General features: G+C 34.3%; 1 protein-coding gene across 1 annotated transcript; it reads right to left on the bottom strand.

Annotated features, from left to right (window-relative positions):
- Window positions 1-8,255: 8,255 nt before the first annotated feature.
- sirt6 (sirtuin 6) lies at window positions 8,256-44,461 on the bottom strand. The gene is made up of 8 exons (XM_073849040.1): window positions 44,302-44,461; window positions 39,527-39,654; window positions 30,765-30,947; window positions 28,852-28,911; window positions 24,969-25,064; window positions 22,388-22,468; window positions 12,966-13,089; window positions 8,256-8,968 (listed from the first exon to the last, which is right to left on the bottom strand). The coding sequence occupies exons 1-8, from the start codon at window positions 44,365-44,367 to the stop codon at window positions 8,546-8,548; spliced, it is 1,161 nt and encodes a 386-aa protein (XP_073705141.1). The 5' UTR covers window positions 44,368-44,461; the 3' UTR covers window positions 8,256-8,545.
- Window positions 44,462-53,642: the final 9,181 nt, after the last annotated feature.

Genomic DNA, 53,642 nt, shown 5'->3' with positions numbered 1-53,642 from the left:
TAAAAGTTTTAATTATTGCCGTTGACGTTTACGTGAAGCAAAATAAAAGTCTGCACGAATAGTAACTAATCCTGTTTACAAATTTCAGCCTGTGAAGCGAAAAAAAGTTTTTGAAGGATTTGTTTAACATTTGAGCAAAATAAAATAAATACATGCAATTTGGTGCCATTACTGTTATTTATATCATGAAAATTAAAGTGAAATTGTGATAGCTTGTGATGTAAATCAATGCGATTGGAAAACACAGACACACACACACACACACACACACACACACACACACACACACACACACACACACACACACACACACACATGTTGGGTTTACATGTTTTATGGGGACATTCCATAGGCTTAATGGTTTTTATACTGTACAAACCGTACTTTCTATCGCCCTACACCTACCCTACACCTAAACCTAGCCCTCACAGGAGATTGTGCACACTTTTACTTCATCAAAAAAAGTCATTGTGCATGATTTATAAGCCTGTTTCCTTATGGGGACCTGAGAAATGTCCCCACAAGATCAAAATCTACTGGTATTCCTATCCTTGTGGGGACATTTGGTCACACAAAAACACACACACACACACACACACACACACACACACACACACACACACACACACACACACACACACACACACGAAGAATCAATAGAAAAAGAACAAAAAGAAATCAAATAAAAATACATTAAAATAATAAATATTTTGAGATAAAGAGGCAAAGAGTTTCAGACTTTCTATTTAGTTTAGTTAATTTAGTTTAGTTTAATTAAGTAATCAAAACTCTGAAACAATTTTACAAGCTTACAAAGAAATGCATTAAAGGAGGGATTACATTTTTTCCTTTTACATGAATATGATATTTACCCAACAATAAAACAAAGTTGACAACATCTGAAAAAAAAATCTATGCATTCTTTATTCCAGTAAAAACAGACATGTTTATTTAGAAGCCTTATGAATTTATTTATCAAATATAATACAGGTAAATATGAGGTTAAAGACTGCTTACTGAATCAGTAAAGCTAAATGTCATATTATGTATGAGATTAAGCATTAATTTACAATATGGAAATTTTAATATTTACATTATTAATGCACTTTGACTGACATTTGTGACCCTGGACCACAAAACCAGTCATAAGGTTAAATTGGACAAAACTGAGATTTTTACATCATATGAAAGCTCAATAAATAAGCTTTCTATTGATGTATGGTTTGTTAGGATAGGACAATATTTGGCCGATAAACATCTATTTGAAATCAGAAATCTAAGGATGCAAAAAAATCAAAAAGACTGAGAAAATCACCTTTAAAGTTGTCCAAATTAGGTTCTTAACAATGCATATTACAAATCAAAAATTACATTTTGATATGTTTACAGTAGGAATTTTACAAAACATCTTCATGGAACATGAACTTTACTTAATTTCTTAATGATTTTTGGCATAAAAGAAAAATCAAAAATTTTGACCCATGCAATGTATTTTTGGCTATTGCTACAAATATACCCCAGCGACTTAAGACTGGTTTTGTGGTCCAGGGTCACATTTGTACTTTCCAAAGTATTTGCATACAAATAAAAATGCAAAACAACAAAACTATCAAAAGCAAGCCAAGTCTTGTGTTAAGAACAAATGGTGATTTGATGGGAGCAGGGTTGTGAAAAGTTTTCTGCTGATCGCCATGAGAGCCTTTGACAAGGTTGTTGGGTAACAAAGCAGGAAGGTGTTAGTATGCTGCGGAAGCTACAGGATGCTTGAACAGCCCGGAGGGGGAGCTGAGATGTCCATACTGAGATGTGCTGGATGTGGGGGGCGGGAATGATTGGAAAATAATCCAAGCTGTCTAACTGTTCAACAGCAGGCGGTCTGAGCAGCAACATGGCAATTCAGGTGTCTGCCAACCGAGAACAGTTGCCTTCCATTAAAGCAATTTCTACAGTGTCATTTTCTGGCACACTGTACGAGAATCTGCAAAAGAGATGTATAAGGTGGTGTTTGTACCCTTACGTAATAAGAATGGATTTTTGTATTAAGTTTGGAGTCTGGTGAAGTGAAAAGCTGAGTGTTCGTAAGACATTTTAACTTATATGTTTGGCCAAAATAAATCCATAATAATGCTTCCTTTAGTGAAAAGTCCACCCACCTATTTGTTTAAAGCTGTTTTGGACTGTTTTAATTGTAAACAGTGCTTGATCTGTGCAAAATTCTCTCCTGACTTTTTCAATGGAGAAAGCAATTAATAAAGGCTGAAATTTTAGCTGGAAGCAACGGTTTTAAGTTAAAAATGTCTTAATGACAGATTTGTTTCTTACAAAGATGCAGCTTTTGGCTTCACAAGACATTAATTGATGGACTGGAGTGGATCTATTGTGGATTATTGTGATGTGTTTATCAGCTGTTTGGACTCTCATTCTGGTGGCACCCATTCACTGAAGAGGATTCATTGGTACTGATAAGTTTCTCCAAATTTCTTCTGATGAAGAAACATCTACAAGTCATCTACATCTTTTATTTGGAATAAATATTGCTTTAATAATGTTTAGCTATTGGAAACCAGCAAAACTAGTGTTTTCAAGACGCAGCCATATTGGTGGCACTGAACCAAACTTGCATATTTTGCTGATTACTTCTGCTGAAAATGATCATTTGTTATCATGTTTTGGGCTGTGCTAATCGGTCAGACCGAGAAAACAGTTGGAGTAGACTACAGTCTGCCAAAAATGATAACAAATCAAGGAGAAGTGTGCAAAAACTGTCTGAGAAACAAAAGCCATTTGTGGTGGGCCAAACTGAAACAGGATTTTCAGAGCAAGAATCTTGACAAACATTCATCTTTGATCTTATCTTTTACGGTCAAGTAGGTGAAATATTGGGCTTATATCTTAATTAATACCGATCATAAGTGCCTTTACCACCTATTAACTTTAGTTTGTCAAAATATTGTGCCCTTTCCTGTTTACTAAGTCCTTCTCTGTTTGAAGTGGCAGCTTCCATGTGTTTTTTTTCCATGGTTTTTTGCAGCATAAATTAGCAGAACAACATATTCAGTAGTACATTAACTGTGCAATCCATGCTGTTGTTTACATCCGAGTGTCACCAATCTGGCGAAGTGAAAAGCTGCGTGTTTATAAGAAACAAATCCATCAAGATGTTTTAACTGATGTTTTTGACCAAACCAATGCAATAATAATGCTTCATTTAGTGAATAAGTCCACCCACCTATTTGTTTGAAACTGTTTTGGACTGTTTTAATTGTAAACGGTGCTTGATCTGTGCAAAATTCTCTCCTGATTTAGACAAGATGACTTTTTCAATGGAGAAAGCAATTAATAAGGACTCAAATTTTAGCTGGAAGCAACGATTTTAAATTAAGAACGTCTTAATGATGGATATGTTTCTTACAAAGAAGCAGCTTTTGGTTTCACAAGACGTTAATCGATGGACTGGAGTGGTGTGGATTACTTGTGGATTGCTGTGATGTTTATCAGCTGTTTGGACTCCCATTCACTGCAGGGATCCATTGCAGGTAAATTTCTCCAAATCTGTTCTGAAGAAGAAAAAACTCATCTACATCTTTCATTTGGTTGAACTATTCCTTTAAGAATGTTAAGCTTGAAAACTGACAAAAAAAAATATGGTGATCATTTGGCCATATTGGCGGAACTGAAGGTAAACAATACCAGTGAACTGAACCAAACTTGCATATTTTGCTGAAAATGATCATTTGTTATCATGTTTTGGGCTGTGCTAATCGATCAGACCGAGAAAACAGTTGGAGTAGGCTACAGACTGCCAAAAACAAATCAAGGAGAAGAGTGCAAAAACTGTCTGAGGAACAAAAGCCGTTTGTGGTTGGCCAAACCGAGCCAGGATTTCCAGAGCAGGAATCTTGACAACATCCATGTTTGTTCTTATCTTTTGCAGTCAGGCAGGTGAAATATTAGGCTAATATCTTAATTAATACAGCTTGTATGTATCTTTACCACCTATAAACTTTAGTTTGTTAAAATATTGCACCCTTTCCCGCATAAACAGCATAAATGAGCAGAACAACATATTCAGTAACTGTACAATCAGTGCTGTTGTTTACATCCAAGTATCGCCAGTATCAAATCTCGACTTGCAGTGCATTTCATATCAGCTAGATCAAACCAGCAGCCCTCTGACCAGCTCCGAGAGCCTTTTAAGCACTAAACCACTTCACCACCCCTCCAAAACAAATTTGTGCTTCAGTATGAAACACAATAACTCACATAATAATCAGCTTCCTGCAGCACAGCAGAAACCAGCCTCTTATATTCGCAAATATCGATCTGTTGACAATCACTTAGTCGATTTTGATGACGCAGCTGTTGCGACGTCTGCTCGTTTAGACAATCTGTAGTGGATAAACTAGACGAGGCATCTTTTATGACAGCATATGCCCTCTTTCAAGGTCTCTGTGGGGATTTTGTCAGAGCCCTTGTTGACTAAAGGCTTTGTACTGTCGAAAGAATCTCTGCAGACTTTCAAGGGTTCATGCGGAGAGCGTGCAACAGGGGCTCTGGAAGCAATCCAGGCCAGCGCAGGCTGTACCAGGACTTTGTTCTAGGAGTTCTCAGTCCGACTTTCATTCATCTTTGATCATGAGAGAAGCGTCTGCTGACTTCACCGGAACAGCTCTAGTCCCCGGAGCGATCAGAACTCGAGCTCCGTGTTTATCCAGCCCTTTCCCCATGCCACTGTTGTTATATTGTGTGTCTCTGCATGAGTGGGTTTTGAACGGCTAAAGACACAAGAGGGTTAGAGGGAGCTTTTCATTTTTCTCTCAGAAGTGGCTGGATGACTAGAGGCCTGTCAAAACACTGTTGATGGCACCTCAGGGACATGTTAATAGTCTCTGCGGCAGCTGACGTATGTTGGACTTGCACTGTCCCCTCATCAGCTTCGATGGCTGAGCGGTCACCGTCCGTCTCAAAGAACACCCTCCTCGGCGGTTTAATGCAGCACTTTAGGAGGATCGTCTGGAGAATTCATTGCTCTGCTGTGGTGATATTTTCTGCTTTGTTACTTTCAGTGACATGATAGAGGAGGCGGTATGCAAATGGTTGCCTTCTGAGGGAGCAAAAATGAAACCACTTTAGTGACTTATTTGTGCATAAAAGCATCTACCCAATGCATATGTATTTGGAATGCTCTTAATAAATTACTTTCAGTTGATTCCAATGGAGTTTGATGTCGATAAAGCCTATGCACACGATTACTTAGCTACAGTTGAGGTCAAAAGTTTACATCCACCTTGCAGAATCTGCAAAATGTTAATTATTTGACCAAAATAAGAGGGATCATACAGAACGCATGTTATTTTTTATTTAGTACTAACCTGAATAAGATATTTCACATAAAAGACGTTTACATATAAAAATTACCCTGTTCAAAAAATTACATACACTTCAGTTTTAATACGGTTGTTACCTGAATGATCCACAGCTTTTTTTTTTTTTTTGTTTAGTGATAGTTTGTCACTTTTCTTCAGAAAAATCCTTCAGGTGCCACAAATTCTTTGGTTTTCCAGCATTTTTGAGTATTTAAACCCTTTCCAACAATGACTGTATGATTTTGAGATCCATCTTTTCACACTGAACACAACTGAGGGACTCATATGCAACTACTACAGAAGGTTCAAACACTCACCAGAAGGAAACAGGATGCATTTTGATCAGAATGAAGATGTGTACATTTTTCTTATTTTGCCTAAATATCATATTTTTTCATTTAGTACTGCTCTTCAGAAGCTACAGAATATAACTTTTTACAGATCCCAGCAGACAAAATACATTAAATTTACCCTGATCTTCACTTTCAAAGTTCAAAAGTTTTCTGGAACATCAGTGAGCGTTTGTACCTTATGCAACTATTGCAGATGAGTCCCTCAGATGTCCTCAGTGTTGGAAAGGGTCCAAATACACAGACATGCTGAAAAACCAAAGAATTTGTGGGTTCCAGAAGGATTTTTTTTCTGAAGAACAGCGGGCAGTTGAACTGTTCAGGACAAACAATGGATTCATGAACAACTATCACTAAACAAAACAAACAAAAAACAAAAAACAAACAAACATCTTGTTTGTAAACATGTAAACTTTTGAACAAGGTCATTTTTATAAATTCAACTATTATTCTTCTCTTGTGGACTATATGTAAATGCCTTTTATGCGAAATATCTCATTCAGGTCAGTACTAAACAAAAAAAATAACATGCATTTTGTATGATTATCTTATTTTGGTAAAGAAATTAACATTTTGCAAGGTGTATGTAATCTTATTATATACAGATTAGATATTCAAAGTTATACATTTTCTAATCTAAACCTAACAAAACTTACTGCATTTTTACAGCTTAAAAAAACTTTGTTCAATGTATTTTTATACCAGTTTTACAAACAAGGACATCGCCCAAAGAGAGGCTTTTTTTTGGCAATTTTGCTCAAAGAAATTTTTCCCCAAAGATATGTTTAAAAGAGAACTCCGGTGTGATTTTGACCTGAAGTGTATTGAATCATGATACCGAGTGTAAACGTACCTTGCATATCTCATCTCGGTTTGTGTCCAGCTGTCCGAAATCTGGGTCAGTTAGCCGATGCTCACAACAGGTTGTCAGTGAGAGTCAACAGGGCATCGGAATAGCCATGTAAATAAATCACTGTTTTACGCCATTTACGAGGCACAAAGTAGCTCCACACTTCATTGGTAGACTTCCAAGGGCCCTGACATTTAAAACGAGACATTGAGAACTCAGAAAAAGCACCGGTAATTTATTTACAAGTAGATTTATACAGACATTTTCCACCAGGAACAGACCGGTCGCCGCCATCTTAAATGTAGTCACGATAAGTCGAGTGTCGAGCACGAAGGAAACTACAACCTGATACGTTGATAACCTGATAAATTCCTTGGTGCTCGACACTCGACTTATCGTGACTAAGTTCAGGATGGCGGCGACCGGATTTTCTTTCCCAGATAGTGTCTGTATAAATCTTCTTGTAAATAAATTACCGGTGCTTTTTCTGAGTTCTCAATGTCTCGTTTTAAATGTCAGGGCCCTTGGAAGTCTACCAATGAAGTGTGGAGCTACTTTGTGCCTCGTAAATGGCATAAAACAGTGATTTATTTACATGGATATTCCGATGCCCTGTAGACTCTCACTGACAACCTGTTGTGAGCATCGGCTAACTAACCCCAGATTTCGGACAGCTGGACACAAACCGAGATGAGATATGCAAGGTACGTTCACACTCGGTATCATGATTCAATACACATCAGGTCAAAATCACACCGGAGTTCTCCTTTAAGTAGGTACACACACACACATATATATATATATATATATATATACACACATATATATATACACACATATATATATATACATATATATATATATATATATGGAGAGAGAGAGAGAGAGAGAGAGAGAGAGAGAGAGAGAGAGAGAGAGAGAGAGAGAGAGAGAGAGAGAAAATATGAAATTATGTTCATATTTGGCTAAAGAGGTTCTTGGAAAAGGCATAAACTTTGATAGTTTATGTTGATAGTTTGATAGTTTAAGTTTATGTTGACAAAACATACATCCTAAAAAAATAGTCATGTCACAGTTTCAGCATCTTGTTTATACACAATGTTTGTTTTTTATGAAACAGTAGAAAAAAAGTCACAATGTCTGAAGACATATATATATAGTCAAATATTAATAAAAAACAATAGAATATATTTTATATTTTAATTTAATATAATTTAATTGTATTTTGTTATTTGATTTTTAAATACAAATTGTGGCAAGGAATGATTCTCAGTTTGTTTTTTAGAAATACATTTGTTTTGTTTTTTTAAATGGGAAAAAATTCTTAACTTCAGTTTTTCTTAAAAGCAAACTGAGAATCATTCCTTGCCACATATTGTATTTGAACTAAAATAAAATAAAATGTATTGTTTTTTTAAATAATTAATATTTGACTAAAAAAACATTAAGTCAAGTGTGTCCAAACTTTTGACTGGTAGTATACACACACACACACACACACACACACACACACACACACACACACACACACACACACACACACACACACACACACACACACACACACACACACACACACACACACACACACACACACACACACACACACACACACACACACACACACACACACACACACACTCTTTTGATTTTGGGGTGAAATATGACATATGTTTTGTACAGTGAACCTTGTTTCTACAAACCTGATTTATTTGAGGTTAGAAAAGACCACATTATGTTTATTTTACAGTACTAAACCGTGATTCACCAAAACCTCCATCCAGAATAACTGCACAGATCAGCCAGCAAATAAAAGCCACTAACTAGCTATAATAGTACACACTTGATATCGCTTCATCACCTCACTTCATCTAACAGACCTGAGTCCAGGTTTTCCTTAATGACGATGGAAACACAGAGCATATGGTGACCACGCTTCCTGAGAGAGATTTGGCATTCAGTTTCGGTCAGATAGGGCTCTAGGAAGAGAGCTGTTCAGTGTCTGTCTGTGGTTCTACAACCGTTTCATTGACAGCAGAAGAACTTGTAGCATTGTGGGAAGAGCCATTCTGCGTTTTGATTGGTCGAGAGTCACTAAATGCTGCTTCCTTTCTCTCTTCTTTAGCCTCGTCTTCTACTTTAACATCTTTCTTGCAGTTAATCCCACCATCCTGCTCTTTCTTCTTCCGTTTCTTTGGGACAGCGTGTTTATTTTCCTCTATTTTCAGCTCGATCTTCACTTCCTTTTTCCAGGCTCCGAATGGGAGGATGTCCTGATCTCCACCTGAGCTTTCACACAGCGTTGGCCCGGTCCAGTCTGGAACCTCTAATCCCAGGAGCTTCATCAGCTGACCTATGACCTCGTCTACATAGCCGTGGATAAGCAGGTGGGCATGTTTGTCCTACAAAAAACAAGTAGACTGTTTAAAGTCAGCAAAAAATAACATTTTTTCAATTTCTTTTTTCATACAATGATTCTTTGAGATCAACAGGAGGGAAAATAATATGGGTTGCGTAAATTAGGCATTAAATTGATTAAAAGTGACTGTAAAAGACATTTATAATGATACAAAAGATTTCTATTTCAAGCAAACACTGTTGTTATTTGATTTTATTCATCAAATAATCCTGGAAAAAGATGGTTTACACAAAAATATGAAGCAGCACAACTGTTTTCAACATTGATAATGATCAGAAATGTATTTGAGCAGCAAATCTGCACATCAGAATGACTTCTGAAGCATCATGTGACACTGAAGAAGAGTAATGATGCTGAAAATTCAGCTTTGCATCACAGGAATAAATTACATTTTAGAATATATTCCAATATAAAAAAGTTATTTTAAATTGTAATAATATTTTAGAATATTATTGTTTTTAACATATTTAATTAAATAAATGTAACCTTACTAATCCTAAACTTCTCTATTTTTTTGCATTCTTCAGCCTGTCTGTCTGAAATTAAAGTGACAGTTCATTGAAAAACAACATTCTGTCATTATTTACACAATTTCTCTTCCATACAATGAACATTAATGACAAAAAAAAAAAAAAAAAATCACAGTGAAATAAATTATTCTTTGTGATCATTTGGGTTGCATAAATTAGGCATTAAACTAATCAAAAGTGATATTTATAATGCTACAAATGATTTTTATTTCAAACAAACACTGTTCTTATTTGATTTGTTTCCACAAAAATATGATGAAGCACAACTTTTTTCAACATTGATAATAATCAGAAATGTTTCTTGAGCAAAAGTTTAAGAAAGTTTAAAAACTTTACTAATCTCAAACATTTCTTTAAAAATTACACGCCTACGTTTCTATTTTTTTGTATTCTTCAGCCTGTCTGAAATTAAAGTGACAGTTGGTCAAAAACAACATTCTGTCATCATTTACTCAATTTCTTTTCCATACAATGAACATAATTATTCTTTGTGATCATTTGGGTTGCATAAATTAGGCATTAAACTAATCAAAAGTGATATTTATAATGCTACAAAATATGTCTGTTTCAAACAAACACTGTTCTTATTTGATTTTATTCATCAAATAATCCTGGAAAAGGAAAAAAAACAAGACAGTTTTCACAAAAATATGAAGCAGCACAACTGTTTTAAAAATTGATAATCAGAAATGTTTCTTGAGCAGCAAATCTGCATATCAGAATGATTTCTGAAGGATCATGTGACACGGAAGACTGAAGTACAAATGCTAATAATTGAGCATTGCATCTCAGGAATAAATTATATTTTAGAATATATTCCAATAGAAAACGGTTATTTTAAATTGTAATAATATTTCAGAATATTACTGTTTTTTAACATATATTTAAATAAATAAATGTAGTCTTGGTGAGGTGAAGAGACTTCTAATCTACTACTACTACTCTACTACTCTAAACTACTAATCCCAAACTTTTCTTTGAAAATTACACACCTACGTTTCAATTTTTTTTGCATTCTTCAGCCTGTCTGTGTGAAACAATTTAACTAATTTATTTTGAATAAACGCACACTTTAATCAATCACAGCTGAGCCAGATTACCGACCGACATTACAAACCGCACAAGAAATGTCAAATTCTATTTCTTTACAAGTTAAGCCGCTTTAATACCATAGATTCCCACACCAAAAATCTGACGTGGAATAACTCCTGTTGCATACATGCCAGGCTTTGAATTTGAAATGAGATTTATATAAAAAAAAAAAAAAAAAAAAATCCAATTTGGAAACTGAGATGTTGACAGGAAGTGGAAGCAATGAGGTAAAGCGGCAAACATAACCTTGACTCAAACATGGGCAGATAACAACACGTTGAAAAATTAAGAGGATTATTCCATTAAAAGCATTCTAGCCACATGATGAGATCAGAAAGGAAACGTCAGACTAACGATACAAGCTTAAGAGAAAATCCAGCCCGACTCTTTGATGGAGCTGCAGAGCTTCTTAATCAAAATTGTTTAAATAATGAGCATGAATGGTCAGACTGGGGTTTAGCACAGTGCAGTGCTTTTGAAGGACACTAATCTGAGCGTGCGTTCACAGCCCACGTACTGACAGATTTCAAATGGTTTTTTATGTTTAAGCATGTTTATTTTTGTGTGGGTGAAGAATAAGAATAAGACTCCTTGACTTTCCAAAAGAAAATTGACTTCCATAGTATTTTTTTCATACAATGAAAAATAGGATATATTTCCTATTTGAATATATTTGAAAATGTAATTTATTCCTGTGATCTTTTTTCATGCAATGAAAAATAGGATATATTTCCTATTTGAATATATTTGAAAATGTAATTTATTCCTGTGATCAATGTTGAATTTTTATCATCATTACTCTAGTCTTCAGTGTCACATGATTCTTCAGAAATCATTCTAATATGCTGATTTGTTGCTCAAGAATCTAAAAAAAAAAAAGTATTAGTTTTAATCAGGGTTCCTACCTATTTTCCATTTTAAAATTCCATACTTTTCCAGACTCAAATTTCCAAACCTCTCAGTGGAATTTCAGACCATATTTAACATAAATGGTTCATAGAGCATTATTTTCAGCTTTATATTTGGTATATAGTACAGTCATCTGTAAATATTTTTTCCAGGGTATCTGCAGGATTTTTAAGACCTGCAATGTCTACCATAACATAATAAACATTAAAAATTATTTACAACATGATTTACAAAACAAAAACAATGTTTTATAAAAGTATGTAAAAAGTATTAATTATATTAATAAAAAATCAATTAATTATGAATTAATTAAATAACATAAAAATATATTTTGTTATTTTGTCTTAATTGTTTAGATTTTTATAATGCATTATTTTTTTGTCGATCCACCAGTTCACATTTATAACTCAGCATGTTTGCAATGTAAAATCTTTGGTTGATTTTCACTTTGGTCAGAACAAAAACAGCAGACGGCCTTGTTGGAAATGCAAATTCATTCTCTGCCAGCAGGTGGCGCTTTCGGAACAGCAGAAATACTGCAGTTTTCCCAGTAACTGCAAATTTAAGACCTCTTGAAATCATAATTAAGACTTTCTTGTACCATTTAAGACTTTTATGGCCTTAAATTTGATACAACTACAATTAAGACTTTTTTAGACATCTAAAGGACATTTTAAGGACCTGCAGAAACCCTGTTTTCTCAGGGTTTTTTCATTGATTTTCTTGAAGTGACAACATACAGTCTCTAAAATAAAAAAACAAAGAAAAACATTTTATATGCAGAAACTTTTTTGTGCCCTCAAGAAACCATTCACATGCGCATGGGATTTTTTTTGCATGTTTATGCATTACAGTTTCTAGTTTTATATTTCTTGCTTGGATGCACATGAATTAACGGAGATCTACGTTCTTAAAATTGGGCTTTTTATTGTTTTACTTATAATATCAAGGGAAAATGTCCAATTTAACACATAAAATGACAATGATAACAAAATTTGCCAAGTTCAAGCAAATGGCTTCTTTAATGGCTTCTTATGCGCACATAAAGGTCTATATTTTTATTTTTGCAAAAGTTTTTGAGGCTATGCAATACGATGCTACGAATATTGTGCAAAGAAACCCAAAATGCTTACAAAACAAATAGTTCATATTTGACAATCACCAAAGAATCACTAAACAGCTGCCATGAAATCTCACTTTTTGTGCAAAACATTTATTTTCATTAAATTCGTAAATTTTCTATTATATAAAACTGAATACAGTCTGAAAACACACCTATTTTTCATACTCTGCTTTCTTTTTTCCATACCTGGAAAATACTTCAATCAAATTCCACACTTTTCTGAATTCCATAGGAACCGTTTAATTAAATCTGAATTAAAATAAAATTGCCCATGTGTGTTTTGAGTTACCGTTTCCATAAAAGGAGTGCGTGTTGATGAGACTTACATGTTTAGTAGGCTGAAGATTGACTATAACCAGCTTCCCTCCTGTGCGTTTGGTTAGAAGAGGCAGATCTCCGCTAGGTTTAATTTGAAGAGATGTTCCCAGTGTCAAGGCCAGGTCAGCTCGCCTGTGAAAAGAGATGTAGAGTATCAGCTGCTGGGGTCTGTTGTGCTTTTCTCAGAACTGGTGAATAGGTACCATTCACACGAGTCTCGGCCTCAGTTTGTTCACCTTCAGTCCATCTGAGTCATTATGCACAAACAAATGTCAAGCTACGAACTGATCAGTTTCTGCATTCGGATTCTAGACATGTGACTGTCTGTTCCTGCTTCATTAAGAGCAATAAAAGGCCTAATTCGTCAGTCTAAAAGGTGCTCATTATATCGCAAACATCCTGTTGTTTCGATCTAGTTTTGTCGTGATTCCATTCATCATTGAGTGGTTCCTTTGTTGATGCAAATCTGTATGATTATTATGCAAAACCTGTCAAGAACAGTCACATTTCAGCCTAAAGGCATAAGAAAAAATCAAGAAATCTTGCATATAAAAGGAGGAATTAATATTTCAGGACAATTAAGAACAGTATCTCATGTAATATTTTTGCACAGCCTTTCAGTGATATTTTAGTATTATTTATCTATCATTTATTAATACTTTGACTTAGCTTTTATTTTTCATTTTAAATTTAAATTTTAGCAATTTTGTGTGATTTTGTTATTTTTATTATATATATTTTTAAATATTTCTATTAAGCTTTATTTTTATTTCTGTTTTAGCAATTTTTAGTTTTTTCCCCTCCGTAAGTCTCCTATGCTCATCAAGACCGCATTTATTTGATCAAAAATACAGTAAAATTTGTCAAATATTTTTACAAATTAAAATAACTCTTTTCTATATAAAATGTAATTTATTTTTGTGATGCAATGCTGATTTTCAGCATCATTACTCCAGTCTTTAGCGTCATACGATTCTTCAGAAATCATTCTAATATGCAGATTTGCTGCAAGAATAATTTCTGATTATTATCAATGTTGAAAACAGTTGTGCTGCTTCTTACCATCACTTTTAAGCTATTTAATGGGTCATTGCTGAAAAAAGCATTCATTTTAATTTAAATGTATTTTTTCCATGTGTTTTGAAGTAGTTTCCATAAAGAAGTGAGTGTTTGTGAGACGTTTGGTAGGCTGCAGGTTGAATATAACTAAGCGTTTACCAGATACTATATTTAATTTTATTTCAGATATATTTTAATAAACATTTTTAATAGTAAAACATCAACACTACTGCTTTTATGCTGTACTTAAACTTAAGTTAGTCACCAAGGAAATGTTTGCAATTTTTCTTCTTTTTCCCCCTCAGTAAATCTATGCTCATCAAGGCTGCATTTATTTGATCAAGAACACAGTAAAAATTGTGAAATATTACAACAATTTAAATTAAATCTTTTCTATTTGACTATATTATAAAATGTAATTCATTTTTGTGATGCAAAGCTGATTTTCAGATCTTTACTCCGGTTTTTAGCGTCACACGATTCCTCATAAATCATTCTAATATACTGATTTGCTGCTCAAGAATAATAGTTCCTGATTATTTTCAATGTTGAAAACAGTTGTGTTGCTTCATTCTATCACTTTTAAGCAATTTAAATGTGTCCTTGCTGAATTTTTTTTTTTTAATTTTAATTGAAATTTTTAAATTGAAATTGAAGTACTGTTTCCATAAAGCAGCAAGTGTTCGTGAGACGTACATGTTTGGTAGGCTGCAGGTTGATTAAAACCAAGCTTTTACCTAATATTTATATTAAATTTTATTTCAGATTAATTTTAATAAACATTTTCAATAGTAAAAACAACAACACTACTGTTTTTAAGCTGTTTCAGATCAAATAAATACAGTGTAAATAAATATAATAAACTATATAGTTACAAAAATAAAATACACACAGTAATAATGAGAATTAGATGAGGTAATGTGGTAATCAAAGTCATTCTGGGATGCAAAAAATCCTAAAACCTAAATATAAGGCTGGATTTTTATGTCAAATGATAATAATTATAGAACACATCCTATTACAGAATAGCAACATGTAGGGTTGGGAATCGAAAATCGATTCAGATTCTGGAATCGGATACTTAAGATAAAGAATCGGATACTTGTATAAAATTAAAATTTCGATTCCTCGTATCGATTCCTGGGTGCATTTTTTCATCTAGCAATCTGACAGGACCTTATGAGGTAATGTAAACATCAGTCTACAAGACGGTACGCGGGAAGCGCTCAAAAGTGTGGTTACCGCTGCACGCAAACTTCATTTTAGAGATCTGCAAGGGACGGATTTTTTTAGTCCCGCGCCTCCAGAAGGAATATATGTTATTTCGTCCCGCAAAAGCCCACATAAAAGTAACTTATACCCCCGCGGGAAGACAGGTATCTACTTCATCTCTCGGCTGCATGAAACAAACCCTCCCGCTAATGTAAAGGCAAAGATGATCAGAGTAATAGTAACGAACTCGCGCATGCCTAATGTATTCATTCTTGTATACCATAGTCGTACATTAGGCACGCATAAGTCCGCTGTTGATTCACAAACTATTCATGATTTCGGGACTCTGATCCATAGGATTTTTGTGTGAAATTTCAAAATATTTGCATAGTTTTTAAAATGAATGTCCTGTGAGTTTTTTATAATGAATGCTTACCCAATCGAGGTGGATCTTGTAAGGGTCAGTGGTGTTTATGCACATATGAGCACCAGCATAAACAGATTTACAATGTATTTACCGTACTTTTCATTTATATGTTTATTTTATAATAAATACAAACAGCAGATATTCAGTCAGTCCAGTTCAAAAGGACAGGTTTAGTGAGTGGTATTTTGGCATCTCCCTGTTGTTTGGCAGGTTCACTTACTTAAGAAAGAATACTCTGAAGTTGTGATGAATGTCTGCATTAAATAATTCAGGAGCTTTAAATCTGTATATGTATATACATGTTAAAAAGTTAGAGCAGAGGGGTTTCTTTTAAATTCAAAAGTATAGCTTTAATTTAAAGAATGATTTTTTTATAACATGCAGTAGGCAAAAAAAATGTTTTGGTTAATAAAAAAGGTTAAAAAATAAACACCTTTAGAGGAAATGTCAGGCATAGGGGGGCCTTGCAAAATTTACCCGAGAAGGGGGGGGGGGGGGGGGGGGTCCGGTATAAAAAAAGGTTGAGAACCCCTGTAATAAAAAAATGTTGCAAGCAAGCACTGAAAATAAACATGTTTGATATATTAATGTTTGACTTTTGTTGTTGTTGTTTTTTTTTGCTAATTTGGAATCGAAACTGGGAATCGAAAATAATCGGAATCGATAAGTGGAATCAGAATCGATAAAATTCAAATGATACCCAACCCTAACAACATGCAACCTGAAATCCACTGTAACATGAGCTCAGCTGTAGTAGTTCAAGAGCTCTGTGCCTTTTATTACCAATCTTATCCAAAGTCTTTTTTTATCTGAACATCATTAACTTTAAAGAACACTCTTCAAAAGAAACTGCCCAATACTTATGTTTAATTAATTATACATAAAGAGATAATTATCCTGTATACAAAATAATGAATATCGGTTCACTAAAAGCTCCATTAATTACCCATGAACTACCGTGACCTGGATGAAGAACAGCTTTCTAAATGCATGACTAAATGAGATTGCTGAACCTTTCTTTCACCCCAACATCTACACTCCAGACATAGCGAGTGATTGCAGTAGGTAAGAAACAACTTCAGCTTTTCTTCTAAAGAAACCACAAGTGACCTCAGACCATGAGAGAAAATTGAAAGAGCGAAACACAGAAAACTGAGAATTACAAATCTTTTTTATGTCTGAACAGGAGCTTGTAGGCACTTGATTGGTTTTCGAGTCTCATGTGGTTGTAAGAAAGTAATTGGCACTGTCCTGATTTCACCTGAACACAATATTAATCTCAGATTCTTCGCAGTCACTGTGAAATCTACGTGCTTAGACAGGCTTTTACCAAAAAGACATTTAAAAGACAAAAGGTACCGTCACAATTCAAACTAAATTCAGTCCATTACTTCTTTTGTTAACTAATGGATCCTCCACTGAATGGGAGTTCAAACAGCTGATAAAAACATTACAATAATCATTAAGTAATCCTCACCACTCCAATCCATCAATTAACATCTTGAGAAGTGGAAAGCTGTATTTGTAAGCTGTATTTAAAGCTGTAAGCTGTTTGTAAGAAACAAACGCATCATTAAGACTTTTTAAACCAATTTCAAACCATTGTTTCTGGCTATAAATATAAGTCCTCAATCTATAATATTGCTTTCTCCAGTGAAAAAGAGTTCTCGTTTGAATCAGGAGGAAAATATGCACCGTTTACCAGCGAAAACTGTCCAAAACAGCTTTAAAAAAATATGTAAGTGGATTTTGATGTGAAACGACAACAAAGGATGGACGTTTTCACAGAAGGATGCATTATTACTTGTGAGTACAGACTTGTATTATAGCCAGAAGCAACAATTTAGAGTTAAAACGCCTTAATGATGACTTTATTTCTTATAAACACGCAGCCTTCGTTTCACAAGACATTTTGTGATGGATTGGAGAGGTGTGGATTATTGTGATGTTTTCATCAGCTGTTTAGACTCTCATTCTGATGGCACCCGTTCACATCCATTAGTTAACAAGTGATGTAATGCTAAATTTCTCCACATCTGTTCCAATGAATAAACAATCTCATCTACATCATGGATGGCCTGAGGGTGAGTATGTTTTCAACACATTTTCGTTTTTTGTTTGAACTATTCCTTTAAAGGAGAAGTTCACTTCCAGAACCAAAATTTACAGATAATTTACTCAACCCCTTGTCATCCAAGATGTTCATGTCTTTCTTTCTTCAGTCGTTTTTTGAGGAAAACATTTCAGGATTTTTCTCCATATATGGTGCCTGAGAGTTTGAACTTCTAAAACTTAGTTTAAATGCAGCTTCAAATGGCTCTGGTATTCATACCCCTTCATTTTTTTCACATTTTGTTTTGTTGCAGCATTATGTTAAACTGCTTTAAATTACTTTTCCCCCACATCAATTTACACTCCATACACCATAATAATGACAAAGCAAAAACCAGATTTGCAAATTTGACAAATTTATTAAAAATAAAACACTGAAATAAGTACATTGCATAAGTATTTATACCCTTAACTCAGTACATAGTTGAAGCACCTTTACAGCCTCAAGTCTTTTTGGGTATGATGTGACAAGCTTTGCACATCTGCATTTGGCAATTATCTGCCATTCTTTGCCTCGCCTTTTCACCTCTCAAGCTCTGTCAGCTTGGATGGGGGCTGGCAGACATTTTCTAGAGTCTTAGTTGTTCCAATCGTCTTCCATTATGGATAATAGAGGCTACATGCTTCTGTGAACCTTCAATGCAGCAGATTTTATTCTGAACTCTTCCCTAGATCATTGCCTTAACGCAAGTCTGTCACTGAGCTCTACAGGCAGTTATCTTGACCTCCGGACTTGGTTTTTGCTCTGATATGCATTTTCAGCTGTTAGACCTTTTCTGAGAGGTGTGTGCCTTTCTAAATCATACTCATTCAAATGAATTTGCCACAGTTTAACTCCACTCGAAGTGTAGTAAGATCTAGAAGCAATATGAACGCTCCTGAGCTCAATTTCGAGTGTCCCAGAAAAGGGTATGAATACTTATGCAACGGGATCTTTTCAGTTATTTCTAATAAATTTGCAAAGTTGTTACAAACCTGTTTTGTGCTTTGTCATTATGGTGTATGAGATGTAGATTGTTGTGGAAAAAAGTAATTCAAAGCAGTTTAACATAATGCTGCAACAAAACAAAATGTGAAAAGGGGTATGAATACTTTTGCAAGGCACTGTATATACTTTTTAACCTTAAATGCTCATCTTGTCTAGCTCTGTGCATTCTGGTTCAATTCAGTTAGGGTATGTCGAAAAACTCCCACCTCTCTTCCAACTTCAAAATCATCCTACATCACTGCAGAAGTACCAAGTGTAGAAATTGTCAATTTTTATTTTATTTTTTTACAGCCTTTTGAAGCTGCATTTAAACTGCATTTGGAAGTTCAAACTCACAGGCACCATAGAGGTCCACTATATGGAGAACATTCCTGAAGTGTTTTCCTCAAAAAACATAACTTCTTTACGACTGAAGAAAGAATGACATGGTGTCAGCAGATGAGAAAATTATCTGTAAATGTTTTGTTCTGGAAGTGAAATTTCCCTTAATAAAACACATTTGAGTGTTTATATATGAATGATCTCATTCTTAAATCATGTAGTATCTAGTGATCTTGCAAGCTAGGAAATTATATTATATATTACAAAAATACACATGCAGCATTGTAGCACTATGCCCTAAAGCAGACTCTTGACTGGCTAAACAAATGAATGAATGCATTACATTCAATAAAATCACTGGAGGTGATTTTAACTCAAATTGTAACTACTGTGCATTACAATTCGAGCATTCTGTCTACTTCCAAGGTCACTTTTATTTTCTTTCAAGCTCCAGTGGATTTTGAAAGCATGTGGAAGCCCAGAGGACAGTGGCGGGTCAGATGTGCAGCAGGTGTTGGAGGATGTTTTGTATGCGTGTGTATCTCTGTGTGGAGTTTTGTGAGACTGCAGTACTTTTCGCTGTAATATGATTAAGCTGGTGCTGCTGATACAATAATAAAGACTAAGCGCTCTTATCTGTTCATTTGATCTGAAACTGAAGTAGTTAGAAGTAATTAAAAGCATTTGATGAACTAAATCATTTGCATGCAACTCATCAACCATTTTGATGGCTGACAACACTGTACAGGAAGTGAGATCAATCTGATGTACTGATATAATGTAGAATAACATCTGTCATAACTGTGACACTGGACCACAAAACCAGTCTTAAGCAGCACCGGTATATTTGTAGCAATAGCCAAAATTACATTATATGGGTCAACATTATTGATTTTTCGGTAACACTTTAGAATAGGGAACTCTTATTCACTATTAACGATGACATTTCCCTCAGTAAATTCCTAATTTGCTGCTTATCAATATTTAGTTAGGTAGTTGTTACCTTTAGGTATTGGGGTGTAGAATAAGGTCATGTAGAATAATGCACTAATATGTGCTTAATTAGTACTAACAAATGGCTAATATTCTATTAGTATGCATGCTAATAAGCAACTAGTTAAGAAACTGTAAAATAAAGTGTTACCGATTTTTCTTTCATGCCAAAAATCATTAGGATATTAAGTAAAAACCATGTTTCATGAAGATGTTTTGTAAATTGCCAACCGTAAACATATTAAATTAAACATATTATTGATCAGTAATATGCACTGATAAAACTTCATTTGGACAACTTTAAAGGCGATTTTCTCAATATTTAAAAATGTTTTATTTGCACCCTCAGATGACGGATTTTTAAACAGTTTTATCTCGACCAAATATTGTCCTATCCTAACAAACCATACATCAACGGAAAGCTTATTCATTCATGCAGATTAATCTTTAAGTTTTAATCTTACTGATTTTGTGGTCCAGAGTCACATATATCTAAGCCTCACTGTTTCTTTAATGAGAATTGATTTTAGTCTTAACTCTTTTCATTGATATTTTCATTCAGAGAGTTATTAAATAAAAGACAGTACTTGTTTCAACACAGCAGAAAAGTAAATCACATGACATTTAACAAAATATTTCCTTCTCTCTGGCTTAATTACAAATAAGATAAAAATAATAATATAATAAATGAACATAATAATAAAACTAAAATAGATGAAAAAATAAAGATAATTAAATAAATAAATAAATAAATAAAATATCTGCTCCAAAACTCACAAATAGTATTTAGAACCATAATATATAATCATAGTACATATGTACATACAGTATAACACCAGTATGGACATTACAGCAGCTTGAAACATTGATCAAATGAATAAGTAAATAAAAATAAATATAAATAAAGCACCTTTTTAAACAACATTGTCACGTAGAAGGTAAATAAAATACAATTTCTTTCCCCTTCTTGTGTTTTCTGTTTCTTCTTTCAGTAACAAGAGAGTGGGTGAAAGCAGTAAAAATCAGAAGGTTGCCAAATTGTGCTAAATTGTTCTGTTCTGCCAAGCATTGTAAATAATTTTTTTTCTATTTGAAAAAATTGTAACTAATGAGAATTGATTTTGAAGGGAATTGGCCCTTTGTCGTTTGCTAAAACAAATGATGCATGGATAAATAATTTAAAATAAACAATTTAAAATTCCATTTAAAAACTGTCAAATTTGAACCGATTTTAAAACCATTATCACTATTATAGTTCTTATTAATATTTTGAATTAGTTTTTATTTTTATATTTTACATTTTCATTTTGATTAAATAAGTTTTAGTAATTTTGTTTTTTGAGTTTTTGTCATTATTATAATTGTTATTTTAGTTAATGTTTATTTTACAGTTGAAGTCAAAAGTTTACATTCACCTTGCAGAATCTGCAAAATGTTAATTATCTGATCAAAATAAGAGGGGTCATACAAAATGCATGTAATTTATTTACTGACTTGAATAAAATATTTCACATTAAACATGTTTACATATAGTCCACAAGAGAATTTATAAATTTATATTTATAAAAATGACCCTGTTCAAAAGTTTACATACACTTGATTCTTAATACTGCGTTGTTACCTGAATGATCCACAGATGTGTTTTTTTGGTTTCGTGATAGTTGTTCATGAGTCCCTTGTTTGTCCAGAACAGTTCAACTCCCTGCTGTTCTTCAGAAAAATCCTTTTTGTGTATTTGAACCCTTTCCAACAATGACTGTGTGACTTTGAGATCCATCTTTTCACACTGAGGACAACTGAGGGACTCATATGCAACTACTACAGAAGATTCAAACACTCACTGATGCACCAGAAGGAAACACGATGCATTAAGAGCCGGGGGTGAAAACTTTTAGAATTTGAAGTTCAGGGTAAATTTAACTTATTTTGTCTTTAGGAAACATGCAAGTATATTCTGTAACTTCTGAAGGGCAGTACTAAATGAAAAAATAGATGATGATATTTAGGCAAAATGAGAAAAATCTTCAAAAGTTTTCACCCCCTGCTCTTAATGCATCATATTTCCTTGTGAAGCATCAGTGAGTGTTTGAACCTTCAGTAATAGTTGCACATGAGTCCCTCGGTGTAAAAAGATGGATCTCAAAAATTAGTTTCCTAAATTCACCTGTCAATCACCAAACATACTCATTTTTATTTTAGACCTGTAATTGCTACCTGGCTTGTTCTCAACGAGCACCATTTTTGATTCCCTGTATAATGGCTTTCTCCCTGTATTGTTGAGCAAACCTTCTCATTCTCAGGATATTTATCTTCCTTACCGACATGCTTCATCAGCTCTATTCAGGTCTCTGTCAGGCAGTGAGTCCTCCCAGTCCAATATAGTGCTGATCAGCTTCCCTCTGCAGAGAAAACACAAACACACATACAGTGATGAGACAGAGCAAACAGCTCATGACAAGAACAGAAATCTGAAAACTGCGTATGCGCAAAGTGCGTGCTTGCTATTTTTAAATGTTTTATGTACAGATGCGTCAGACAGACGTCTTCGCGTGCTTCATCATGCTTTCGTCTTAGTAAGCGTCATGCGGCACGTTTTCAAGGCAGCATGTCCATTTAAGAAACCAGTGCACCAATGTCAATATATTTTTATTCCTTTACATGCTGTGACTAGTGACTTACAGTCACATGTTATTTCCAGAGTTATCATGGTAACACTTTATAATGAAGTTCATTAGTTAACATTAGTTAACTACATTAGTTAAAATGAACTAGGGATGAACAATACTTCTACAGCATTAATTAATCTTAGTTAATGTTAATTTCAACATATTACTAATGCATTATTAAAAATCACACTGTGTTTGTTAACATCAGTTAATGCACTGTGAACTAACATGAACAATGAACGATTGTATTTTTATTAACTAACATTAACAAATATTGAAGTGTTTTTACTTATTATACATTCTATTTTAAGTTGAGTTTAACTTGATGTATTAAAATAACTAACTACAACTGAAATAATATTAATACAATTATTTTTTATTAATAAAAATTAATACAAACTATAGAAATAAAAAAAACTAAACTAATAAAAACAACAAAATTATTAAAACCTTTAGAAAAATAAAAAAGAAAAATATAAAAATAAAACCATGCAAAATATTAATTATAACTATAATAGTATATTAGTGATACTAAAATAACACTGGCGATGTGGGCCGGACTCACAAAAACAATTAAGAATATTTTTTTTCTTAACTGACATTTTCTTCTCATATTCTTACAAAAAAATTGAGTAATCTCGATTGTTCTTATTCTTTGTCTTTAAATTGTTCTCAAGACAAAACTGAAATAAAATTCTTTTAAAAAATTAAACAAATAAATATATAAATCCTAAAAATAATTGTAAACATGTTCTTAAAGTTAGGATGACCTCCAACTTGTCTTAAATGTTATTTGAATTTCTTGGGTTATTTCATATAAAGTGTTGTAATTAAGCATTACATGACACTGTAATATACAGATGAAGTCAAAAGTTGACATGCACCTTGTGGAATCTGCAAAATGTTAATTATTTTACCAAAAAAAAGAGGGTTCATACAAAAATGCATGTTATTTTTTATTTTGTGTATTTGAACCCTTTCCAAGGATGACTGTATTTTGAGATCCATCTTTTCACACTGAGGACAACTGAGAGACTTATATGCAACTATTAAAGAAGATTCAAATGCTCACTGATGCTTAAGATGAAAAAAAAGAAAAAAATGAACGTGTACATTTTTCTTATTTTGCCTAAATATCATATTTTTTTTATTTAGTACTGCCCTTCAGAAGCTACAGAAGGTACTTAGATGTTTCCCTGAAGACAAGTTAAATGTACCCTGATCTTCAAATTTAAAATGTTTTCACCCTTCAGCTCTTAGTGCATTGTTTTTCCTTCTGTAGCATCCCTTCAACAATCTCAAAATCATACAGTCATTGTTGGAATATGTTAAAAATCAGAAATTCTGAAAAACCAAAGAATCTGTGGCACCTGAACGATTTTTCTGAAGAACAGCAGGCAGTTTAACTGTTCAGGACAAACAAGGGACTCATGAACAACAAAAAAAAAAAAACAGCTGTGGATCATTCAGGTAACAACACAGTACGAAGAATTAAGTGCATTTGTGTGATCCATCTTATTTTGGTCAAATAATTAGCATTTTGCAGATTCTGCAAGGTGTATGTAAACTTTTGACTTCAACTGTATATTATTACTACTAGGGATGTGCATGAGTTTTCAGAAGTGACTCTTTTCAATAATTGCTAATAAACAATTAGTTTGTCATGATTATGTGTGACTTGACTTTTTGCTTTGAAATTCAGTAAGAACTCTAGAAACACAAGTCAAACAGGGAGTTTATTTTTAATCTTAACCTATAAATATGTCAATCTTTAGCAGCATTCTGCACATATTAGAGTGCCCACATACTGGAAATCTTGGAATTTACAGTAAGAAATGTATCTTAAAAACTTCTTTCTTAGGACTACTGTGAATCCTGAAGATGTACACTTGCCTCCTGCAATATCAGACGGCACTCAGGGCTGGATTATGAAGCGAAGGGGCCAATGCCCCAGGGCCTCAGACTGCCAGGGGCCATTAAATCCATAGGAAGCACAGCCTGAGACTGCCAATGACAACTGAGCAGGTCCCTCGACGCAAATGATGTGAGATGACCACTAGGGCTCCGGAGGGCTCTCAGCACATACAGACACTTGCAGGCTACTAACAGCTCTAACTACTAATGTCAGTCATCCAATGTGATTTGTGTGTGCTAGACATGAAATTCTGGCTTCAAATCATGGAAAATCATGATAGACCTGTTAAGATCCATTCCTCTAAAATGGTGCAATCACCTGCAAGATCGGAGTCCTCTTGAGCGTGTGACATCGCAGTAGCGTCCGGTTGGCTTCAGACCCATCACTCCGATTACAGTGTCCCGAACATATTGCCTGAAACAGCCCAGAACACGTGTGGTTATTGGTGTGACAGTTGCAGTATCTGCACACAACCGGTTGCCTTCTTCGATAGCAATTTGTGTGTGATCGATAGCTCGGCATGCTCACTGGGTTTATCTGTTAGACACAGAGCTATGATGCACACACACACACACACACACAATTAATACCGCACATGTTCAATGTCAAACATACCGAGCGAACTAGAAAAATAAACCTGATTCAATATGTTTTTGGAGATTCATCAAATTTATTTACTTATTTTTCTGCCCAAAACTGGTGGGATTATATTTTGAAAAATAAACAGGAATGTTCTGAAAGCATTTACACAGCATTAGGTCAACCTACAAAATGCCTCATAGTTTACTCAACTAGTTGTCTCAAGTCTTTGAACATTAAAGGGATATTTCAGATTCAACACAAATTCATCTCAATCAACCAGGGTTCATACAGATACTGTAAATTTCAGCACTTTCAAAGACTTAAGGACTTAAATCAGAGATCTCACTTATCAAACAATGTCTTCTCTTTAAAATTCTAAAAAAAAATAAACAGATAAATAAATATATACTAATAAAACAAAACAGGAAAAAAAGTGAAGCACATGCAAAGTAAGCAATCATGTCAACTTTAAGAAGAAAAGAGAAAGAGAACTGAAGTGTGTGAGATGCACTGAAGTCCCAATATGAATCAAATGATTCATGAACCCGCACCAAAGTCCCGATCTGAAGCAAATGATTCATAAACCCGCACCAAAGTCCCGATCTGAATCAAATGATTCACAAACTCGCACCGAAGTCCCGATCTGAATCAAATGATTCACGAACCCGCACCGAAGTCCCGATCTGAATCAAGTGATTCACAAACTCGCACCAAAGTCCCGATCTGAATCAAATGATTCATAAACCCGCACCAAAGTCCCGATCTGAATCAAATGATTCACAAACTCGCACCGAAGTCCCGATCTGAATCAAATGATTCACAAACTCGCACCGAAGTCCCGATCTGAATCAAATGATTCACAAACTCGCACCAAAGTCCCGATCTGAATCAAATGATTCACAAACTCGCACCAAAGTCCCGATCTGAATCAAATGATTCACAAACTCGCACCAAAGTCCCGATCTGAATCAAATGATTCACAAACCCGCATCGAAGTCCCGATCTGAATCAAATGATTCACAAACCCACATCGAAGTCCCGATCTGAATCAAATGATTCACAAACCCGCACCAAAGTGCCGATCTGAATCAAATGATTCACGAACCCGCACCGAAGTCCCGATCTGAATCAAGTGATTCACGAACCCGCACCAAAGTCCCAATATGAATCAAGTGATTAACTAACCCGCACCAAAGTCCCGATCTGAATCAAATGATTCACAAACCCGCACCAAAGTCCCGATCTGAATCAAATGATTCACGAACCCGCACCGAAATCCCGATCTGAATGAAATGATTCACAAACTCACACAGAAGTCCCGATCTGAATCAAACGATTCACAAACCTGCATCGAAGTCCCGATCTGAATCAAACGATTCACAAACCTGCATCGAAGTCCCGATCTGAATCAAATGATTCACAAACCTGCACCGAAGTCCCGATCTGAATCAAATGATTCACAAACCCGCACCAAAGTCTCGATCTGAATCAAATGATTCACAAACCCGCACCAAAGTCTCGATCTGAATCAAATGATTCACAAACCCGCACCAAAGTCCCGATCTGAATCAAATGATTCACAAACCCGCACCGAAGTCCCGATCTGAATGAAATGATTCACAAACTCGCACCAAAGTCCCGATCTGAATCAAATGATTCACAAACCCGCACCAAAGTCCCGATCTGAATCAAATGATTCACGAACCCGCACCGAAATCCCGATCTGAATGAAATGATTCACAAACTCACACAGAAGTCCCGATCTGAATCAAACGATTCACAAACCTGCATCGAAGTCCCGATCTGAATCAAACGATTCACAAACCTGCATCGAAGTCCCGATCTGAATCAAATGATTCACAAACCCGCACCGAAGTCCCGATCTGAATGAAATGATTCACAAACTCGCACCAAAGTCCCGATCTGAATCAAATGATTCACAAACCCGCACCAAAGTCCCGATCTGAATCAAATGATTCACGAACCCGCACCGAAATCCCGATCTGAATGAAATGATTCACAAACTCACACAGAAGTCCCGATCTGAATCAAACGATTCACAAACCTGCATCGAAGTCCCGATCTGAATCAAACTATTCACAAACCTGCATCGAAGTCCCGATCTGAATCAAATGATTCACAAACCTGCACCGAAGTCCCGATCTGAATCAAATGATTCACAAACCCGCACCAAAGTCTCGATCTGAATCAAATGATTCACAAACCCGCACCAAAGTCCCGATCTGAATCAAATGATTCACGAACCCGCAGCAAAGTCCTGATCTGAATCAAATGATTCACGAACCCGCACCAAAGTCCCGATCTGAATCAAATGATTCACAAACCCACATCGAAGTCCCGATCTGAATCAAATGATTTACAAACTCGCACCAAAGTCCCAATCTGAATCAAATGATTCACAAACCCACACCAAAGTCCCGATCTGAATCAAATGATTCACGAACCCGTAATTTGATCTGGTTGTAGCTTGTGAATCGATTTCAATTAATGATCAAAGTCACTAGTTTTAATCAATCAGCGGTGCATTTCCCAAAAGCATTGCTTGTTAACTATGGTCGTTAGTTCCATTGAACTCTATTGGTAACAACGGAACCATGGTTGCAACCCTGAGCGATAACAGCGTAAATGACAATTGATTCGGTTCATTTGTTCCTCTTTTCGCACCTTCAGCCATGTTTACATGACACTGTCAGTAATACTACCAGCTGGCTTACCTCGCTGGTTTTATGACATTAACTGAAACAAGGGGGAAATATGTAATGTTTTTTGAACTGTGTGAATTTTGTGTGAAAATATATTCAACAATTCAAGCACTTTTCAAGTATCTCTTCAGGAATAATGCTTTTTTCAAGTACTTCAAGCACCTTATACGAACTCTGATCAACACACTCCAAAATGTGGATGAGTTTCTTCATAGAGACAGATTTGAAGAAATTTTACATCACTCATGCTCACCAATGGATGCTCTGCAGTGAATGGGTGCTGTCAGAATGAGAGTCCAGACAGCTGATAAAAACATCACAGAAATCCACACCACTTGTCATCAATTAGCATCTTGTGAAGTGACATTAAGTTGTTGTAATTTCCATCTAAAATTCGAGTCCAAAGCGTTATTATGGATTATGGACTTATATTTTAGCCAGAAGCTATGGTTCAAAGTTAAAAAGACCTCAATGATAAATTAGTTTCTTACAAATACACAGATTTTGCCTTCTCAACATGTTAATTGATGGACTGGAGTGGTGTGAATTACTTGTTGATTATTGTGATGATTTTATCAGCTGTTTGGACTCTCATTCCGACGGCACCCATTCACTGCAGAGGATTAAAAAGCATGTATGTCCACTGTAAGAAACTTTGCTGAAACAAGCCTAAGTTTGATCGAAGGTTGTTTCCGCCACTATATGATGCTGGTCAAATAAATCATTTAAAGCCTGTCTTTTTACATCATTATCTGCCCTTAGCAACCAGTAACACAGCAACAGGTTTAAAACAGTCCTGAATGTCTTGTACTTGTTAAAGTACATCAGAAGACGTGGTTATTTTTGACGTGTGCAGACAGACCTTATTAACATGTTCAGAGAGATCGATTACATACTTGCCGCACTTCTCGCATTCTTCAACGAACATGTTCCCGTGCAGCTCCGACAATCGATCCCTAGCAGACACAGAAAGAAATAAACAAGCCAAATAAGAAGACAAGAATGGGTAATGAATCAAAATCAATAACGAGAGAAAGGATGAGTAAATGACACAATTCCGTCAATACGTGGAAACGACTGCGGTTATTTATATTAGTTCAAAACAATGTTATTTTAGTATAATTCATATACTATTAGAGGTAAATGTTTTTGTTAAATCAGTTTTAATTTTTGTATTTTAAGTTTTCTTATTTTAATTAAGGTTTTAGTAATACTTCACATGTTTCTGTCATTTCTGTTAGTTTTATTTTTTCATTATTTTTTAGTTTTAGTTTTTTAGTACTTTAGTTTTAGTAATGAATTAAAATTCCTTTTTATTTTAATCATTTTTATTGCCATTTCTTTTATTTCATATTCAAATTAATGTTCTAGTATTAGTATTATTCATATACTTATAACTTATTAATATTTTTTAATTAGTTTGTATTTATTTTTAATTCATACTATTAATTTTATTTATTTTAAAGGAGCTTTTATTTTTATATAAAGTTTTAGTAATTTTTTGTGCAATTTTTTTCTGTCACTTCTGTTGGTTTTGTTTTTGTTTTTAATTAATTTTATTAATTAGTTATTTAATTAATTAATTAATTAGTTATTTTAGTACTTCAATTAGTTTTAGTAATATATTTTTTATTAAAATTTTTGTAATTTTGTAATTTCTATTATTTCATATTCAAATCAGTGTTAGTTTTAGTATTATTCATATGCTGTTATAATTTTTATCAATATTTTTGAAATTAGTTTTTTGTATATTTCAAGGGTTATTTACGATTAAAGTTTTAGTAATTTTTTGTGTCTTAGTAATTTTTTTCAAATCAGTGTTTTTTGAGTATAATTCATATACTATTAGTTTTATTTATGAGTTTTTATTTTTATATATTTCAGTCTTCTTTTCAATTAAAGTTTTAGTATTTTCTATTTTTGTCATTTCTGTTAGTTTTGTTTTTATTTTTTAATTCATTTGTTAAAACTTTAGTTGTAGTTATTTCAGTACTTTAATCTGTTTAGTATTATACATTATACAGTATAATACATTTTTTATTTTAATTAATTTTAGAAATATTTAATGTTGTTTCTTTTATTTCATATTCAAATTAGTGTTATAATTTTAATGTTTTTTAATTAGTTTTTACTGGTATATTTTAAGTGGTCTTAATCATTAAAGTTTTAGTAATTTGTTTCTTTGTCATTTCTATTAGTTTATTTTCAAATCAGTGTTATTTTAGTATTATTCATATTTTATAGTTTTATTAATTTTTTTTAATTAGTTTTATTATTGTATCTTAAGTTCCTTTTAATTGAGGATGTAGTCATTTTTGTGTGTTTCTGTCATTTCTGTTTTTTGTTTTAGTTTTAAAATGATAAAAAGTTTTAGTTGTTTTTGTACTAACTTCTTATTTCAGTTCAAAAAACTGAAATAAGAAGTTTTTAGTATTTATTTTATTTCAGTTACTGTGTATTTTTATTATTAATGTTTATTTAATGACAATAACCCTGATTCAAACACAATCCAATAAAAATACAATACAACAGATGATGACTGAGGGCTTTTAATTACGTCTGCCTGAATAAAATGTGCAATTCATCATGTCAATATGCTAAATTCAACATTAACAGCTTCTAGAACAAGACATGCTGATTGCATTCGCTTGCAGCAAGAGAAAATTAAAAGAGCTAATCAACATGACACATCTGACATCGCATGCAGGACAGAGGTCAGAACTTTAATCAAAGCGGTATGAGAGACGTGGGAACGGCATGAAGCCAGTCAATCAGACTGGATGTTTTTGTGTGTAATATCCGTCATTACCTGGGAAAGCCAGAGCGCAGGTGAAGGCCGTCTACGTTCTGGCTGATGAGGTATTTGAGGTGTCCTGTCCTCTGTAGCTGCAGCAGGGACATGTGAGTCAGGCTGGGGCGCGCGTCTTCAAACGTGGTGTTAAAGTGAGGCGTCTCGCCTCTCTCTTCCATTGTCCACACTCCTTTAGGACCTCTGATGAACACAAACAACAGAGATCACAAATATGCTTTGGTTGAAATACAGTCCCTTGTCCTTCTCTTTTGCAGTCCCCCGTCCTTTCAGTCAGGAGTCTTTTCGGGTCATATCCTAAAATTGTTTTTTGGAATATACAGCTAGATGTACTATGAAAGCACACTGTCAGTTTCAAAACTCAATACTCCTGAACAGTTAAACTGCCTGCTGTTCTTCAGAAAAATCATTCAGGTGCTACAGATTCTTTGTTTTTTAGCATTTCTGTCTATTTAAATCCTTTCCAACAATGACTGTATGATTTTGAGATTCATCTTTTCACACTGAGGACAACTGAGGGACTCACACGCAACTATTACAGATGGTTCAAACGCTCACGGATGCTCCAGAAAGAAAAAAAATATGCATTAAGCAAGGGATTTGAAGATCAGGGTAAATTTTACTTATTTTGTCTTCTGGGAAACATTTAAGTATCTTCTGTAGCTTCTGAAGGGCAGTACTAAATAAAAAAGATATAATATTCAGGCAAAATAAGAACAATTTACACATCTCCATTCTTTTCAAAAGTTTTCACCCCCAACTCTTAACACATCGTTTTTCCTTCTGGAGCATCAGTGAGCGTTTGAACCTTCTGTAATAGTTGCATATGAGTCCCTCAGTTGTCCTCAGTGTGAAAAGATGGATCATCATACAGTCATTGTTGGAAAGGGCTCAAATACACAAAAAAGTTGAAAAAACAGAATTTGTAAGACCTGAACGATTTTCCTGAAGAACAGCAGGCAGTTTAACTGTTCAGGACAAACAAGGGACTCATGAAAAACTATCACTAAAAACAGCTGTGGATCATTCAAAAACACAGTATTAAGAATTACTTTTGAACAAGGTCATTTTAAGAATTTCAACTATCATTTTCTCTTGCGGACTCTATGTAAACATCTTTTATGTGAAATATCTTATTCAGGTCAGTGTGAAATAAAAAAACAACATGCATTTTGTATGATCCCTCTTATTTTAGTAAAATAATTAACAGACTCTGCAAGGTGTATGTAAACTTTTGACTTCAACTGCATGTTGAAGTCTCACTCCACTGGCTGCCCATACATTTTAGAGTTCATTTTAAAATTCTTTTATTTGCTTTTAAATCCCTCAATGGTCTTGCCCCGCCATACCTCTCTGAGCTTGTACACTTTTACACTCCTTCCCGGTCTCTCAGGTCAGCTGATCGGCTGCTCCTGAGAGAGCCTAAAACAAAGCGGAAGCTCAGAGGAGATCGTGTCTTCGCTGTGGCAGCTCCAAAACTTTGGAACAATCAGCCTCAGCACATCACAGACAGGCCTCCTCTCTGTCTGTTTTTAAATCCCACCTAAAGACCCATCTCTTCTCCTTGGCTTTTAACACCTAGTAGGAAGTTGATTTCATTTCTCTTATTTTAAGGATTTTTATTTATGTGCTTTTTACTTGATTTTACTGTGTTTTATCTGTTTTCTCTTTTATCTCATTTGTTTTATTTTTGTTTCATTGTGCTTTACCTCATTGTGTCCATTGTCCTATTGTGCTTCTGTTGTGTTATTTATTATTATTGTATCCTGTGCAGCACTTTGGAAACCTTGTGTTTGATTAAATTGTGCTATATAAATAAAATTGGATTGGATTAAACAGAAAACAGCTATTTTAAATTGAGCAGAATAGACTTCTTTTATAAACAGTATTGCGTTTAGATACTACAGTGTATACTAAACATAGACGTGTTAGATACGCTAAAGTCATTGGTTGGAGACCCAATGAAATGAAACAATACTCAGTTTGGATAAAATATCACGTTCACTGCGTAAAAATAAATTATTCCAGAATTACAGTACACACTTGTGTTGCTGAAGGTTTGAAAACGGTGTTATAAAACTCTTTCCGTTGCAAAAAACATTATAAGTGTACTTCAGGAGGAAAGAACAAAAAGATTCTCGAATCCCACAATGTCTGATCCTCCTCTCCCTCTGTGATTCAGTGAGCACTGCTGAGCTGAGCAGCTGGGAGTCTTGGATGACAAAAACGGGGTTTTAGTTATCATGGAGAACAGCAGGAGGTCACTGCGCTTTCTTATAACTGTGGTTGGAGTTACTTAGAGGGACGACTCAAAAGTTCACTGAAACGGGCAGAAAGCTTGCTCTTGTGCACTTGGGAGTTTGCATTAACGCACACATACACACACAACAGCCAATTCTGGTGAAATCCGGTTTGCTTTTTCATGCTTTCCTAGTTACACATATGCAGTAGCTTTCCCTGCCTGACTTATCAAAAGTTTTCTGTTCTTACTAAACTTGGATAAGCTCTTACAAGTACTACATAAACCCCTAAATAAGTCCTATCCAGACTAGGCTATTGATCAAAGTCTTGTACACACAGCGGCTTATTCTGGCCAAGAATCACCCGCTTAGACAGAAAGAGGGCGTCTGACTGACACGTTAGCCGTCAAACACAGTTAGCTTATCCTTAATGTGACATTTGGAGGCGGGTAAAGGTCTGCTTGCTCACTAAGTGTCTCAAATGAAACTCTCGACTGTCTTTCAATGATTCAACATCAGAAACTTAAACAAACGCCGTGTTTAGTTCTTCCCGAAGAAGAGCGGTAAGTTTGTTTCCCGGTGCACTGATATAAACCTGTGCACTTTGACTTTCGGAAATTGCGTCAAGCCAAGCAATCAGATTGAAGCTCAACGTTTTGGGAAAGCTCCTGACATTTTTTGTGTGCAATACGCAGACGGTCAGCAAACAGTCGGTGGGCACACTGTCTGAGCCCGAGACTACGTACGTCCCAAATAAGCTCTCCACTTATGAAATACCGCATAGTACACCAACAAGCTGTGCAATGTAGGAAATTGAAAGGAGATTCTAGTGCACTGCTGTTTAGATGCATATGCCTGCAGAATATTAAAACACTCAACCATGAAAATGTGTCAACCTGTTCCCTTGAAGCAAGACCAGAGTGTCTATATGAATTTTAAAAGAATAGTTTAACTGCAAACACAAGGTTTATATTCATCCTACATTGAGCCAAACCAGAAAGAAAATGTTTAATCATTTAATTTTATTTGTGCTTGATTATTTTTCATGCATTTTTTTTCCTGCAAACATTTTGAATCCACACTACCATTCAAATGTTTTGGGTTAGTACGATTTTTCAACAACAAAAAAAGCATTAAAATGATCAAAAGTGACGATAAAAGTTTAACACTGTTATAAATAAAAATTCCATTTCATATTAATGCTGTTCTTTTGAACTTTAAGTTTATTACAGGATTTCATTCTTTACAGAATTCATTTCTTTAAAAAAAATCTATCATGCTTTACACAAAAATATTAAGCAGTTTTAAACATTCATTTCAATAATGATGAGTCTTGAGCATTGAATCAGCAAATAAGAATTATGTCTGAAGGATCAAATTATAATTGAAATAAAATTAATAAAAACTATTTCAAGATATTTACATTTAGTTATACAAATTTATTAACAAAAAAAATAAATAAATAAATAAATTTTAAATTAAATCAGAAAATAAAAATAAATAATTAATGAATGCTGAAAATTCAGCTTTGCATCACATGAATAAATTACATTTTTAAATATACATTACCAGTCAAAAGTGTTCGAACAGTACGATATATTTTTTAAAACATAATTTATTCCTGTGAATTTAAAGCTGAATTTTTAGCATGATCCTTCAGAAATCATTGTAATATTCCGATTTGCTGCCCAAAAAACATTAATATTATTATTATGTTGGAAACGGCTGAGTAGAATTGTTTCAGGTTTCTTTGATGAATAGAAAATACAGAAGAACAGCATTTATCTGAAATAGAAATCTTTTGTAACTATAAATGTCTTTATCATCACTTTTGATCAATTTAAAGCATCCTTGCTAAATAAAAGTATTCATTTCATTATTTCGCTTTGATCACAGGAATACATTTTAAAATAAATTTAAATCGAAAGCAGTTATTTTCAATAGTAAGAATATTTCAAAATGTTACTGTTTTTGCTGTAATTTGGATCAAATAAATGGATTACTTTTTAAAAATGTAAAAAACTTACTGTTGAAAAACTTTTGACAGGTAGTGTATTCAAATAGAAAACACTCATTTAAAATTGCAATAATATTTCACAATATTGCAGATTTACCATATTTTAAAATTAAAAAATAAATCTTTGGTACCTAATTTAAAAAAAAAAAAAAGCTTGCAAGGTCAAAATTCTAGTTTTGATGGAAAAAGCATGCTAATATTCTGCAAATGGCAGATGCTACGACTTTCATCAGTAGTAGTGTCCTTTGGGAATCAAACACCTTTTGCATTCCACAGAAAAATCTAATTCAGTTCAGATGACATGCAGGTGAGTAAATGGTGACAGAATTGTCATTATATAGTTGAACTACTGCTTCAGCGTTATATGTGCTTCTGACAGTCAGACTGAGTGCCTATTTGCACCTATAGAAGCCTCACCTTTAAAAATAATCTGTCAATCAAGATTTGACAGACAGGTGATCTTATGAAAATTTCATATGAGAGAACACAGGAGGAGAAATGCGCAGCTGCCCACCGCATCGAACACGTTTCTTCTGATAACGAGTCAGACGAGCAGACGGAATGACAAAGAGGGGAAGAAAGGAAAACCAGCCGGGTGAAAGCAGGAGAATAAATGTAACAGGCGTCACTCAACGTGACTTCAGCACCCTCTAAAATTAAACCCCCTGCACTCAGCTTTAAGCAATTACAATGACAAACTAGCAGAAGGTGAATCCAATTAAATCGCCACTGAAATTCATGGAACATTAAAAATTTGTACATCAAACACAAATCTGAAAGTAAACCAAAGTTAAATGAGGTCAACGGTAAAGCACTGCAAACACACACACAGGCTCTTATCTTGAACTTGAGAATGAAACTAGTGCTCAGGGTTATTATAAATAACTAGGTTGTTATAATTTAAATTTAATAATTTAAAAATGTTATAATTTAAAAAGATAAAAACTAAAAAAAAAAAACAAATACAATAAAAAAAGCTAAACTATTACAATTAAAACTTAAAAATGTAATAATAAATAAATATATTAAAATAAAACTGGACTAGTACAACACCAAAAAAAATTACTAAACCATTCAAATTACAAAAATTAAAAAAGCTTAAAAAATAAAAAGAAATAAAATAGTAATGTCATAAACACAATAAAATTACTTAACCATTCAAATTAAAACAGAAAATAAAAAATAAATAAATATATTCAAATAACACTGAACTAGTACTTCACTAAAAACACAACATTAAATGACTAAAACATAAAAAAATAATAATAATAATAAAATGAAAACTGGACTAGTACAACACCAAGAAATTACTAAACCATTCAAACTGAAAACAGGAAAAAATATATATAATAAAATAACACTGGCACTACACCAAGATGTATTTTATCTGAATGTAAAACACCTTCCATATTTCATCCCAAATTTACAGGAAGAATGAATGATTGAATGAATTAATATTCTGCATAAAAAATGCTATTATTTATTATTATTATTACTATTATTATTATGTTGAAAACAGCTGAGTATAATTTCAGGTTTCTTTGATGAATAGAAAATTCAGAAGAGCATAATTAATCTGAAATAGAAATCTTTTGTAACATTTTTGTAAAACTTTTGTAATTTGGATCAAATAAAGAGATGACTTTAAAAAATTTAAAAAAAAAAACCTTACTGTTCAAAAACTTTTGACAGATAGTGTATTTCAGATAGAAAACAATATGGCAGATTTACTGTATTTTAAAATAAATCTTTGGTAACTTATTTAAAAAGATTTAAAAAGCTTGCAAATATAAACACAATAAAATTACTAAACTATTTAAATTAAAACAGAAAAAAAAGTAAAAAAATATAAGAAGAATTAATTAATTAATATTCTGCATAAAAAAATAATGCTATTTTAGAACCATTCATAATTTTTGTGATTGCAAAATTTAAGCACATTATCCCGCCAAATTCTCTTTACTTTAATGATAAAAAAATAACCTCATCCTCATTATTGCAATGTAACATCATTTTTTTTATAAATAAACAAAACGTTAATTGTTAATCTGTAAAGCACAATTGTGTTTGGACAGGATAATGAAAGTCTAATGATAATCTTCATTGGGATTAATGAGAATTACCCAAAAACAAGCAAAAATACAGACACATAATGACAATGGAAACGTGGGCCCCTAATGTTTAACTGGGGATGAAAATGTCAATGCAATAACATCTTAATAGCTCTTAATAGTACTCCAAAAACAAACAAATGTATAATATGTCAGCTTCACCACTTAAATTACATAAGCTCAATGAGGATCAGGTCTGTTACCGATTTGTACTTTAGAAATAGTTCCAATCAGATATTTGGAGACAATGCATCCATAGGCTCCTAACTATCTGAGGCATGTAGATCGATAACACGATAAAGCAAGCAGGGCTCATCTTCACATCAGCCACAACTGATCAATTACGTGGTGTGAAACGGGAGAGATTCAATATTAGATAAAAAAAGAAGCACTAGTGTACAGCGCTTTATTCAAATAAAACTGAACTAGTACAACAACAAAAAATTACTAAACCATACAAATTAAAATGAAAACAGAAAAAAGATAATACATAACACTGGTACTACACCAAGATGCATTTTATCTAAATGTAAAACACCTTCCATATTTCATCCCAAATTTACAGGAAAAATTAATGAATGAATTAATATTCGGCATACTATTATTATTATGTTGAAAACAGCCGAGTATAATTTTGTCAGGTTTCTTTGATGAATAGAAAGTTCAGAAGAACATAATTTATCTGAAATTGAATCATTATGTCTTTATCATCACTGTCAATCAAAAGGTTATAAGTGTGTCTTTCAAATAAATTATTTCCCTTTCTTTTTTCTTATTTGGCTTTGAAGCATGCATTTTTATTTTGGTTTCAGTAAACTAAATTAAAATAAGATGCTGGCAACTAGATAAAAAAAAAGAAAAAAGTTTATTATGCAGTCTTTTCAATGCATGGAGCACTGGAATGACCTACTACATTTGACAAAATGTGAAGTATACAAGAAACTGAAACATTCATTGTTGCATATTACTGCTTCACGTTCTTAAAAAACTGCGGAAACAAACAGCCTAAGATTTGAAGGAGGTTTTCAGCTGTTATTGGTACTAAAACTGCATATCTCCCTCTAGTGATGGCTTTCTGTAGTTACCATGATTCTGCACTACAAGTATAACATGTCATGGCTTTTTTTTTTTTTTTTTTTTTACCTATCCTTATTTGATCTCCTTTGAGGCTGTATAAATATGAAAATTCAGAGGATGCAAAAAAAGCTACATAAACTGAACTGAAACTAAACCAACATACAAATAAATACATAAGCAAACAAAAGATCTATTTCTGGTTAGGAAAAGCATGGTTTTGGTTATTACCGAAGGATTAGGTCCACAGGATTATTCCTGTTTCCTTCTACTGGGCTGCCAGAAGATTAGGTATGTGGGTGGAAAACATAAATGCATATCTAGCCATTGGCTTTAGGCAAACAATATTGTAGCTCAGTTGGTGGCATTACATTAAAAATATCTATAAATAGTTTACTCTTGCTCCTGACTTTAAAGGGACTGTGAACACATTGAATATCAGTTTACATGACGACTCTATAAAGAAGTTCTAATGTGTATTGTGAATGCAAATGAGACAAACGCTAACAAAGAAAACAAGATTTTCAGTGAATAGTTGAGCATTTCACACAAAACTATTGCATGGCTTCAGATGACTTGTATGTGAAGCAAAAAAGTGACACCGACTACTTTTATGCTGTTTTTTTGGGCTTTAGTGACTATATGCTTTCGTGCTTTCAAAATAGCAGTTAGGAGCGCCCTCTACCATAGCACAGATGAACAGCAAAAAATATTAAACACCTATGTTCCCTTAAAGATGATGCTTTTGAGACTTTTGAAAATAATATCAATGCAGTTATGTTTGATGTATCCATGCCAGGGTTATTATTGTGAAACAAAAACCTTAAAAAAATACATTTAATTAAAAATAGCTTAAACAACCTATTGTTGTTAACTAAATGTAAAACCTTAAAAAAATAAATGTCTGGCAATAAAATAATTAACTGAAATACTAACATTAACAATACATTTTAAAAATTATCTTTTATTAAAAATAGCTTAAACGACATTATTATAAACTAAACATTAATTGAAATAAAACAATACCAAAACTTCATTTATTTATCAAATAGTTGCCAAAGCAACATTTCTCATATTCATTTATCCTTAAGTACTAAAATAACAAACTAAAACAAGTACTTAATTAAAAATGCATGGACATATATATATATATATATATATATATATATATATATATATATATATATATATATATATATATATAACACTTAAAATCAAAAATATAAATAAAATAAAAATGATCAAAATATTACCAAAAGACTATAATAGTAAATCAATGATACTGATATACACTGATTTGCAAAAGTCTGTCTGCAGTACCTGAAGTCAGGGATCCCTGTGGATGTGCTGATTCCAGCTCCTGAATGCACCACCATGTACTGCGACTCCCTGATCCACTGAGCCAGTGTCTCCACTTTAGTCTTTAGCTCCTCTGGGCTGTCAAACACCTGCAAACACACACACACACACACACACACACACACACACACACACACACACACACACACACACACACACACACACACACACACACACACACACACACACACACACACACACACACACACACACACACACACACACACACACACACACACACACACACACACGTTCAGACTCATGACCTCCAATACAAACAACTGTCAGACTCACACTAGAAAGTGGTCACATAAACAAATGTACATAAACTATTTCAACTTACTTAATGTGTGCACTATTTATACCGTAAATGATACTGTATGATTTTTCACACATACTTGTAAACCGGTATTTAATGTTAGCTGAACTGCTTGCATCTTGAACTTGTGAATCCACAATTGTTTTTTGAATATAACATGATATTTCTGTCTATAGCAACCACCCACAATTGAATAATTTAGCATCCTTTTACAACTAAACATATATATATATATATATATATATATATATATATATATATATATGTATATATATATACATACATACATATATATATATATATATATATATATATATATATATATACACACACATTGTATATTCATTCTTTGACCTTGCCCTTTTAATCTTAAGTACCATTTATAAAGCTGTATTTAGCATAACAATCACATATTTCTGTCTTTATGGTTTATGTTTTTGAGACTAAATCCTAGAACTGTGGCAACATCTCCAAGACTTTTCAAGAGACCTACCTACAAAGCTACAGTAATGTTTTAGGCACTTGTGTAAAAATGTTGTAAAATGAGGACGCTGTCATAAATAATGTCTTAAATAGATTTTATTTATCAGTTAAGTTTTATTAACTTTTTAAAATCAACACTTGGTGTGACCGTCCTTTGCGTTTAAAGCTGTTTTTTTTCCCTAGGTACACTCGCACATGGTTTTTCAGGTAGCTTTGCAGATATACGGTGTACAGTCGTGGCCAAAAGTTTTGAGAATGACACAAATATTAGTTTTCACAAAGTTTGCTGCTCAACTGCTTTTAGATCTTTGTTTCAGTTGTTTCTGTGATGTACTGAAATATAATTACAAGCACTTCATACGCTTCAAAGGCTTTTATCGACAATTACATGACATTTATGCAAAGAGTCAGTATTTGCAGTGTTGGCCCTTCTTTTTCAGGACCTCTGCAATTCGACTGGGCATGCTCTCAATCAACTTCTGGGCCAAATCCTGACTGATAGCAACCCATTCTTTCATAATCACTTCTTGGAGTTTGTCAGAATTAGTGGGTTTTTGTTTGTCCACCTGCCTCTTGAGGATTGACCACAAGTTTTAAGATCTGGGAGTTTCCAGGCCATGGACCCAAAATGTCAACGTTTTGGTCCCCGAGCCACTTAGTTATCACTTTTGCCTTATGGCACGGTGCTCCATCGTGCTGGAAAATGCATTGTTCTTCACCAAACTGTTGTTGGATTGTTGGAAGAAGTTGCTGTTGGTGGGTGTTTTGGTACCATTCTTTATTCATGGCTGTGTTTTTGGGCAAAATTGTGAGTGAGCCCACTCCCTTGGATGAGAAGCAACCCCACACATGAATGGTCTCAGGATGCTTTACTGTTGGCATGACACAGGACTGATGGTAGCGCTCACCTTTTCTTCTCCGGACAAGCCATTTTCCAGATGCCCCAAACAATCGGAAAGAGGCTTCATCGGAGAATATGACTTTGCCCCAGTCCTCAGCAGTCCATTCGCCATACTTTTTGCAGAAGATCAATCTGTCCCTGATGTTTTTTTTTTGGAGAGAAGTGGCTTCTTTGCTGCCCTTCTTGACACCAGGCCATCTTCCAAAAGTCTTGGCCTCACTGTGCGTCAGATGCGCTCACACCTGCCTGCTGCCATTCCTGAGCATGCTCTGCACTGGTGGCACTCCGATCCCGCAGCCGAATCCTCTTTAGGAGATGATCCTGGCGCTTGCTGGACTTTCTTGGACGCCCTGAAGCCTTCTTAACAATGCAGAGGAAAGTTTTTTTCGGGTTTAAGTTAATTTTCATGGCAAAGAAGGACCATGCAATTCATCTGATCACTCTTCATAACATTCTGGAGTAGATGCAAATTGCTATTATAAAAACTTAAGCAGCAACTTTTCCAATTTCCAATATTTATGTAATTCTCAAAACTTTTTGGCCACGACTGTACATTTTAGGACATCCTCAGACCTCAGTCATACAATGACAAGGCGTCATGCCTCAGACTAAAAGGCTTCAGTCACAGGACAAAATGGCATCATGTCTCAGACTGAAAGGCTTCAGGTCTCAGGAAAAACAACGTCAGGTCTCGTACAACTAGACATAGGATGAAACGGACTCTGATTAAATGGCATAAGACAAAAAGGCATCAGACTAAACAAACTTTGATTAAAACGCATTAGACAAAAAGACATCAGGTGAAACGGACTCAGGACGGACAAAGTTAACCTTATGAAAATTAAGCATGGTTTTACTATAGTAAAAGTGTAGAAACGTTTATTTTTATTTATTTATTTTTTTGGTGTATTGATTACAATTTGTATAACCACAGTTTTATTTGTAGTAAAACCATGGCTATTTTTCATAAGGGTAACTTTAGTGCTATTTGGCAACATAAAAGCTAGTTAGTTGCAATATTATAAACTTTTTAAACATACACACGATACTTGTGAAATGCATTTTCTCCTCTGTATACAATTTAATTAGTTAAGCATTTAATGAAACAATGAAATAGTTCTTGCTTTATTTTCTGACAACGAAAAAGATGATTTTTAAATTCTTTAAAAAAAAAAAGAAAAAAAAAAAGAAACTGTTGGCAAATTTAGATTTGTGAATATAAAATTTACAAAATTAACAAAACAAGCATTGTTTTTAGTAGAGTCAGAATCACAATGTCCTAAAATAATGACTTTGAAAGTAATGGATACATCTTGCTGTATATTATTATTAATAAATGAACCAACATTTTACCAGAATTGTTCAGTATAGCGACAAGTCCAGAATAAATGACGTTCCACACCACTTTGCTTGTTCTGAACCATGTGTGTGACGTCACACTCCATTTCGCCTGATGCCTTTTAATCTGGATCTGTTTTGTCCGATGTCTAATTGTACGAGACCTGACACCTGATGTATTTTGTCCTGAGACCTGAAGCCTTTCAGTCTGAGGCACGATGCCGTTTTGTCTTGTGACTGCAGCGTGACACCTTTTCGTTGCATGACTAAGGTCGGAGGATGTCCAAGAATGCACTCTGTACAGGTAGGTTTCTTGAAGCGTCATGGAGATGTTGCCACAGTTTTTCTGGATGTAGTCTGTCTCAGTTTTGTTTTTTGTTTCTTCATGTGATTCCAGACAGACTGGATGATGATGATGAGATCAGATCTCTGTATAGAGCACTGTCTGTTGTCAGACTCTTTGTGCAAGCAAAAATCTTACTGGATTATTACAATTAATGGCAAAATGAATGTTTGGAAATGTAAACTGATATTTCTGATACTTTATTTTAAATTTTTATGATTTTTATGCTATTATGATTTTAATTCCTTTTATGTACAGCACTTTGAATTGCCATTGTGTATGAAATGTGCTATATAAATAAACTTGCCTTGCCTTACACTACAGCAAATACTGTAACTGACTTAAAACATTTTTTTCTGTTGGTGAAAATACTAGCATAAGACGTTTGCACAGTACTACTGTATTAGGACTGTCAAATCAATTAATCGCGATTAATAAATTATTTGTGACCCTGTACCACAAAACATGGGTATATTTGTAGCAACAGCCATCAATACATTGTATGGGTCAAAATGATCGATTTTTCTTTTATGCCAAAAATCATTAGGATATTAAGTAAAGATCATGTTTCATGAAGATGTTTTGTACATTTCCTACCATAAATATATCAACACTTCTGACAACTTTCTAATTTTTGATTAGTAATATTTATTACTAAGAACTTTATAGACGATTTTCTCAATATTTAGAATTTTTTGCACTCAGAATCCAGATTTTCAAATAGTTATATCTCAGTCAAAAATAGCCCCATCCTAACATTAATCAGCTTTTAGATCATATATCAATTTCAATTTCGAAAAATTGATTCTAATGGCTGGTTTTGTGGTCCAGGGTCACATTTGGATTGGATGAGCTGTCGACATACTGTAACCGTATATTATTGTTGTTGTATTTGTTATATATTGTTCGATAATAGCTCATTTGACTTAAAATTAATGCTGTGCGTTGCTTGGCAACCATAAACAGTCATACGGGTGTGCTAGTAAACCTACCTGGCGGGAAAAATGCGATTCTTATTAAAAAAAAAAAAAAAAAAATCGTTTGTTTATTAACCACAGGTGACTTTTGTTATTAAAATCGTCCCCACCTTCACTGCGGTAAAATCAATGTAACAAAGACCTCATGTTTTTATTATTAGCAAATATTACTTCAGTACCTGCCTAATGTTTTTGTTGATTTAGTTGGTAGCGATTACTTACACACGTAACGTTATGTCTGCAGAGACTGAAATAGCTTTAAATACCGAATAATAACAGTAGATTTCGTATAGGAAATATTAAATATGACGCTAATGTGCACTAAATGAAGCTAATTCTAGCTAGCCGGCTAACGGCAGCAAATGTAAACATTACCTCCGGGAGGCCGCAGATGCCCTTATCCGCATAAGGGGAAAGTCCTGCGGCGTAATTCACCGACATGACTCACTTTCTGCTTAAAAGGTAAGTACAGGTTAGTCAGTCAAAGCAAGAGTTTCTGATCTTCCGTTCAATCGGTTTTGTGTGTTGTCGGTCCTTCGTGTGACGTCACGAATGTGTGTACTTCGTGGAGTTTTGCTGTGCACATCCTGGATTACGTCAGCGCGTTTGCGTGCAGGTGGTCGATCAGCTACTACTGTACCTAGGTGAAATTTGTTTTCCTTTCCATCCTCATAATAGAGGCTTAAGAGCTTTTTTCCATAGAGATGTTGCCACTCTGTAAAAATGTGAGTTCGTGATAGGATTGTTTTAAATATGATTTTGTTTAGAATAACGCCATTTATCCCCAACTGATATCTAAATTTAGGCCTATTCATACAGTTTATCCTGCTAAAAGTAATTTTTTTTTTAACAAATATAAGGAAAAGGATAATGATTTCATAAGGGATGTTATAAAACTGTTGTTTATTTAAGTTGACAATTTGTAAGAGTTATTCATTTATTTGTTTTTATTTTTTATTTTTGCAAAACAGGCCTGTTTTCTTTGGTGTTTTGGAAAGTGATGCATGGACAAGAAGAAGGTAAAAAAAAATAAGTTGTGAATACAGTGAATAATCATAACCGAAGTACATTTTACAAGAAAATACTATTTTAGTCTTTCTACTACAAAAATGAATATTTAATTTAATGTAATTTGCTGTTTCTTTGTAATTATTGTGAAATTTATTAGCAATTTCTGAGTAAAACTGTTTAACAGTAAATCCTACACTGTTTTTTTTCAGTGAGATAAGCTATCATTTTGTTTAATAGATTTCATATCTGTGAATTTAAGTAAATTTACATGATTCAACCCCCCAGACTGCTGTACTTTACAAATACAAGCTTTTCTGAAGACCCAGGACTTTATAAAATTTGCATCTGATAATGTCAGAATATAGTGTAATGTTTTTGAGTTATAGGAATTTTTAATAACAAGTCATAATTATTCAACATGTTTTAAGTCACTAAATTTTATGGTAGAGAACTAAATTGTCTTAAAACACAATTAAGCCTTTAGAAGCTCTCTATATATAAAATAAACAATTAGCTTGAGCTGTTACACATACATACATTTAGCCCATGCATGTGCTGAAGTTAAGTAACAAATATGCTAAAGTTAACAGAGCTCTTACAAAAGCTATAGAGAAGACCTTTTTTTATTATATTAGAAAGGCTACATGAATTTCCAAGACATTAAAAGTTCCCAGAGACACAGCTCAGCTGTTAGTCTTATTCTTGTACCAGAAAACCTTGCGTGTGTTGAACAAAAAAAAAAGCACAATATCATAAAATGTTTGATCAGAGCTATAAGAAAAACCTGCAATGTACAGCCAAAGACTTGCAAGATGACCCGACAAAAGGAGGAAGAACATTTCAGTTCAGTGTATAGAAGAACACTAGACAAGTATGGCTTTCATGTTGAGGCATCTTGCCAAATAACAATAACAAAGTATACATCCAAATCTACTTATGCTTGGTTCAGGGATCAGACATAGAATGTTCTTGAGTGGCCTGGCCAGTCTCCAGATTTAATTCTCATTGAAAATATTTGGTTGAATTTGAAGAAAGCAGTGGCAATGTGAAAACCAAAGATTATCAGTGATCTGAGCATTTTTTTAAGCAAGGAATGGGCCAAGATTGCAGTAGAGAGGTGACAGAAGCTTCTAACCACTTCCGAGCAGCATTTATTGGTTTTGAAGAAAAAACGATTCTGCACCAGATTTTACTTTTAGGGATTGAATAATTCTGAACATGAATGTTTAGAGCGCTTTTAATTTTTTCATTATTCATCAACTTACATTCTCAGAATTACCCTGTGTATTAATAAACTTTCTCCAATAATATGATGCCTTTGCTGAATTGTTTTCACAAAATTTTGTTCTCTGCAGCAAAATGTCTTGCAGGTCAAAGGGGTATATCTATCTATCTATCTATCTATCTATATCTAACTATTTTTGGTTCCACAAAGAAACATTCAGTCATAGGTTCTTTAAAGAACCATCCTTTCTTACCTTTTTATAATCTGAAGAACCTTCTTTCACCACAAAGAACCTTTTGTGAAACAGGAAGGTTCTTCAGATGTTGGGTGTAAGGTTCTTTATGGAACCATTTAGACAAAAAAGGTTCTTCTATGGCATCGTGAAGCACCTTTATTTTAAAGAGTGTATCTATCTATTAACTATCTGTGCAGCAGCGCAGTTGACTATTGGTCGGCAGGTGGCGGTACGGGCCCGCGCATGTGAGTCGTGACCGCGCTCGGCTCTCATCTCCTCCTCCCGTCAGGTGCGGGGGGCGCGAGCGTGACATGTGTCGAATAGAAAGTGAGCGTCGCGTTTCCAGCTGAGCGCGTACTCTCTCCCGGCGCGTGTGCGTGCGTGTGTATGTTGTTATTATTATCGCGCTCTCCGCCGCGCGCAGAATGGCTAGATTCACCCAGACTGAAGCGAGGAGGCAGCAGCAGCATCCTCAGCAGCATCCTCAGCCTGCCCACGCCAGCCTGCTCCTCTCTGGACCGGGGGCGGTACCGAGCCAGGCAGCGGCACCACTGCTCCTGATCCCGCACCAGCCCCAGTACGCGCACATCACCTTCCCCAAGCCCATGAACGGCTCAGAGCCCATCTCCATCCACCCCGACAACGGCACCATGAAAGACCAGGATGCCATCAAGCTCTTTATAGGACAGATCCCGCGCAACCTGGAGGAGAAGGACCTCAAACCTCTTTTCGAACAGTTTGGAAAGATCCACGAACTGACTGTCCTCAAGGACCGTTACACAGGCATGCACAAAGGTAATGATGATGCTTTTGAATGGATGCTGAGGGCTTTGGCCACATGGGTTACCTGTTATATTATGCATTACGAGCTAAAAATATGTTGCCTCGTTATTGTTCAGCGCTGCTTACTTCTAAACAGCAATTTTCTTCTGTTGCGCATGTATTTATTCTTTACGCACAGACCGTGGTCTTCTTTTGCACTCATTCTGGTCTCTCCTATACCACGGCCAGCTCGATTACAATTTTTGACATATAACAGCATGCATTGATGGAATTCAAACCAAAGTCTTTAAGAGTAACATAGTCGGTTTTTCATGCAATACACTAATGCGTTGTAGTTTTCTGTTTTCTTATGAAATATATGCTATGTGATAGAAAACATTGGTGTTCATGACTTTATACTTTATAAACGTAAGATTGCATGAACATTTGTCTTTTACACACTGTACAGGCTACCCCTGTTCTTATATTTTTATTTCAGTGTGCTCCCTTATGCAATATTAAACCATCCTGGATATGATTTCATCAGATTTTCAATCTAATCTACCTTTCACTCTTTAGAGTGGCAACATGAAAATTCAGTGTTTACTCAAAATATAAAAATCTGAATTCTGTTGCACATCCTAGATTTATTCATCATGCACACTGTGTATTTTCATCCTAGCCACATTTCCCTCCCTCACGCTGTTTTTAAGCACAGTCAGTACTATTGCAACTGATTTCCATTAGTACATGCTGTCAGATACCATTCAAACCTACCCCTGTCACACTTTTTCGAGTGGCATGGTCTATTTCTCATGTAGTACATTGATGCATTGTGTTTTTGTGCATTTATTATGCAATATAAGATTTGGAATAGATAAACATTATTGTTTACTTAAAATATAGGCATCAAATTTGTTCTGTTGGATGCACACAAGGCTGTTTGTGTCCCACATTAGATTGAACCAGACTTGGTATGATTGCAACTGATTTCCATCAATGCTGCTGTCAGATGTCATTCAGACCCATATGATGTTGACAGATCTCTCTTGTTTTATTTCTCATGCGTTGTGCTTTTCAGCTTGCGTTTATCCATGTCATGACAATAAAAGGATGCTGGATGTACCGTGGTCACTCCCACTTGTGTATCATCTCGTATTTTTGTGTGTGCACGCAGAAGTAGGGCAGCCCCGCTTTGTGCGCAGATGATGCATACTAAGAGCTCCCAGTGCGCGTCGTGCACTCTTCTTCACTATGAGAAATGAAACATTTGGTGTGATGTTTCTCATTCACAGCAAGGCGTGTGAACCTTACATTATGTGCTAATTTATGCACTTAAAGGTTCATTATTCCTGTTTGGCATCTGAGTTCTTTATTTGAGCAAGCATGCATTGTTTTTTTCCATATTCTCAACAAAATCTCATCCAAATTAATGCACCAAGAGAAATTAGGACATGTTGCTTTAGGAAGTGGTTGGTTTGTCATTAATTCTTGTAATGGTTGTAAAGGTAGGCCATACTTTCATTGAATTACCAGGCAAATTTAGTCAAATTTGTTGTCATACAGTAAAAGAATACACTAAAATAAAGGCCTCTATGGAAACTTTCCATTGTACAAAAGGTTCGTTATAGTAGATAAGATTATGCAGATGATTAAAATGTTGTTTACCATTATAAAATAATGGTTCTTTTAAATGAAAGATTCTTTTGGGAACCAAAAATGGTTCTTCTGAGTCATCAATGCTAAATCAACCTTTTGAAGTCTTTATTCTTAAGATTGTAGAGAAAATATACAGTCAAACCAAAAATTATATGGACACCAGATATAATTTTTTTATATATATATTTTTTTACTAATGGGTGCAGGACACTACAGTTAATTTATGTAAGTGAGCATAGCAAAATAAAGTAAACTGTGACATTAAACCCGAAATTCTTTATACGGTGAACTACCAGTATAAATTATTACAATTTTGGACCAAAAAAACACTTTGACCTGACCAAGTGTTTTTTTCTTTAATTGATAAAGTGACCTTTTTAAACCACAGACTGAACAAAATCAAGCATTGCTTGGTAATTGGTCAACAAAGTATTGATTGCAATCCATTACATACCTGTCTATCAAAGTTAACTGACATTATCAAGAGGAATTTGTTCTGGCACAGTTTAACTCTGAGTTCATGTCATATTTTATTACCATTTTCATATTTTATTAAAGATGGCTGAATAAATTTTGGTTTAAAAATGTTTGAGTTCATTTTGAGATCTCTTCTGAAATTCTAGAAGATGCATGATGATACTAAAGCAATCTCATTCTTACTCATTCTTTCTTAGCTGGATCAAAACTGAATCTAAAGTGTATGTACTATATATTCCTCTATTTTAAATAAGCATATAGCAATAGTAAAAGATTTCATATTCCTCGATTTCTCTTTAGTCTTAGGCAGGTCATCTCACTTGACTGAAGCTCTAATTTGATTTGAGAGCAGTGCTTGAGGAATGTAATACATTTCATATGCATTTTAAAAAGACAGAATCTTGCCCAGGTTTTCTGTGATTATTTCACTTATTAGTGAAAGAAAACTTAGTCCTCTAATTCATTAAAAACATCAAGTTAAGTGAACTTGAAAAGCCATTTAAAGCAACATACTCCTCTGTGAGTATCGGCGTCCCCCTCCCTTCTTCTCCTCAAAATATTCCCTCTTTCTGTCACGCTCAGAGGCACACATACTCACGCACACACCGCACAAATGAATAATGGTCCATGCCCATAGGAGGGTGCGAGAGGGAGGATGAATCAGCGTAGGAGGCCTGTCACACTCACAAACGCGCGCACACACGCTCTCTGTTGACTGCTGTCTCAGTGGGATGTTATTAGTACAGTGCTGTTAGATTATCATTTACATTGACATTAAATTACTGCTATGAAATGCGCTTTATGAGTGTGCAAGACCTGCCACAATAGGCCAAGGGTGAAATCGATGGAAAACAGCATTAGATGCACATTTCATTTACTCTTTTTCACAACCTTGCTAAAAGAATAGCATAAGCCAGCCTAATGTGGTTCAGTGGCCTTAGCTGTTTTAAGTGAAAATAGTACTGTTAATGTTGCAAAGTTCATCAGATATGAAATTAATACAGTTTCAGCTGACAATAGTCCCATAATTCAGCTCAATTCAATTCATTGTTGATTCAATTTAGTTTAATAACTATGTAAATGTTGCTGATGTTCATTAGTTAGAAAGCGAACTCGGTTTAACTACATAGCAGCTCTACAGAAGTTAAAGGGATAGTTCACCCAAAAATGAAAGTTTGATGTTTATCTGCTTACCCCCAGGGCACCCAAGATGTAGATGACTTTGTTTCTTCAGTAGAACACAAACGAAGATTTTTAACTCAAATCGCTGTCAGTCATATAATGGCAGTCAATGGGATCCACGGCTTTGAGAGTCAAAAAACTACAGACAAAAACAAATTAAGCTTTGCGGCTTAGATGATACATTGAGGTCTTAACACACTAAACAATTCAGCTCAGTTCTGTTTCGTGTTGATTCTGTTTAGTTCAATAGAATGCAAACGTCATCAAATTCTGAAATAAATACAATTTCAGCTATAAAGCAGCTCAACAACGCTGCAAAAAATTTGATTTTTGTCTTGTTTCCAGTCAAAATATCTAAAAAATCTTAAATCAAAAAGGATTTTATAGATGAGTCAAAATTACATGAGTTTTTGCTTAGAACAAGCAAAATAATCTGCCAATGGGGTAAGCAAAAAAAAAAAATCTTATTTCAAACAGAAAACAAGATTATTTTTCTTACCCTATTGGCAGATTATTTTGCTTGTTTCACTTGTTTTCACTTTATTTTGACTATTTTGTTCAGAAAATCCTTCTTGATTTAAGAATTTTTAGATATTTTGGCTGGAAACAAGACAAGAAAATCTAAGTAAGAAAAGCATTTTTTTGCAGTGAAGTCAGTTGAGTGTTGTCCAACAAATTGGATTCAGCTGTAAGGCATCTTTACGGAAAACAATTGTCATTGTTCGGCTTAGTTTAGTTCAGTTTTGTTCTCATCTAATAGTATCAGTGCAGTCAAATTGATAATATTACTCAATATTAAGTATCTTTTAAACCCCCAGGTGTGTAAAATTAGGGATGTAACAATATAAAAAATCTCACAATACAAAAATATCGCAATATGACTTCCACAATATGACATTTATTGCACTATTTTAAAAAAAGACCAATGAAGAATTTGTGCATTTTAAAGTTAAATTATTCAATTGAATGCACTTTGAGAGTTTAAAATAAGAGCTTCAACCCAACTTTAAAAGGGGCTCAACACTCTTTTTGTTTGTGATATACGGTCTAATTTACATTCACACTGGTGTTTTAGGAAGCCAGACAAATTAGAATATATTAATAATACATAGTAGACAGTAATAGCCATATATTGTAAAACAATTGCACTGCAAAATAAATAAAAATGGATATTTCATAGGTATATAATTTTTGCTTTACATTACAGTAGGGGAATTACAATACTTCTTTTCTAATTTCTACACTTCTAAAACCAGCTAAACAGACCATATTAATCATTTTGGCTGAACTGGGAGACCAGCTAACCTTTTTTCTAATACATACACTCTTAAAAATAAAGGTGCTTCATGATGCCATAGAAGAACCTTTTTGTCTAATTGGTTCCAGAAAGAACCTTTAACATCTGAAGAACATTTCTGTTTCACAAAAGGTTCTTTGCGAAAAATAAGGTTCTTCAGATTATAAAATGGTAAGCAAGAAATGGCTCTTTAAAGAACCTTTGACTGAATGGTTATTTGTGGAACCAAAAATGGTCCTTCTATGGCATCGCTTGAAGAACCTTTTGAAGCACTTTTATTTTTAAGAGTGCAGGCCACATTTTAAGGCATCATAGGCATGAAAAGCTTTACTAGTCACAATGCCTTCAGCTGTTGCTTATACTGCTTCTAAGATATTTATTTTGGCCAAATTTTAAGGCATCATCACACATGCCCTTCACAGCGAATCTCAAAATGCACTGAGACAAGCAATCCAAGATGGCAGACCATAAAATAGGTCAGTGTGCAATTATTATTTTATGCAAGTATTTGTTTGTGCGATGCACTCTGAAATGTAGTTTTTACAAAAGAGCGGATGTGTATTTGTGTGATGCTTGTGTGCATCGCATTAGACAAACAGCCACAGCGGTAAACATTAATCATCACAAGCAGCATGTTTACCGGCTTCCCTTTGACCCGCGTTCACATGCACACGTTTAATCAGGGATGTCAATAAATGCCTGGATCGTGCCGTGCGAGTAGGTGCGTAAAAGCTTGTTATTCAGACTAACGTCGGCACTCAACGACAGCGCGAAGAGAGGAGAGAGGTGAAGCATTGTGGTAATTACTGTTTAGCATGATGTCAGTTTATGAAAGATGTTATAGGGAGTATTGGTTTTGTTGAGAAAGGGAATTATGGGAAATTAACCTGGACCGCATGCTGTAGAAGCATCATAGTTATGATTCTTTCTTCCTAACACTCTCTGTTTTATAATACAGTATGTTCTACATGCATTTTCAAAATCTAGAGTGCATTGTTAAAAACAAAGGTTCTTCAGTGGTTAAAGCCTCTTCTTATCAAAAACCATTTTTAGCTTTGGGGTTTTTGAGTTATATGTTTAAAAGGTTCTTGGTATTCCATTATATATCCTTCAGATCTTCAAATGTATTTTGGACTCTTTAAAGCACAGATGGTTTTCTAAAGAGCTAGGGGATAGAAAGTTGTTTGTAAGACTTAAAAAGGACTATCTGTGGAATTAGACTGTCAGACTGTTTTTCCCTTTGTTTTAAAGAGTAATCCTTTATCTCTTTTTACGGTAACCTTAGACATTGAGCTCTCTCAGGTCGAGGAAGAGGTCTTTACTTATAGAACAGTTAGTGAAGTGTTGTTTTTACTTGATCTTCACATGAAAATCGCTGCATATAGTGTCATATTAGCTTATTTGGACTAAATACTAATTTAAGGATTTATTTGCATTGAATATCTGAATAGTATGATTGCTATGTGATGATTCTCAGAATGTGCATTTGTTATTGTCATAAATTTTGGTGTATTTAGATCAGAGGTTCTCAACTCTGGCCCTCGAGGTCCGCTTTCCTGCAGAGTTTACCTCCAACCTTGATCAAACTCACCTGCCTGTAACTTTCTAGTAATGATGAAGAGCTTGATTAGCTTGTTCAGGTGTGTTTGATTAGGGTTGGAGCTAAACTCTGCAGGAAAATGGACCTCGAGGGCCAGAGTTGAGAACTCCTGATTTAGATGCACATGTACAATTTATCTTTTAACTCGTTTGTTTTTTGCATGACACATCATGCAAATTTTAACTTCAAATAAATGCTGTTCTTTCAAACGTTCTATTTGACAAAGAATCCTGAAAAACAAAATGCATCACAGTTTTCACAAAACTAC

Source organism: Garra rufa, chromosome 10, assembly GCF_049309525.1.
Source record: "Garra rufa chromosome 10, GarRuf1.0, whole genome shotgun sequence".
NCBI classification, from domain to species: Eukaryota; Metazoa; Chordata; class Actinopteri; order Cypriniformes; family Cyprinidae; genus Garra; species Garra rufa.
The sequence above is the reverse complement of the archived record's forward strand: the minus strand, read 5'-3'. Positions and strand labels throughout refer to the sequence as shown.

What these genes read in the sequence shown, in the direction of transcription:
- sirt6 (XM_073849040.1), bottom strand. Translation starts at nt 44,367, where the DNA reads ATGTCGGTGAATTACGCCGCAGGACTTTCCCCTTATGCGGATAAGGGC. An exon ending in GCATCTGCGGCCTCCCGGAG is followed by an intron (nt 39,655 to 44,301) that starts GTAATGTTTACA and finishes GTGTGTTTGCAG; the next exon opens with GTGTTTGACAGCCCAGAGGA. An exon ending in CTGCGCTCTGGCTTTCCCAG is followed by an intron (nt 28,912 to 30,764) that starts GTAATGACGGAT and finishes TGTGTCTGCTAG; the next exon opens with GGATCGATTGTCGGAGCTGC.